We start from the raw sequence: 72,089 nt of genomic DNA, 5'->3' as shown, positions 1-72,089 counted from the left end.
AAAATTATTATAAATTGTCTGCTCGGACATAAAGTGACCATAGCTCATAAATAGCCCTTTAGAAATAAAATATCAATAAACGTGCTATTCTTTTGCCTTTTTCATTGATCGCTTATGCATTTTCCACATGTTAGCTACAGTAAAATAAATATTTTTCCATTTCCATTACATACCTCTCCGTTAGAAAAGCAATTGACCTCAGTTGCTAAATAAAAATCTGCAAACCATACTTTTCCAAAACAATGGTTAAAATTATGTGACTGAAATATCATAAATTACATAAAATCTTATAAACTTATTAAACCAAAATTTTCTTATGCCTGCCATGATCCACATACTACATATTCTAGTGTTCCATAACACAAGAATAAGGAGTATATGTTATATCCTGATGGATCAAGATATCAATAATCCTTCAGTAATCAATTATGACAAGACATCATCATAGACCAAATCCAAATCTCTTCCATTATATACTTGAGTAACAAAATCACACTAAATGCAGTGGTGGCTAGCCACTACAACATGATTTTGTAATTATTATTGCCAAAATTGGTGAATCGACACCAATGAAACATGCTATCTAAATTGGTGAATGTGTATTTGTGTTGTTTAAACTAAAAAATTTGCTTTGATATTGTTTTAACTAGTGAATCTGTTGTTTGTTGGTGTGCTACCTAAAATGGCGAATCTGCACGGCTAATTGGTGTTGACTAAATCGACAAATCTATACCAAGATGAGCATTTACACACTGCCTGAACAAGCAAACTTGTGTCCATGTGGCCAATGGACTAAGAAAGACATAAAAGATAAAATATTTACCACCTGTTGGACATGAAATTGGAATATGTTTGAGCAACAAAGTAGTTACAAATTGTTTTCAGTATTTCAAAGCACCTTAGATTGTAAAAAAGTATAGATGTATGTGGGAAAAGAAAAATTGTTGGCCTCTTTTCTTCAAGCTTACAGTGCAAGCCAAAAAATTAGTGAGCAACAACTCTATGCTATGGCATAGGAAATGGGTCCCTTGGTGCAAATCAAATGGTAACAGATCTATTGCATGTACTATGCGCCAGTCTTTTATGCTACGTAAATGAATATTTTTTGCAATCCTCCTTTCATTGAATGTTTTCGTAGGATTGGATGATCTGTTCACGGCAATATGGAGTGGCTTGATACCAAAGATTCATTTGGTATTGACATACTTTAAAATTTGAAACAAAATTGCACCTATGACTTCTTTCAGGGTAATAGATTTTTGGGACAAGATAAAGAAGGGAAGAAGAGCTTTGCTTTCAAGATGTCCACAATGGGACCATCATCAGGTGTTGACTTGGTGCAATGTATGAGAAAAAATGTAATGAGAGATCTATGCTACACCTAGGTTCAATTTGATCACACTAATTGGGTCATGGATTAGGTGGCAATGGTGTGTCATGTATATGATCCAAGGTATATTGTTTAAGCATAAAAATGTTTCAGTGACCATCATCTTGCAAGAAATTAATTTTCATTCATAAATGGGATATCATAAAAGGCCTCCTCACTATTGCAACATGCAAAATGAAGGAAGAGGACTTGTAATGATTTTTTTGGGATTGCTTCAATAAAATGATGGCCAAATATGGTTGTGAGACGGTAGATTTTTTTGGTTTCATGGCAGACAAAGTACATGCAAATTGGAATGTAGTGTGCCATGTGTTTAATGGTGGCAAGGGTAATGTGATGGATGGTAGAGAGTATTCTTGACTTTTTTGCTAGAAGCAAAGCATGCATCAACACATGACCAAATTATAATTACATCCTTGCAAGCAATCCACCAAAAATCTGTGAGAAGTGGAAACAAGCATAATCCAAGGAAGCAGTTGTAGCCAAGGCCCAAGTACTAAGACATTGATGGTGATTAAGAAAGTGCATGGTTAGAAACCTTGCATATATGGATTCATGACTAAGCTAGTGGGAGGTCCGCATTGCCCACATAATATACACATAGTCCACATAAACTTTTCTTGGAGAGGCTCGAGCATGTCCAACATATGCATTCTCTACTATCGACGGATGCCATTTTGATGCACCAAATTGTTTGAGTAAGAAGGCTAAGTGAAAGATAATTTGTAGTTGATTTATTGAGAACGTTTTCAAATTCCATAAGGTGAGTCATCCACAATATATGATAGTTACTAAAGGTTTATAACTCATGTTTTGAGCAGAATGTAAAGCTAAGGTTTAGGTGCATGCACACTTAAAACATTACCACTATTAAATACTCTTGAACTATGGTTATCTAACATATGCATTCTCTATCACCGAAGGATGCTATTTTGATGCGCCAATTTGTTTGAGTAAGAAGGCTAAATGCAAGCTAATTTGTGGTTGATTTATTTCTTTAAAATGTTTTCAAATTCCACAAGGTGAGTCATCCACAATATATGATAGTGACAAAAGGTTTACAAGTCATGTTCTGGGCATAATGTAAAGCTAAGGTTTAGGTGTATGCATACTTAAAACATTATCACTATTGAATACTCTTGAACTATGGTTATCTAAGACCAAAATTTAATTCAAATGACCTTCTTGGAGTGTCATAGCAGTAAGGCATCATTAGAAAGTAGAGGGTTCTTCTAGGAGAGATCTAAACCATTTAATTCTCTTGTAGCACTTTATTCACTATTGTAATGCAATTCACCCTATGCACAATACATCCCTCATGTATCCCTACTCTATGTCATCTCATTTGTCTCTCCTTTTGACCATTATTTGATTTTTTTCAATGCTAACTCCCCAATTTCATAAAAATAATTATCCTTAGAAACATCTACAAGAAAGTGAAAGTGAAAGGTGATAGTGTAGAAGATGGAAAGCCTCATGGCACCCAAAGGTCAAAAATCTTTTGTACCCTTCTTATATAAAGAAAGGGTATTTGGCATCTCTTTTAGCTTTTATTTTTCCTTCTAGATCTTGATATTTTAGCTTGTTGTAGATGTTTCTAAAGGTTTTTTATTTTTATGACATTGGGGAGACCCATGGCTTCAAAAAAAATATTTACTACATAGTGCAAGGACACTTTAAAGAGAAGAAAGCACTAAAAAGAAAACACAAATGCACCAATGTGAAGTAGACATCCTCTTTATATGGATACAAAAATTCTTTTGACTTTTCACCTTATAAGTATTTTCATTTTCTAAACTCACCCTTCACATATGCACTTAAGATGTTTTGAAAGGCTTTTTATTTTTCCAAAATTGGGGAGACCTAATGGTGTATTAATCATCCATTAACCTCTCTATCTCTTTCTTTTTGTAATCACATTGTACGTAGTAGAAGCTACTGACATACTCTAGTTAACCCTCTTAGTAACCACCCACCAACTATCATTTTCAACAAGTGTCCACTAAATCGTGGTTATTTGGGCATAAGTAGTGGTCATCATCCCAAACACATGGCCAAAGTGAAAACATAGATCATTTTTAGAAGACATGTTAAGAGCATGTGTTTGTGATAGGCAAACAAGACAAAGTACAGTGTATTTACATTTCTTTGATGGAATCTGTTTATTATGGCCATCCTCATTGTGTACCACATTTCACCATTTGGGATGAATTACGATAAGACCTTTTCGTGAAGGAGAGGACCCAAGAGCACAGCGGAAGAGGAAGATTAATACGCACAGACACTCACACACACACCACCATAGCCACACACACTGTGTGCCCCCTTTCTTTCTTCTTTGTCTTATGAACTTAGGCACAATACACACTCTATTTTTGTGTTAGTGGTGAGAGGCGGAAGTGAAAAAATAGACCCGGTGGCCTCTACACCAAGACTATGCACAATGGCCTCATCATGGGGAATACACAATAGGGGCACCACCTAGCAAGATATGCGGCTAGGACGCATACATATACACAATGAAGCATGCATGGAAACAATTTCAAGATCCACGCCCAAATGTGGAATGGGGTGGTTGGAGAATAAGGTGAGAGGAGTGGTGAGTGAGTGAGAATGGGCTCGCTACGCATGCATGTAGTAAGGAAGATAACGAGGTCAGGGATACATGCAAGTATGCTCACTTCTCATACAAAAGGTGGCGAATCCGCACACCTTAAGATGGAAGTAGCAAGATGATAGGAGTATAAGAGGGAGAGAGAGTGTGTGTGTGTGGTGGTGAATCCGCACACCTTAACATAAGCAGAAAAAAAATGGCAAGGAACAAGCATATACCATACTCACAATGAGATGTATCCAAAGCGACACAAAGTATGGCACCAAGATGGAGTGTGTTGATTGCTTGCAAAAGATGAATACAATAGGTAGCGTATGGAAGGAAAATGAGAAGGGAACAAGATCGTAGGAGGCATAATGGAGAGATGGGAGTTGATGGCGAGGAATATCATGAGTGTGTCCACCCTTCTTCTTCTTGAAATTGTGCCTTCAACCCTTAATTACAAGTGGTGTGGAGGTGTGGTGCTCATCTTTTGTGCATGGTGATGGTGATGATGATGGTGTTGTGATTATGTGATTAGGGTTCATGCTACAAGCATGTAGCACAAGAGTGTGTATGGATAGGTGTGTGTGTGTGTGTGTTCTCTCCCCCAAGTGAGCTCTCAGGCCTCCTTATATAGGGAAGGAGGGAAGGATTTAGCAATATTTCTATTTGAGGTGAGAGTCCCACTTTGGTGACTAGGAAAATGGGGTGCATGTGACTGTGGCTCCCATCTTGTCTCCTCATTATTTAAAATACCAGAGTCAATAGAGAGAGAAAAAGAGAGAATGTGGGTAGGATGTAGAGGATAGGAAATATTTACAATAGTCTAGCTTTGGATAGACATAAGCCTATTAGGGAGAGAAGAGAGAGGTAAAAAAATTATAAGAGAGGTTGTCGAAGGTGGATATTTGTTGATGAGGATGGATCCTCCAAAAATGGTGATAGAATTACTCTAGACTAGCGAAGACCTCATTAAAAGAGCCTTGTCTCTTGTAATCATGCTTGAAGACTTGTAGAACCATAGCCATTCTAGAAGGAAGAAAAGTGGGGATGGCCTGTGTGACCATTACACGAGAAAACTGGGGTCCACTACAAAAATCATATCTCCGTGTTCATAACTCCAAAAATTCTGAAAAAAATTGAGCTAAAAGTTGAGATTACGAGCTACATCTTTCATGTTGAACTCTCCTTCAGATTCGGGGTTCTTCTTTACTTAAAAAATTCAGCCAAATAATGTATTATTTGTGGCTGCAAAAGTCTTTTGGTGGTCCCCTTTGAGTGGACTTCTCTCTTGCCTTCAAGTGTAAGCTCCTTCATGTGTATGAAAACATGACCTAGAGTGTTGAAAAGATTGGCAATCATCTAGATGGAGGTATTATTGAAATTTGAAAGTGGGGTTGAGGTTTGAAAATGAAAACTAGTGAATAAAATATTTGGTAGAGTGGACTAATATATATACATGAAAAAAATATATTAGAAAATACTAGAATATATATATATAATATTTAAGGTCAAAAGAGAGATCAACAAAGAAAGCTTACTTATTATGCTACATCGTGATTGATTAGCATAAGTATTATTTATTTAATAAAGGCTAAAACGTTTGTGAAAAAGGAAGAAAAAATCAAAAGTAACTTATATAATGGGAAATATTTTGATAAAAGGGCAAAAATATATGGGGGGGTTCCCATGCATGGAAAAGCTTTCCTCATTAGCCCTCCCCCTAAGGCTAGAGGTATTCATGCCTCTAGCGTTGTACCTGATTCTTCTTCAATTGAGGTGGAGGAGTCTCCCTCCTCGGGGATTTCCATCACAGGTGTTTGATCAAATCTCAAAAAGTACTGCTTCAACCTCCATCCATTGACACGTGTTTTGTGGAGCCTACCATCTGCATCCATCAATCGGTAACTGCCATTGGCGTAGCGCTTTCTAATGACAAATGGCCCTTCGCATCTGGGTGAAAACTTTTTATCCTTCCTAGTGTCAAACCTGTTATCATACCGTAGGACCAACATACCTTTCTTGAGACCTTTTGCCCTAAGTCCCTTGTTGAAGGTAAGTCGACGTTGCTCTGCCTGTGCTGCATAATAGTTGATAGCATCTTCTCTATCTAGTTGAAGCCTCTCTAGATCAAGAATGTGGTTGTGGAGATGAGCATTAGGACGTTCCACCTGCCCAGCTAGCACCCTGAGACTAGCCAATTGTACTTCAATGGGTAAAATGGCTTCCTTACCAAACACCAAGTGATATGGTGTGAACCCAAGGGATGTGCGAAATGAAGTGCGATAAGCCCAAAGTGGAGCCATAAGATGCTTGTCCCAATCACTTTTGTGATTGTTTACATGCTTAGTGATGATCTTGCAGATCATACCATTTACCTTTTCCACCAAACCATTGCATTGTGGGTAGTAGGGAGTTGAGTGTCGTCGTGAGATACCTAACTTCTCCATTAGCTCTCCTACAAGGTCTCCTCTAAAACCTGGTCCCCTGTCAGAAATTATTTCAAGAGGAGTGCCAAAACGGCAACAAATGTTTTCAAATACAAACTTAGCCACTTCCTTAGCTGTAATCCGGGTGGTGGCAACTGCTTCAGCCCACCTGGTCATGTAGTCCACACCCATGATGATATAAAATTTACCTGATTGACTCCTTGGCAAAGGCCCAATAGCATCAATTCCCCATTTCTCAAATGGTCCATGTGAGATTATAGGAGTCTGTGGCTCATATGTGAGCCTCCTATCCCCTGCCTTTTGACATTCCTTGCATGTTTTACACCAATGATGCACATCCCTATGTAGACTAGGCCATACAAACCCGGCTTGTAGAATCTTTCTACTAGTGATATCAAGTGCAAAGTGTCCTCTGCAAACACCATCATGGCAACTTGAAATGATTTCAGTGATCTCTCTAGAGAGAGGTACGCGCCTAAGAATTTGATCCTTACCCTTGCAGTAGAGGTCGTCATTGATAAGGCGGTATTTTGTTGCCTTGCGCACAAGCCACTGCTTTTGGCCCTTAGTAAGATCCTTAGGACACTCTCCTGTGTCCAAGAAACTCATGATGTCAGGCATAGCATCGCTACCTTGGAAGAGAGGCAGCTTCAACTTGATAGCACCCACCACTGAAACATCTTGCAACTTCTCTCTAGCTAGAGCATCTGCTTCTTGATTTTCTGCTCGAGGGACATGATGTAATTGTATAACTTGAAATTTCCCTAAAAGTTCCTTGACTTTGCGCAAATGGCCTAGCAAGATATGATTTTTACAAGCCCAAGTTCCTTGTATTTGTTTTATTAAAAGCATGGCATCACCAAATACATTTAACCGTTGAATGCCCTGTGTCACACACCACTCTAACCCAAGAGTTAAAGCTGCATATTCTGCCTCATTGTTAGAGTGAGAATCCAAAGATTACCAATGGAGAAAACCTTGTCCCCTTGCTCGTTGAAGATGACAATGCCTGCTACAGCTTTGTCCACTTTCCTCTTGTAGGCTCCATCAAAGAAAAGAGAGTGAGCCTCCTCTACCTTAGGGACTTCCAGCACAGGTGTAATATCTTGATCATTTGGCTTTATCTTTAGCTTCTTTTCATAGTGGCGATGAGTGAGAATACCTCCAAGACTGGCCCTTGTGGAGTTCTCCACTTGCATTGTGTAGTCAAACTCTTGTAGCCTTGTGAGCCATTTGGAAATCCTAGAAGAAACATCCATGTGCTGCATTACATAAGGAAATACTTCTTCCATTGTTAAGATTATGAATGGTCTAGACAATAAATAAGAGCGAAATTTGGTGGTAGCAAACGTTAATGCAAGCACCATGTGCTCCACTGCCGTGTATCCCTTTTCTGATGGGGTCATCATTCGACTAGAGAAGTAGATAGGACGCATGAAAGAAGTTTGAGGATCCTTTTGCATCAATACAGCCCCAAGTGTGTCATTGCCAACACTAGGGTTTACATAAAATGGCTCGTCCCACTTTGGAGGTGCTATGGTGGGAAGTGAAGCTAGAATTTGTTTTACCTCATTGAATTGTTGTTCATTTTCTTCACTCCAAGTGAAGATCTCTTGATGGGTAACTTGTTGTAAAGGGAGAACCACTTGGGAGAGCAAGTGAATGAACCTACTCAAATACCTCACCTTTTGAAGGAAAGAGACCAATTGCTTTGTTGTGGTGGGAGAGGTCAAAGCCACCAAGGCTTGAACCTTGCTTGGGTCAGCTTCAATGCCGTTGGCCGAGATCACATGGCCAAGAAGAGTAACCTTGCTTTCACCAATGTGGCATTTCTCCACATTGAGTTGGCCACCCAAAGCTTGTAGCCTAGCTAGACCTTCATAAACTTTCTCCAAATGAAGAGAGCGAGAGCTATAGATGCAAAAGTCATCAATAAAAACACGAATTGATTTTCCAAAGAATGGCTGAAAAACAAATGTCACATATCGCTGAAAAGTGGCTGGAGCATTAGTGAGACCAAAAGGCATAACTCTGTAAGCAAAACATCCCCATGGTGTGATGAAGGTTGTCTTCTTTTGATCTTCTTCAGCGATGCTAATTTGGAAGTAGCCTGAGTAGCCATCACATACCGTGTAGCGCTCATGTCCTGCTACCTCATTGAGTATTTCGTCTTGAAAAGGAAGAGGAAAATGGTCCCTCTTTGTGGCTGCATTAAGAGGCTTGTAATCAACACAAACCCTCCACTTACCATTCTTCTTTGGTGTGACTACCACTGGAGAAACCCACTCTGAGTCTTCAACAGGATAGATAAAACCGGCTTCTAGCAATTTCCTCACCTCTTTGAGTAGGGCGTCTTGTTGAATTACTCCTAGCCGCCTGAGCTTCTGCACTACAGGTTTACTTCCCTCCTTGAGCTTAATGTTATGTTGAACTACTGTGATGCCAGTGATTTTATCATATTCATCAATGAACAATGTGGTAAAATTACTTAGCATCAAAATATAATCTTCACGCTCCTTCCCACACAACTCACTAGAGAGCATTTGATGTAGCTTACTTGCTTCTACCAGAGGTTGTATACCTGGTGTCTCCCCTTGGCTTGATGATGAGGCATCAGGTTGCTCCATCTTCTTAGGGGCCTTGAGAATGATCCCCATCACCTCAATGCTACTGTCACTTTCTTCACTCATTGTTGACTCCTCCTCTGAAGCGGTTGAAGATTCACCACTAGAAAACTCATCCTCGGAGGTTTCTAGATCCATTTCGCATTGTTGACCTATCTTCATGTCGTAAAGTATTGGCCTCCCTTTTGCATCCTTGATCTGGATTATGCCGGTGTCCCAGTCCTGCTTAGCTCTCTCATAGCCATAAGCCAAGGCCTCCCTAGAATGATAGGATAGCCCTCCCCTTTGTGTGGCATGACAAAGATGTCCACATCTACCTCGGTGTTGAATGCCTTTATCCTGACTGCATTTATGACACCAACACATTGAACTTTTAAATTATTTGCCATTTTGGCTCGGCATGGTGCCGGCCGACTCACCTCTAAACCCAAACGGTGCATCATTTTTTTACTCATGACGCATATTTGTGCGCCACCATCGATGTAGATATTGGAGATGTGTTGCCCTTTTATGTAAGCATCCATCACTGGTAGTATGTCGTCTAGATTCCTCCCGGAGATAGCCCCAGCTATCTTTGGCTTTGGTCGCCTTGTGTTAACCATCTTTGTCCATTGTCTCCTCACCCTAGGTGCTAGGTGGAGTAATTGGGGCCAGGTGATTTTTGGGCCCTGCACAGAAACATCTTGAACCAAATCATATGGTTTAGAACATTCACCCAAAGAGAAATCTACAATGTCAATTTTATGTCGTGACTTGGATGGCTTTTTGCTAGATTCCCCTTTATTCTTCATCTTTTCTTCCTTTTGAGAAGATTCACCATGCCTAGCGCGTTTTACCCCTATGGCATCTACTCCTTTAACTTTGGTCTTATCCTCCTCCACTTTCTCCTTTCCTTTACCTTCAAGACTAATGACGCTTACTGTTTGATTGCCAACTGGTGGTGGGGGTAAGGGTGGAATGAGAGGTTGTGGTGGTGGTCTTGCTCTTGGTGGTGAAACCTGGTTTTGTCTGGCTCCTCTGTTGAAATTCTGCCTCCTTGGTTGTGGACAGTAGTACATGCCATGACCATCCTCCCCACAATTGTAGCAGTGGTATTCTTGGTTTTGCCTTCGTTGTCCTCTCCCTTGCTCTTGGTTGCGATTGTGTGCATGCCCTTGTTGTATCAAATGGACTGAGAGATTCTCAAGTTGATTGGTGATTCGGTTGAGCAGGTCTTGCTGATCTTCAATTGGTTCTTGTGGTTGAATCCTCTGGGCGACTGTTGTAGGTGGTGCTAGAGGTGGTGGGGTCCTAACGGCTTCCTCTCCATCGATATTCCTGGCTTGTAGGGGCAACTTCTTGTCTTTAAGGCGGGCCACTTCAACTGCTAGCTCATACGTAGCAGGAAACCTTCCCTTCACCTTCTCTCTAAGAGTTGGCCATAACCCAGCCACAAACCGATCCTTCTTTAGGAAATCAGGTGCCCTCTCATCCTCTCTTAGCGATGCAACCCATCGCCCCCATAAATCTACAAACTTTGACTCATATGATGCGTATTCCAGCATACTGCCCTGCTTCAACTCTGTCAACAATTGCCATAGTTTCTCTGATGTTGTGCCCTCTCCAAAACGTTTGACAAAGGCTGCCCTTAATAAGTCCCACCGTTCCTTGGTTTCTTGTGCCAAGGCATTGTACCATGATCTTGCCTCCACCTTCATTAGAAGTGGGAAGATGCGCAAGCGCAAAGCATCATCATCTTTTAGCTTTTATTTTTCCTTCTAGATCTTGATATTTTAGCTTGTTGTAGATGTTTCTAAAGGTTTTTTATTTTTATGACATTGGGGAGACCCATGGCTTCAAAAAAAATATTTACTACATAGTGCAAGGACACTTTAAAGAGAAGAAAGCACTAAAAAGAAAACACAAATGCACCAATGTGAAGTAGACATCCTCTTTATATGGATACAAAAATTCTTTTGACTTTTCACCTTATAAGTATTTTCATTTCCTAAACTCACCCTTCACATATGCACTTAAGATGTTTTGAAAGGCTTTTTATTTTTCCAAAATTGGGGAGACCTAATGGTGTATTAATCATCCATTAACCTCTCTATCTCTTTCTTTTTGTAATCACATTGTACGTAGTAGAAGCTACTGACATACTCTAGTTAACCCTCTTAGTAACCACCCACCAACTATCATTTTCAACAAGTGTCCACTAAATCGTGGTTATTTGGGCATAAGTAGTGGTCATCATCCCAAACACATGGCCAAAGTGAAAACATAGATCATTTTTAGAAGACATGTTAAGAGCATGTGTTTGTGATAGGCAAACAAGACAAAGTACAGTGTATTTACATTTCTTTGATGGAATCTGTTTATTATGGCCATCCTCATTGTGTACCACATTTCACCATTTGGGATGAATTACGATAAGACCCTTTCGTGAAGGAGAGGACCCAGGAGCACAGCGGAAGAGGAAGATTAATACACACAGACACTCACACACACACCACCATAGCCACACACACTGTGTGCCCCCTTTCTTTCTTCTTTGTCTTATGAACTTAGGCACAATACACACTCTATTTTTGTGTTAGTGGTGAGAGGCGGAAGTGAAAAAATAGACCCGGTGGCCTCTACACCAAGACTATGCACAATGGCCTCATCATGGGGAATACACAATAGGGGCACCACCTAGCAAGATATGCGGCTAGGACGCATACATATACACAATGAAGCATGCATGGAAACAATTTCAAGATCCACGCCCAAATGTGGAATGGGGTGGTTGGAGAATAAGGTGAGAGGAGTGGTGAGTGAGTGAGAATGGGCTCGCTACGCATGCATGTAGTAAGGAAGATAACGAGGTCAGGGATACATGCAAGTATGCTCACTTCTCATACAAAAGGTGGCGAATCCGCACACCTTAAGATGGAAGTAGCAAGATGATAGGAGTATAAGAGGGAGAGAGAGTGTGTGTGTGTGGTGGTGAATCCGCACACCTTAACATAAGCAGAAAAAAAATGGCAAGGAACAAGCATATACCATACTCACAATGAGATGTATCCAAAGCGACACAAAGTATGGCACCAAGATGGAGTGTGTTGATTGCTTGCAAAAGATGAATACAATAGGTAGCGTATGGAAGGAAAATGAGAAGGGAACAAGATCGTAGGAGGCATAATGGAGAGATGGGAGTTGATGGCGAGGAATATCATGAGTGTGTCCACCCTTCTTCTTCTTGAAATTGTGCCTTCAACCCTTAATTACAAGTGGTGTGGAGGTGTGGTGCTCATCTTTTGTGCATGGTGATGGTGATGATGATGGTGCTGTGATTATGTGATTAGGGTTCATGCTACAAGCATGTAGCACAAGAGTGTGTATGGATAGGTGTGTGTGTGTGTGTGTTCTCTCCCCCAAGTGAGCTCTCATGGCCTCCTTATATAGGGAAGGAGGGAAGGATTTAGCAATATTTCTATTTGAGGTGAGTGTCCCACTTTGGTGACTAGGAAAATGGGGTGCATGTGACTGTGGCTCCCATCTTGTCTCCTCATTATTTAAAATACCAGAGTCAATAGAGAGAGAAGAAGAGAGAATGTGGGTAGGATGTAGAGGATAGGAAATATTTACAATAGTCTAGCTTTGGATAGACATAAGCCTATTAGGGAGAGAAGAGAGAGGTAAAAAAATTATAAGAGAGGTTGTCGAAGGTGGATATTTGTTGATGAGGATGGATCCTCCAAAAATGGTGATAGAATTACTCTAGACTAGCGAAGACCTCATTAAAAGAGCCTTGTCTCTTGTAATCATGCTTGAAGACTTGTAGAACCATAGCCATTCTAGAAGGAAGAAAAGTGGGGATGGCCTGTGTGACCATTACACGAGAAAACTGGGGTCCACTACAAAAATCATATCTCCGTGTTCATAACTCCAAAAATTCTGAAAAAAATTGAGCTAAAAGTTGAGATCACGAGCTACATCTTTCATGTTGAACGCTCCTTCAGATTCGGGGTTCTTCTTTACTTAAAAAATTCAGCCAAATAATGTATTATTTGTGGCTGCAAAAGTCTTTTGGTGGTCCCCTTTGAGTGGACTTCTCTCTTGCCTTCAAGTGTAAGCTCCTTCATGTGTATGAAAACATGACCTAGAGTGTTGAAAAGATTGGCAATCATCTAGATGGAGGTATTATTGAAATTTGAAAGTGGGGTTGAGGTTTGAAAATGAAAACTAGTGAATAAAATATTTGGTAGAGTGGACTAATATATATACATGAAAAAAATATATTAGAAAATACTAGAATATATATATATAATATTTAAGGTCAAAAGAGAGATCAACAAAGAAAGCTTACTTATTATGCTACATCGTGATTGATTAGCATAAGTATTATTTATTTAATAAAGGCTAAAACGTTTGTGAAAAAGGAAGAAAAAATCAAAAGTAACTTATATAATGGGAAATATTTTGATAAAAGGGCAAAAATATATGGGGGGGTTCCCATGCATGGAAAAGCTTTCCTCAGTGGCTTACACAAGTGTATAGCTATAGACTTAGGGTTAGTAGCAGTTAGTGATGGGTGGTCAACCACATGGCCATTAAATCTAAAATTCTCCCACTTGATGGCCAATGTGGGAGACCATAAGAATGGAAGAGAACCACGGTTCACCCAATGCCCATCAACTCACAACAGTGCTGAAACTGATGGCTGGAGAGACTTTTAATGAGTGCATTCGTTGTGTTAGAGACGTAGGAATCTTCACTAAATCAAGGCTCTTGTTTGCCAGTCATTCACGACTGAAGTGATAACTCACACCAATTTGTTTCGGTCTGGAATGAAACACTGGATTGTTAGCCAAGGCAATAGCACTCTGAATGTCACAATAAAAAACTGGTGTACATTGCTCCAAGCCAAGATCTTTCACTAGGCGAGCAAGCCAAATAGCTTCTTTGCATGCCTCACTCAATGCAACATACTCTGCCTCTGTGGTAGAAATGGATGTACAATCTTGAAGAACGGATCTCCAAAAAATAGCAGAACCAACAAATGTGTAAATCCAACCCGTTGTTGATTTACGACTGTCAACATAGCCTGTATAATCACTGTCTACAAATCCCTGAATGGATGACTCTCCATGACCATAGCATAATTGTCTATTTGCAGTGCCACTCAAGTATCTGAGAATCGACTTGACAGCATCCCAATGCTTTTTACCACAGTAAGACATAAATCTATTGACAACTCCCAGTACATGTGCAATGTCCGGTCTTGTAGCCACCATGGCATGCATGAGACGACCACAAGTTGAAGCATAAGGAACCTTAGCCATCACAGCTTTTCCTCAGCAGATTTGGGACAATGGTTCTTGCTAGGTAGAACAACCTCTTCTTACAGTCACGAGTAATGTGCATACCCAAAATATGATTGGCTTCACCCAAATCTTTCATGTTGAATTGACTTTTCAGCTTGGTTTTCAAGTCAGCAATGTCCTTCTTGGAATGACCAGCAATAAGCATGTCATCTACATAAAGGATAAGCATAATAAGTTGTCCATTGGGTTGTCTTTTCACGTAAAGACATGGATCCTCATTATTGCGCTTATAGCGTAGGAAACGCATAAATGCATCAAACTTTTAATACCATTGTCTGGATGATTGCTTCAAGTCATAGAGACTTTGTAGAAGCTTACAGACCAAATGTTCCTTGCCTTGTAGCACAAACCCTTTAGGTTGCTGCATATAAATCTCTTCCTCGATATCACAACGTAAAAGAGTTGTACTGACATCCATTTGATCAAGCTCCATATCTTCAGTGGAAACCAAAGCAAGCAACATTCTCAGTATGGTCATCTTGACCACTGGAGAAAAGATTTCCTGGAAATCGACACCATATTCTTTCTTGAAACCTTTGGCCACTACACGAGCTTTGTAATTGTCAATCTTCTTCTTGTAAACCCATTTACAAGGCAATGCTTTCTTACCTTTTGGCAACGAAACAAGTTCCCATGTTTTGTTCTTTGCAATACTAGACAGCTCCCTCTTCATAGCATGTTTCCACTAAACCTTATCATTGGCTAGCATAGCCTCTTTGTAACAAGAAGGCTTGCCACTATTTGTCAGCAAAACAAATCCACGCCTGGAACAAAACGTTCAAGCAGATGTGAGACTCTTTGAGATCTCCGTGGGCTGATCAGAACTTGTATTAGCCTGTGTAGTAAGTGGATCGGAGTTGTCTAGACAGGAAGTGATACATCGAAAAACGTCACTTTTCGAAATTCAACCTCTTTCACTGGTTGTCTATGCATTAAAGACAACATCATTGCTACGAATCACCGATCGACGTTTTGGATCCCATAAACAATAGCCAAATTTACCATCTACAACATAGCCAATGAAGATGCATTTCCTGGACTTAGGATCTAGCTTAGCACGCAACTCCTTGGGTACATCTGCATAAGCTTCACAGCCAAATGTGCGGAGTTTTTCATAAGACAATTTATGTCCTGACCATAACTCCAAAGGTATACGAAACTGTGTGGTGATCTATTGATCAAGTACATAGTTGTGTACAATGCTTCAGCCCAAAACGCTTGCAGTAAATCAGTCTATGATAATATAGACATAATCCACTCTTGGATGGTCCTATTCATTCCGTTCTACAACACCATTTTTTGCAGGGGTATAAGGAGTTGTAAACTCACGCCGCTTAATTCCCCTACTTGAACAAAAGTTTGTAAACTCTTTGGAGATATATTCTCCACCATTGTTTGAGCGCAAAGCTTTCAACTTATGTGTCATAATAATCAATATCTAATTCTCTTAAATGATTTTCTCATATTAAACTGATCATTTAATGTGGGGAAGGCCAGGGGAGAAAAAGCTAGAATATTGGTTAAGCTAGTAGACCGACCACAGTAGGGATCCAAAGGAGGGAAAATAGGGATCCAAAAGGGGGGCCATCTGCAAAAGAGCCATGTGCAACAATGGGCTAAAAAGACCCTAAGGTTCAGCCCATTAAGACTTCCAAAATGCTAAGGTTCCAAAATTCAAAGGTTGTGTCCAAAGGTCAACCCTAGGGAAAATTGGATGCTTTGTGTGTGCCCTAAAAGTCTTTGCACATCCCTACATGGGAGGGGGCGAGCCCTAAAGGTATGGGATGAGAGAGAAAGCCACACACACACACACAGGCTCCCTTTACACGAAGGGAATGAGGGACACATGTCAGCTCCCTAGGCCAGATGCCCACAAGGTGTGCCCAATTTCTATTGGATGACCCTTGAAGTGGACCAATGAAAATTAAGCTAGAGTAAATCTAGTTTAATTAATTTAAAAACATTTAATAAAAGAAACCAATGAGAATTAAGTCTCCTAGAAGACTATTGGGCAGTCTCCCAAGGGGTCCAATGAGCATTCAGGAGCCCCATGGCTTGCCTGATTCCTATTGGCCAGGAGGCAAAGGGGTCCAATGAGAGTTTAGTTTAATTATTTAATTACCTAAAGCTCTCACAAAAGGGGAAAGGGGGACACATGTCAGAAGGCTATCACTTATGCTGCTTAATTGTAATTGGCTTGACTTGGGGAGGACCAATGAGGCTTCAGGAAGAGCATTTAGCAAGAGGGCTCGCCCAAGAGAGAGAGGGGGACTGATTTTTGCAAGACATTATTACACACACACTCACACAAGCTCATGTGTGAAGAAAGAGAAGACTATCTCTTCCCAAGCTTTAATGGAGAACTCATCACCTACTCCAAGCTTGTGAGATAGAAGCCTACATCAACACTCTCTTGGCATGTGGATGCAAATCCAACCAAGAGCCAAGCTTCAATGCATGCTCATCTCCTCTACCAAGCTAATTACTAAGCTAAGCTATGCTACATATGAGTGATTATGTGAGGAGATGTACATCTTTCTCGTAAGATACTCCTTCTTCCTCTCAATCTACTCTCATACCCTGCTAGCTCTCACAATCTTCGAAGGTATATGAGGTCTTGGGTCTGAGAACGGGGATAATTCAAGTTGTGTTTGATTAAGTGTTTTGCTTAGTGCATGAAGCTTCCATCTTCATTGCACTAGCTAGTCTTGAAGGAACACAAAGAATTGTATTGTACAATGTCTCTCTTGATGGGAGAAACCATAATTCAAAGCCTTTTGGAGGGGGGACCGGCTCCATGCAAATCCGGTCCTCAACTGTTGTCAATAGCTTAATTTCTCTCTCTTTTGAAAGTATTGTTGATGCTATCTAACTAGGTGTTATGCTTTTTGTTGCTCTCTCCACCCAAGCACTCTTGTAATTCTCATTAGGAATCTATTATAATGAAATGCCCACTATGTTCATGCTAATTTCCGCTACACATAATTTATTAGGCCATTAAATGTTACATTATGTTTAGACTAAGTTTCAACACTAGATAAGAACTTCTTAAAGCAAGAAAATGTCTCATCTTTAGACTTCATGGTATAGACCCAAACATGTTGTGTTGCATCGTCAATGTATGCAACATAATAAGACGCACCACCATGGGATTTAAAAGGCATAGGCCCACATAAATCATTGTGCACAAGCTCTACAGATTTTCTTTCTTTGTCAAAACAATGTGTACGATGTGTCCGTATTTGCTTTCCATATTGACAGTGCTCACAAAAGGGAAAATAAGAAAATGACAAAGACGATAAGTAGCCCAAACAAGAGAGTGTCTCCATTCCTTTTTTTGACATATTTCATAACCGGCTGTCACAAAGCAACGGTTGGCAACTCGGTTACAGAAAAAACATTGTTTTTATCAGATACATAAAGAGGATAAAGTGAACCAACTTTAGACCATGGGCTATAATAAGATGACCCTTCGCAACACGCAAAGACTGCTGATGAAAAGTGACTTTGTAACCCAAGTCATCAAGACGTCCAACCGAAATCAGATTGTGTGTCAAGGCTGGAACATGACACACATTATGGATGATAAACTTCACTCCATTTTCCATAACCATGGCCGCAATATCACCTACGCCAAGAATTTCACAAGAGTAACTGTCACTAAGTGTAATAGAGCCAATGGTTTCCTCGTATGTAGTAAAAAAAAGCTTATGAGGTGTGACATGCAACGAGGCATCCGAATCAAGAATCCATGTATGGGATACTTCACCAATAACAAGGAGTTCAGCTAGCATATAACTCTGCAAAGATAGAGTTTCCTATGCATCATAAAAGACATCATTATTTTCAGTCAACATATTAATGTCTTGTGCATCACTGTCATCCAGAACTGTTCAGTTCTTCAATCTTAACCGAAATCTTTGGTTTCTTCTCTTTATCATCATGATCTTTGCCTTTACCTTTGCCCTTCTCTTTGTCACGCTTCCAAGTATAACAATCTTTCTTTATGTGATCAAACTTATTACAATAATGGCATTGAACATTGCGGCGACCACAATACTTTGATTTACCATTTGATACATCTCTATGGTCCTCTTTCTTGGACTCACATTGCGAAGAACGACCCTTACGTTGCTTATCATTCCTTTGCACATAATGAGCTTCGCCATAATGTGAGCTAGTCATGGTCTTCTGACGCATCTCCTCTGACAAAAGTGCACTAGTAACATCATCGTATTTTAGCGTACCATTAGGAGCAGAATTACTAACATCTGTGCAAAAGATATCCCAAGAGGATGGCAACAAACAAAGCAAAAAGATTTCTTTCATCTCATCATCCATGGTCATGCGATGTGCAAGAATCTGGGCAAAAGGAGAATTAAAATCATTGATATGGCTGGCAATGCTAGCTAACTCCTTCATACGAAGGTTGAAAAGTTTTCGCATCATGAAAACCTTATTGTTAGCCTTATCCTTTTGGTAAGTGTCACATAATTTATGTCATAAAGCATGAGCAGTTTCGCATTCTAACACTAAAAAGTACACCGACTTACCAAGGTGCAGTCTAATTGTAGACATGCATAGCTTATCAAGCTCCTCCCACTGAAAATGAGTCATGGGCATATCTTCAGTTCGAACCGCATAGGCAATAGGCAACTTTTTCTTCTTTTGGACAAGCACATCATGCGTTTGGTTCTTCCAAAGCTCAAAATTAATGCCATCAAACTTCGTTATGTCATAAATGTCACGGTCTTTGCTAGTAGACATGGTGACAAAACTACGAAAAGATTATGAAAAAATTTCGGCAGTCTCCTTTGTATTTGGGACTATGTCAACCAAAATACGAGACAAAATGACCAAGTATGTCACTCACAAAGCATAAAAGAGGGCAATGCCTCTCAAAAGCACACTGTATAGAACCCAACTGAGGCGCATAAACTATCAAACTAACCATAAACCGTCAACTCGACGTCAAAGCACGTATACCACTCTATACATGTCATATGGCAAGGGCTCATAAGGAATGCTCCAACTACCTGTATCACCAAAGGCATCTCCACATTTGAAAATACTCGAGCTCAATGAAAACCTCATGCTATCGACCCTCAACAATGTAAATTATGCAGCAAAACATATAGCCAAGTCTCAGAAGTGGCTAACATCTAAACCAAGTCTCAGAAATGGCCACGAATATCGTATTAGTCAAAAGATGGCTTCACAAAAGCGTACAATGGCAGTATCCACAAAGATGTACAAGTCTGTCCACGATGCTCAAACAGGTGCCACAAACATGTGCATGCAAAGAAATATTCATGCGGGGAGTCAAACTGCTCTCAAAAGAGCTCAAACACTGTCAAAAGTGCCAACATATGCATGTACGCATAAAAAACTGCTCCCACTAGAACCAGAATATCGCAAACACTGAAACATGTAGCCTGTGAATCGATGCCGATGCCGTAACCAAAGCCGAAATCGAGGCCGAGAAGCACAAAGGAAGCTAACCAAGCTCCTGTACCTGTATTTGTACCTGTAGTCAAAGAAGACAATGCCGTCAAACTCCCACTCTATGTGTGTGTATGAGGCCACTCTGAAAGAGGCTAGACACTCCCGAATGAGGCGTGGGCTCTCATAGATGGAAGAAACTACAACAATGGTATCTGTAATGGCTATGGAAGCTCTGCAGCACAAACTACCAAAAAAGAGTTGAAAAATGAAGCTCCTAAACCGTAGCTCGAATGAGGTTCTGATGGCACGAATGGCTCCGAAAGGGGGTAAAACCGTAGGACACATGAAAGAAACGCTCTCGAAATGATGAATTTGTCAATGCCGAAGTCGGAACCTTGTTGCACTCTTAAAAGTGTGCGCGCGGAAGCGATTTTAGGAATGAAACAGATCTGATATCATATGAAGGAGAAGAGCCGGGAGCACAGCGGAAGAGGAAGATGAATACGCACACACATACACACCACTATAGCTACACACACAAGTTGGAGGAGGAGAACCGACACACACTGTGTGCCCCCTTTTTTCTTCTCTATCTTATGCACTTAGGCACAATACACACTCTACTTTTTGTGTTAGGGTTGGTTCAGACTAGTAGGTGGCGAAAGAAAAATGCAAAGGGGCGTCGATCCTTCATGGCAAAATTTCATTGGTTGAAGTTGAGGTACTCTTCCGCCGGACGCTCCATTTTTCTTCCGACCCTCCCCCACCCCCTCAGAAGAGTTGATGGCCTCTCTCAACCCCCTTCACTTTTTTACTTTTTCTCCTCCACACTGTTCACACTAGGCGGCGGCACATTTAGAAAGGCTTGTTTCTTCTACTGGTTCAATCTGAACCCAACCTTAGTCGCTCACACAAGTGTATAGCTGTACGCTTAGGGTTAATAGCAGTAAGTGATGGGCGGTCGGCCACATGGCCATTAAACCTAACATTTCACACCAAGAACGTAAGATCCACCTCATAATTTTTTGGGAATTTGAATAAGAATGTAATGTATGCTTACTTTAGCCGAGTATATTAAACAAGCAATTGATAAAGAGTAGATTCTAAGCAACATAGACAAGTTCTTAATAGTAAATGTTTTCGCAGAGTACCAAAGTCTAGTTCCTTATCAACAATTAGGTTCTATAAGCTTTCTTGAAGGTTTTCAGGATCATCTATTATGAGTAAAAAGCTTCTTGATATGGGATTTAAAATCTAATTTACCATATCGCTATCAAGTTCATCCAATATCCCAAATATCTCAACTTAAGAAGTTCAATAATACAAATGATGGATCTCTTCTTTATTTATAGAATCTTTGCTACTTTGCATGAGCAAGATTCTACATAAAAAATAGAACTGATTACATAATCATCTTCTTTCTAGTTGCTTGGAAAGGTATTCCATAGGACGATGCTAAATGAGAACCCGGAATTTTAGCTTGCCCACAGTCCCTCTTCCTTGTTCATTAAGAACAATAATCTTTTGAAGGACGAGAGCACTAGGAAATAAACGAGAACAAAAAGATATGTTAAGGGCTTTACTTAGAGAATCAACTTAAACCAAGAACAAGTATGTTTGGGTTAAGGGAATTGATGTCAATGTTTGGCCACCAACCCTTGGCAACCTTGCCAAGATCCAAAGAGATCTCAGTGGATGTTAGAATTGTAGACAAAAAACAAATGCCTAAAGTCCAAAAAGATGCCTTGTTATTTATTGATAAGGCAGATCATAACAGTAGAAGGATTCAGTCATGACTATTAAAAGGTTCCATTTAAAATGCTAAGGGGGTGCCTACTACTCCCTTTTACTCTAGAGAATGTTTTAACATGCCAAACAAATACATAAAGGAAGCTACAAACCATGATCATGATGAATTCACAGGAAGAGGTGATCTGAATCATGCCAAGGAGCTGGCGGTGATATAGAGGAGATCTTTTGCAAAGCCAATTCAAAGTTTCAGAAAACGCAAATACAAATGAACAACCATATCAAGAGATGCTTGCTGGTTAATAAGGTTAAGTTCCTACATCAAAAAAAAGTCGAACGACTACAATCCAAATTTTTGTACCAAAATGAACAGCTCTATGATACAAGGACCTTACAATTACAAGATTCTTTACCTAGAAGAGTTCTAATAATCCATACATCCTGTTTAAGCACTCCAGGCTCTTGTGCACTTGATATGACACCACTTTCGGGACTTCATGCAACAGTTCACTTCACGCCTTGGTGGAGGCAGCAGAGGCCAAAAACTCTAAGCTGCCGGCGGCGTAGAACTCAAGAGACCCAAGAGATAAAGAGATGTTCTTATAATGTGCTTCAGAAACGAATAACAGCCCTCTACATTTCTTGTGCTGAAGTTCAAGATGGTTAATCCATGATCTGCGCGCTTGGATGAGCTCGAGAATCCAGTCAAAAACCTGAACAACATTCCAAAGAATCCACATTCAAAGGTTGAGAAATATAAAGATAAAAACAAGAGAGTTTTTGGTTTTGGCTCAAAACCTGCACGAGACGATATCGAGGCTGCTCTAACTGGTGACCATGAACTTCAATACCAGTTCCCTGACACTCAGGGCAGAAAAGAGGTCCGCAACTCTGGATGGTTGATCGTGCCTTTCCTCTTCGTGGCTTTTTGTTGATTTGGCCTCTCATCCTTGGAGCATCCTTCTTTACTGTTCGGGCACACCAAAACTTGGATTCACAAAGAAGAATCCAATCCATCAAACATGATGTGTGAAACACATGAAAAGCCTGTATAAATAAGAAGCAGAGTCTTTGGCATGTTCAACAAGAAAACTAAACAGAGGCAAATGACTGGAACCCAAGGCACCAGCAACGGAACATATATGCAAAAAATATCTTATTAAACTGAATAATCTGCGGTGAATATCCACACTGCAAAAGTTTCAGAAAAAAATCAGGGAGAAGGCAATAGAAATCGTGAAAATCGAGAGCAGGAAAGCAGACGTGCTGATGCTCCAGAAACCGCAGAAGGCATCAAAACAATGTTAAGGATGTCTATTTAGAAATTATAAAGACAGGCCAGTCTTGCTACTGAGCTTGCATAAGACAAAACTAGTCTAAGTTCCCATGTTTTGGGATCAAAGTTCCAAGGTAGGATCTGTACAACGTACGGATTGTTCATACCATACGGTACATGGATCAGTACATGTGAATCGTACCGTATGTGGGTATGTTGAAAAATTCACACCACCAAATCATACATGCATTTTATCATTAATCACTCTTGGAAGCTCAGAAAATGAACATGAGGGAAGGTCTTATAGAACAAACCTAATAGACTTGTGTATATATAGGAGACTGCCATTTGACTCTTGAGTAATAACTTCACAAAAAGAATTGATTTGCTACATGTGATCATTGGATGTATCATATTTTTCTGGATTTTGTCATTCTAATGGGGCTATGATTTATGTCTACTGTCATATGAGGTACTTCTCCCTATTCATGGTTGGTTCATTGTTTTTCGTAGTTTCAAAATGATGGTATGAAGTCTCGTCTAACATCCATTGTGTAATATAAAGTTTTTGGAGTTTGATGTTGTTGCGCGTAATAGCTTAGGCTCAATTGAAGATTTGTTGTCACAACTACACTTGCGCCACATCGACAAGCTTCTGCTACAGTCTAGCATCCGTCTAAGCTTAGGACCTAGCCTGGCACTTTGTGAGCCTCTAGCACGACATGCATGTCCAGGCTGGTCACAGTTGCATACCCTCTCTTGCAAAGTACAACATTTCAACATATAGACATTTACCGCGTATGAACCGCCTCTTAGCATTGCATTTATTAATAAGTGACTTTTCATCTTCCAAAGTGGGGCTGAAATGGCCACTGCTCGACCCAGATTTCAGTGCCTATTTAGACACCCTTCCCATCAGCGTTTTCCAGCCCTTCAGCACCAGCGTTTTCAGCATGGAGCATCTCAGAAATCAGCCAGCAGTCCGCGTTTTCAGCATGCAGATTTCAGCCCCTTCATCGCCAACTAGTTGCAGACCAGAGCCATCAATCCCTAGTATTTTCAACATTCAGCCATAGCCTCATCTTCGCCGTCGTCGTCTTCACGGTACCAAGCACCAAATACCCGCAGTACCCAGCACTTAGCCTCTCAAATACTGAGTATCCACCACAGTACCCCTCAGCATCTACTGCAGTACCCGTCATTATCTCGTCAGTACTCAGCATCAGTAGCATCAAGTACCCATTTTATCATTCCAACATCTCAGCAATTAGCATCATTGTATCAGCATTTTGTGCAAGTAATAAAGCAAGTATTTGCTCTGTCAACAGAGAAAGGGGGCCCTTGAGGGTAATTGGGACCCGACATGCCAAGTTGTCTCTTTTCTCTCTCTTTGCGTCTCTCTCTCGTTCATTGTGTTCAAATCAGTTCATAGTGGTCTCGTACGGTCCCGTAGGTTTTGTACACATATGACGATGTGCGGTACTAAAAGAACTAAAAAAAATAAAGATGTACAACGATATTACGTACGTTCAAAATTAAAAAAACAAATAATTCTTAAGTCTAAGGACTAGGCCCTTGGGTTTAAACTTTACACTTAAAGAAACTTGACATTTGTACAAATTGCAATTTACTACAATGTAAAGAGTCAAAACTGAAGTTAATGGGCATTACATAAACCAAAATGATAAGTACAAATTCAAGGATGAGCATTACATAGTATGTACTATGTAGCTACTAGTAACAATAGATTTATATATATATATATATATATATATATATATATATATATATATAAAACTTGACATTTGTACAAATTGCAATTTACTACAATGTAAAGAGTCAAAACTGAAGTTAATGGGCATTACATAAACCAAAATGATAAGTACAAATTCAAGGATGAGCATTACGTAGTATGTACTATGTAGCTACTAGTATCAATAGATATATATATATATATATATATATATATATATATATATATATATATATATATATATATATATATATATATGTATACATATATATACATATATGTATAGATATATGTATATACATGTATCTATACATATATGTATACATATACATATATCTATACACATATGTATATATATATAGGTATCTATAGATATATGTATATGTATATATATGTATACATGTATATATATATATGTATATGTATATATATGTATACATGTATATATATATATCTATATATATATATATATATAGATATATATATATATATATATATATATATATATATATATAGATATATGTATATACATATATGTATAGATATATATATATATATATACACACACACACACACATATATATATATATATATCTTAGTCAGCGTCTTTGTGTGATCCCTTTTCCTAGGCATGACATATTGTACGTTGAGCACGTTTCACTCATGAATGAGCACGAATGTATGCGGATTGTTTATGAAAAGCTGAAAAGTATGCATTCAAGGACGTCACATTCCATGTCTCTTCCTTGGCATGACACAGTTGTAGAAAGAGCACATGATAGTATGAGCACCAAGCATGGGCATTTCCGTTGTGAGTTGCCACAGTTGATTGCTCTAGATCGTAAGAGAAAGATTCGATCTCATTGTTTGCGTGTGTGGTGAACGGTTTGGCACTCCGTCTCTTTGTTCATCTACATTGCATGCACAGTCTTTTACGAAGACAAGATTTTTTCCACTCACTTTACATGGGATAGGTATGTTCATGGTTTTGTGTTGGAAATGGTTTCAGAAATTTTCAGCCATGGAGATTCTTGAAGAAGAAAGAAGCATGACTTTCGACAAAGTTGAAGCATTGAAGGAGCCACAGAAGACTTTGTGTCGCTTTCAATGCGGCCCAAAGAAGCAAGCGTTGCAGACCTTTATGAAGTTCAAGTACGGCACGACCCACACATCAGAGTGGGCCGGCGAAGAGTTCCTTCCAAGATTCCGGATGCTATTGGTGATCTCCCTCGACGCCATACAGTTTGGTACCAATACCTCACTTTGAAAAGGAGGGGATGTCACGTGACACATCCAACCCTATGTGTCCGCGGACAAGCTATAGCACGACAAGGGTTCTGTCAGTCCAGTCAATCTAGATTAGCAAGTGTTCTGACACTTTTTGTGAGTCTGTTCGCAGACCGTGCATGTCCAGACACTTAGCGTAGATGCATATCCTCTGGTTGCACACAGCATGATCCTAAGCATTCCCATCAGAATCCTTCAGGGAAATTTTCCAGTGCATTTAGCCTTTTTTCCGTATTTTTGACATTTTTCACTTATTATTTTTAAGTGACTTTTGTTGGAAAGTAGGTAGGGCAAATTGAGTAAGTTTGTATATAAGCAAACCTAGACTAGCACTAATTGGCAAAAGAGGCAACAGGAGCACACGCTCAACAGGCACCTTCTCAGCAAAACTCCCCAAGAGACCTAGCGTTTTTGGAGCAGCCAGCCAGGCGTTGTCGGCATCCAGTACCTAGCGTTTTCAACAGAAGAAGTCCAGCGTCTTTGCATTGAAGCGACCTGGCAACAACAGATCAGCCTAGCGTTTTGCCTAGCAAGACAACCGGCGACAACAGAGCAGATTTTCAGCCCTAGCGTTTTTGCATTTGCATCACACCCTGGTGTTTTGCAGATTCTCCGTGACGGAACTTCAAGAAACCCCAACGTTTTCAGTTTTCAGCCCTTAAACACCGCAGATCAAGTCCCGAACCTCGCAGATCTCACCTTCCCGCAGCACTTCCTCGCCGCACGGTCAGTTTCCGCAAGGTTTACAGTTTCAGCCCGGAAACGCAGATTTCAGCATCTCTATTTTCAGCGCGTCGTCGTCGCATCGTCGTCATCGACATCGTCCCCGACATAGAGTCAGAATTCAACAAATAAAGATTTGCATATTTCAGCCCTTAGCGTTTTCAGATTTCAGCGTCGTCGTCCTCATCGTCGGCAAGTCCAAGCATTGTAGAGATTTGTGCAATCATAAGTAGACTGCTCTCGCCATAGAGAGTGGGGCCTTCGAAGGAGGGTTTTACGTCATCTCTGGTGTCGTATTCTCTCTCTATCTCTCAGTCTCATACACTTTCACGCACAGTGTCCATTCACTTTGTTTGTGATCATTGCACTCTCTCATTAAGAACGGAAGGCTCTCCCTTCCATAAGAACAAAAGGAACCTTGAGCACAATTCGGAGCACTCATCTTGAGAAAGTTCAAACATTCATTTCCGTTGCACCTTACATTGGTATCAGAGCTTTGGCAGTGTTCTGTATCACTCAAGGAAAGAATCACAAGAATTTTTTTTGCTTGTTGCGGTCGCACGAACCTAAGTTCGCTTGGGCGTGTCGATTCCTAATCGTGTTTTGAAGAGTGACGGGAATCCCAGGAAAGAAGGGCTTGTCCAACCTCCCCTTGTGCCTCTTTTCACTCATTGAAAGCGGACCGTGCACTTAGCGGCCGGCCAATCGATGTGAGGTGGGAAAAAGCAACCTTGGTGTGATCGCTAGGCCGCCAAGGGATGCACCCACGGAAAAGAGCAGAACTCCGGTGAAGAGAAGATCCTTCTCAAACACAGATTGCAAGCAAAAGAAGACCCTCAAGAACCACAAGAACCCACGACTTCAGAATGGTCATCACTCGAAGCAGAATGGATACTTCGCTTGGAGGTGATGAGCATGAGAGAGGCGAAGAAGAATTTTCCCCACCAGGAGGTTTTTCCAACCCTTCCCCATCTACGCCAAGGATTGCACTAACTCCTATGGAGGCTTTCGACAAGAGGATGATTGACAGGAAGTTAGAAAGCGAAGAAAGAATAGCAGCCAAGCATGATGATTTGAATGACAATGACAAGCATGATGATTTACATGATGATAAGCATGATGAATTGAGTGATAATGACAAGCATGATGATCAAGATGTGATTTCTCACAAGCATGATGATTTGCATGAAGATGACGTGATTGTTCACAAGGATTATGGTTTAGTTGATGTTTTTTCTAGCGAAGCTAACCTCATTGCAAATTCGATCAAACACGAAGAACCAGTCTTGGCTCTCGAGTCGAGGTCCACAGAACCCCCACAGGAAGCTTCGATCAACCACGACGAACCGATCTTGGCTCTCGAGCCTAGGTCCAAAGAACCCTTACAGGAAGTATTATGTGTTCGCATGATTAGTACGCACGCATTGTTTGAGTGTTTCATTCGTGATCGTTTCCTGTATTTTAGTCAACGTCTTTGTGTGATCCCTTTTTCTAGGCATGACATATTGTACGTTGAGCACGTTTCGCTCACGAATGAGCACGAATGTATGCGGATTGTTCATGAAAAGCTGAAAAGTATGCATTCAAGGACGTCACATTCCATGTCTCTTCCTTGGCATGAAACAATTGTAGAAAGAGCACATGATAGTGTGAGCACCAAGCATGGGCATTTCCGTTGTGAGTTGCCACAATTGATTGCCCTAGATCATAAGAGAAAGATTCGATCTCATTGTTTGCGTGTGTGTAGTGAACAGTTTGGCACTCCGTCTCTTTGTTCATCTACATTGCATGCACAGTCTTTTAGGAAGAGAAGACTTTTTTCCACTCACTTTACATGGAATAGGTATGCTCATGGTTTTGTGTTGGAAATGGTTTCAGGAATATTCAGCCATGGAGATTCTTGAAGAAGAAAGAAGCATGACTCTCAACAAAGTTGAAGCATTGAAGGAGCCACAGAAGACTTTGTGTCGCTTTCAATGCGGCCCAAAGAAGCAAGCGTTGCAGACCTTTATGAAGTTCAAGTACCGCACGACCCACACATCAGAGTGGGCCTCGTGAAGAGTCCCTTCCAAGATTTGGGATGCTATTGGCGATCTCCATCGACGCCATACAGTTCGGTACCAGTACCTCACTTTGAAAAGGAGGGGATGTCACGTGACACATCCAACCCTATGTGTCCGTGGACAGGCTACAACATGACAAGGGTTCCGTCAGTCTAGTCAGTCTAGATTAGCAAGTGGTCTGGCACTTTTTGTGAGTCTGTTCGCAGACCGTGCATGTCCAGACACTTGGTGTAGATGCATATCCTCTAGTTGCACCCAGCATGATCATAAGCATTCCCATCAGAATCCTTCGGGGGAATTTTCCAGTGCATTTAGCCTATTTTTGACATTTTTCACTTATTATTTTTAAGTGACTTTTGTTGGAAAGTAGGTAGGGCAAATTGAGTAAGTTTGTATATAAGCAAACCTAAACTAGCACTAATTGGCAGAAGAGGCCAACAATACTCCCCCCATAAATAACCACAAGGGTCCGGGCCATGAGTAAAAACAACAATACTCCCCCCCTAAATAACCACAAGGGTCTGGGCCATGAGTAAAAACAACACTTTTCAATCATTCAATACTCCCCCCGCAAATAACCACAAGGGTCCGGGCCATGAGTATGAACAAGCATTCTCAAACATCTTTTCTCACTACTCCACCCGGGAGTAAAATCACCAATCATTGAAACGAGTATTAAAACAAACAATTCAAATCGGCACCAAGACAGGTTCAAAACAGATACCATCCATTTCAAACAAATTCCAAACAGGGTCACCAAACAAGATCAAATAGATTTCAAACTTTAAAAAGCAATCTCGACATCGGTCGAGCTCAAAGAGTCGCCCGACTTTCCATCTTGGAACCTGCAAAAAAAATTAGGGTTAGGTTCATTGTGTAAGGTCGTAGCCGAGCACAACATGGTCCGTCAGCTCTTGGGTAGACAGTGTTTTTTTGGCGGCGATGGTAGTCCCAAGATAGCAATCGCACTGAATCTCCAAAGTCATCTGCTTGTGAGAGACATCTATTGAGAGATGTCGAAAAATTTCAAGTTATGATCTGCTAGGGTTTCCATGGCAAGCATTCCAGGATACCCCACTCTGCCAAAAGTTGCACTCCGAAGGAAGATGTCAAAAACCATCTAACTTCGGGCAAAAATTTTCTTGAAAGCTTGCCAAGTACTTGGAGTATGCTGCTTGGTAGCTATCAACATCTACATGGCACTGCCTCTGAGAAAAACAGTGACTTGAAACAAATATGGATCCTTCTCTTGCAAGTGATCTTAATTGGCTTATGCCCTGTAAGACATGAGCGGTGAAGACGGGAGCGCGCCCAATGCGCGATGAAGTAAGGGTGGGAGTGGCTAATAAGCCCGGGTTGGAGGGCGAAGATACCTCGAATAAAATTCCATGAATAGCTATGTCTACTCTTTTGTAGGACCGGTATGTTTTCAGAAAAGCACACGCTTGATGCTCAAATACCATTGTCACAAGGCAGGCACCACGTGCCAATAGAAAAGAACAGAATGAGCAAACTTTTAGTACTTCAATAACAACTGAACTGAAAGAGAGAGACGACGCGTGACACGGAGTGGCAGAATTCCACCCTAGAGAGTATTGGCCTTGTCACAAAAATACGGAAGCGTAAACTGACGTTTAATTGCACTTCAAATACTCAAGAGAATTAAAGGAAGAGAGAAAACTTGACACTCCATTGGGGACCAGAAGATGGGCTGGTCCCCCCCCATAAAAAGAATATCTTTATTACTAAGGGAGAATCTTTACAAGCACAGGAACGGGGCATACGCCCGTCCTCTATTCTTTCTTCTGTTCTGTTCTGACTACTGACTGAGAAAGTGTTTCCACTTTCTTTCTGCTTAGGGGATTTCCCATCTTCTGCGAGACTGGTTGGAAGCTCTCAAAAAGAGAGTCCATCTTCCGTTATGTGTTGCCTTCATGCTCATTCATTCATGCATCGAACACAAAAGAGAAACAAGCAAAATGCACACGCACATGCTTGCTGTAATTTTCTGTACATAACCTGAAATTCTTACCTGTGCACACCCCTACGCCGAAACAGAGGTCTTCTTCGCGATGGAATCGCGCCAAACTTGGTGTAGACTTAGGATAAGGAAAGAGAAGAGAATTTCTATGGCTGATTTGCTGAAAACAGCCCTAATCGAGGTGATTAGGGGCTGAAAACAGAGAATTACAGCAGCCGCACTCTGCTAAGAGAGCGTCTACGGCAACTTCTCGCGATGAAACTTCACCAGAAGGTGTCTATGACTGTGAGATCCCTTGTTCTTGACAATGGGAGCACAAGGCTACCACATATGTCGCAAGGGGCTGCTCTCAAGCTTCAATGGAGGGCTCCACCGCGTAGAGCACGCTCACATTAGGGGGGGTAGGTGCACTGCCAGCCCTGAAAATGGGGGAGGGGGGGCTCCTAAATAGCCATCAGGGAGAGGGGGCGCTAGGAAGAGAGAGAGGGTAAGAGTGAGAGTGAGAGAGAGTTAGTTTGCATTGGTAAGTGTGCCACTTGGCACACTTACTTTAAAAACTTAAAAACCATTCAACTTTTGACTTTAAAACTTCTAGCTCATTAATAAAAAAAAATGTGCAACTAACTAACAACTGCTACCAATGATTCTTTTATGAGAACACCAAAGGTCTGCCGGCGCAATGCCGCACAGACACTGCACCGCCTTTACCTGTTCACAGTTGTCCGGCCACCCACTCGGGCACGGACCGTTAAATTTAATTTAACGAAACTTACCCTAAGGCTTTATTAGCTTTATTTGCCTTAGGGTCACTGTTCTAAGGACCCCATCTCATTCATGTGCTTGTACTGACGCGCGTATTTTTCTGAGCCTAAAATCTGAGGCTACTGCTTACCCCTTTCTGAAGACCCGATTTCCCAATCACTAGGGCTTCAGGGTAATTTCTGCTAAGGTCCCTCTGAGGTGTTCCAGCCCGCATTTAGGCTCACCAGAGACCTTAGAACTGCTAGGTCTATTCTGGTGTGCACACAACTAATTAGATAATTCTTTTCTCGTAAATAAATTAATTATTTACAAAGTCTGACTTAGTTACATCCCTCTTTGTTCTAAACAGTTGACCTCAACTGTAGAGCGTCAACATAACTGTGCAAGATGTCAGGGTAGTCCTTGAGATCGGACTCAGTCATCCACTTTGCATCTAAAGGAGTGTAATTCTTAAACTTGACTAAATACTTTCGATGTAGACTCCCCGACTTGAGTTGTCTCTCCGAGTGGTGTATTATCTGTTCAGGTTGAAGGATTTCCTCAGTCTCTTCGACTTCTGGAGAATCTTCTTGTACGGGCGCCACTGGAGGAGGTCCAACATATGGTCGGAGGAGACTGACATGAAAAGCATTGTGGATGCGCCAGTGAGAAGGCAAATCCAATCTGAAAGTCACATCATTGACTTTATCTGTAATTTTGAAAGGGCCGTAGAATCTATGGGAAAGTTTGACAACTTTCCCTTTGCCGACCCGCTTTTTCAATCTAGCTTTCTCAAACCGAAGCAGGACATATTGTCCTTTTTCAAGATTGAGATTCCTTCTGTGCTTGTCTGCTTTTCTCTTCTGTTGCTCTTGAGTTCGAAGAATCGCTTGCTTTACTTGTTGATGGGCAATATCAATATTGCGCAGAAATTCATCTGCGGCGAAGATGTTTTCTTTGGTCACCATAATAGGAAGTAAGAGTGGCTTCCCATAAATAATTTCGAAAGAGGCTTTACCAGTTGAGGAATGTATGTTATTATTATACGCAAACTCAACTATTGGTAAGTACTGTTCCCATTCGGATTGTCGTTCCGAAACATAGCACTTGAGGAGATCTAAAACAGTGGCATTAGCGATTTCGCTTTGACCATCTGTTTGAGGATGATAAGCTAATGAAAAATCAAGCTTAGTTCCCAAGTTTTCAAACAATGCCTGCCAAAATAGACTAGTCATGCGGGGATCTCTATCGCTGACAATAGTCTTTGGCAATCCATGGTGTTTAAAAATCTGAGCTAGAAATATTCTAGCCATGTGATCAGCTTTGATCGTCTTCTTTACTGGAAGAAAATGAGCTTGCTTACTGAATCTGTCTACGATAGTCCAGATTGCATCATTTCCATTCTTGGATCTAGGAAGATCCGTAATAAAATCCATGGCAATACTTTCCCATGGCGTGTTAGGCACAGGGAGCGGCTGAAGCTTGCCATAAACTTTATGTCTGTCATATTTCACTTTTTGGCATACTAAACACTCACGTACATGTTTTTCAATGTCCGCACGGAGTGTTGGCCAAAAGAAATATCTTTCGAGTGCACTAGTGGTGGAAGCAATTCCCCGATGCCCGGCATAAGGAGAATTATGTGCTTCATCCATCACCTTTTGTCGTAAAGGCTGAGCTATGCATATTGCTTGTTGACGATAGAGTGTATTATCCCTGATAGAATAAGGTGGCTTTGAGTGACCAGCTTGAAGATCTGCCCAAATTGTGGCGAAGTCTGGATCTTGAGGATACATCTCGCTGAGAGATTCTAGTTCCTCATGATAAATTGTTGTTAGTGCATTGATCTTTGGACGCCTGGAGAGAGCATCTGCAACTGCATTCTTTGTTCCAGAAGTGTGTAAAATCTGAAAATGAAACATTGAAAGAAAGTTGGCCCATCTCATCTGCTTTTCTGATAACTTTCTCTGTGTGAGAAAGTAGCGAAGACTTTGATGATCTGTCTTGATAATAAAATCAGCTCCTAATAGATAGTGTTTCCAAATGGAAAGAGCATGAATTACTGCCAGTAGCTCTTTTTCGTATATGGAGGCATGCAACTCTGCATCTTTAAGGCGCCGACTTTCATAGGCTATCGCGTGACCCTCTTGGTTCAGAACTGCTCCTACACAATCTCCAGATGCATCGCAGTATACCTCGAAAGGTTTGCGAAGATCAGGGATGGTAAGAACGGGTCCGTGACTGAGTAGATACTTAAGCTTTTCGAAAGCTTGTTTTTGTCCAGACCCCCAATGGAATGGAATCCGCTTCTTTGTCAGGTCATGGAGGGGACCTGCTATCGCGGCAAAAGCTCGAATGAAACGCCGATAATAAGAACAGAGGCCAAGGAAACTTCGTACATCATGTACTGTAGTTGGCGTAGGCCATTCTACAACTGCTTGAATCTTATCAGGGTCCATTCTCACCTGGTTGTGAGATACTATATGGCCCAAATAGTGGATTTCTTTTAGAAAGAACTCACTCTTCTTAGCATTCACAAATAATTTGTGTTTGCGTAATTCTTCAAACACTAAGGCGAGATGCTTATAGTGTTCGTCTTCCGTCTCTGAGAAGATTAAGACGTCATCAAAGAAAACGCCTGTAAAACTTCTATATGAGTAGAAGATTCTATCCATCATTCTGTTGAATGTAGCTGGTGCATTAGTGAGTCCAAAAGGCATCACTAAGAATTCATACAACCCGAAGGTTGTTCTAAATGAAGTCTTATGCACATCCTGAGGAGCTATGCGGATTTGATGATAACCGCTCTTCAAGTCTATACGACTAAAGACACTTGCTCCTTGTAACTTGTCAAGAATGTCGTCAATCCGAGGGATTGGAAATCGATTCTTGATTGTGATCTTGTTTAGAGATCTATAGTCTATGCACATGCGGAATGTGCCATCCTTTTTCTGTACTAGCAAGACAGGTGAACAATATGGAGAAGTACTAGGCCTTATTAAGCCCTTCTCCAATATGAACTAGCAAGACAGGTGAACAATATGGAGAGGTACTAGGCCTTATTAAGCCCTTCTCCAAAAGTTCGTTAACCTGCTTGAGAATTTCCTCTTGCTGCATTAGACTAACTCGATAAGGGGGCTGATTTGGAGGAGAACTTCCTGGGATCAAATCAATGGTATGATCCTCAGGTCGCGAAGGTGGGAGTTCATTTGGAAGTTCATCTGCAAAACAATCTTTATATCTTTCTATTAACTTAAGTCTTTTTTGCTCTAAAGAGGAAGAAAGTTGTGAAACAGACACATCTCTCTCTCTTGCAAAAATCAAGTACGCTGAAACACACTTTTTCATTTCTTTCTTGATGGCAATGTGGTTGGCGATAGGAATACGCCAATCACCTGCATCTGCAAGTACAAGATACTCCTTTCCTTTATGAGCAAAAGATAAGGTTTTCTGAACATAGTCAAGAATGGGATGCATCTTGTAGTGCCAAGGCATTCCCAAGATAACATCGCATCCTTCAAGTGAAGCTAGTAAGAAAGACTCTTGATCCTTGTAGTCGTCGACCTTTAGATTCAACTTCCCTATGATTGGAGTAGAGTTTGAGTTCTGCCCTTTGAAAGCAGATTGCGCTTGAATAGAGACTCCGAAACGATTGGGCTGCAGGTTCAGGTCGTCAACTAGCTTGGTAGAGATGAAGTTGTCTGTGCTACCAGGGTCAAACAAAATAAGAGCCCGCTGGTTGTTGATACTACCCCATGCTTTGAGAAGAGCTCTTTCTTTTCCATCCTTGGTTGTATTTCCCTGTACATCTGGGACTGCATTGGAAGAGGGTGGTTGTGGAGGTTTGGTAGGACAGTCACCCTTCATATGACCAACTTGTCCGCACTTGAAGCATCTTCCTTCACTAATGTATTTTCGCAACTCAGCAGGAGAGAGATATCTCCCTTTCTTGGGCTGATTTGGCTTTGCTTCTGCTTCGGAGGCGGTTCTTTTCTTCTTTTGAGAAGAAGTAAGAGAGGTAGGCTGCTCATGGAGAGCCTTCTGCTTAGCATGGTAAGTGCTTTGCTCCATCTTCCTGGGAGTACCCTTGTCATGTATTCCATCAGCTATGCGGGCTGATTCCATAAGTATCTGCAAGTTACCTCGAGGGTAAAGCTTCCTAGCCTTTTGCAAGGCTTCATGCAAACCTGCTTCAAACTTGCGCATCTTCTCCGAATCGTCAATCTTCTTGAATGGAGTGACTTTCAAGAGAACGTCCCAAAACCTATCCATAGCGTGGAACAGTTTCGTTCTCTGACAGTGAAAGTCGATCCCATTCTTTCTTTACCTCTTCCTCATAGTCTGGAGGAAGGAACTGTGCGTAGAACTCCTTCTTGAAAGCGGTCCAATCTTGGGGTTTGCGATCTTCCAGGATAAGGGTTAACCACCAATTGCTGGCGGTGCCTTTCAGGTACAAACTAACATGGCGAAGCTTGGATCTTTCTTTAAAATTCCCTTCAGCAAATGCAACTTCAAATTGGCGGATGAAAGCCAAAGCTTTGTCATTATCACGCCGTCCATTGTAGGTGTCGAATTTCACATCTTTATCTCCCGACTTGAATGTTTTCTGCCTGTGGTGCTTCTTCTTATGGTGCTCCTTCTTTCGATGCTTAGACTCCTTGGGGACAGGAGTCCTTTCCCTTGAATGTACTTCTTGCTGCGACGGATCGTCGAGAAACATGTCTTCCAGAGAAACTATGTCTTCCAGATCCTTCATGAAAGAGAACTGAGGGGAATCAGGGGGATCCTGCTCTTGAACTTTTGGATTAAACCGCACATGACGTTCTGGAGATTTCTTCTGCCTCTCGTGCATGCGGGAAGTTCCAATCAAAGGATCTTTTCTTGGTTGTGGCGCCTTTGGGTTCTGCGGGATTTCTCCCGACCCCATCGGCATTTTCTCCTTCCCTTTTTCAAGAGTATGGAGAATCTTTTGGACTTCTGGATGGGAGAGAGCTTTCTGCAACTCTTCCACCTGTTGTTGAAGGAGAGATAACTCTATCTCGCGTCCTCCCATTTCTGCAGTCTGCCAAGAGTCGTTAATCCCTTCAAGAAGAGAGAGAGGACCTTGCTCTGATACCACTGTCACAAAAATACGGAAGCGTAAACTGACGTTTAATTGCACTTCAAATACTCAAGAGAATTAAAGGAAGAGAGAAAACTTGACACTCCATTGGGGACCAGAAGATGGGCTGGTCCCCCCCCATAAAGAGAATATCTTTATTACTAAGGGAGAATCTTTACAAGCACAGGAACGGGGCATACGCCCGTCCTCTATTCTTTCTTCTGTTCTGTTCTGACTACTGACTGAGAAAGTGTTTCCACTTTCTTTCTGCTTAGGGGATTTCCCATCTTCTGCGAGACTGGTTGGAAGCTCTCAAAAAGAGAGTCTATCTTCCAAAACAGCTCATCGGAAGCTCTCACAGAGGAGAGTCCATATTCCGTTATGTGTTGCCTTCATGCTCATTCATTCATGCATCGAACACAAAAGAGAAACAAGCAAAATGCACACGCACATGCTTGCTGTAATTTTCTGTACATAACCTGAAATTCTTACCTGTGCACACCCCTACGCCGAAACAAAGGTCTTCTTCGCGATGGAATCGCGCCAAACTTGGTGTAGACTTAGGATAAGGAAAGAGAAGAGAATTTCTATGGCTGATTTGCTGAAAACAGCCCTAATCGAGGTGATTAGGGGCTGAAAACAGAGAATTACAGCAGCCGCACTCTGCTAAGAGAGTGTCTACGGCAGCTTCTCGCGATGAAACTTCACCAGAAGGTGTCTATGACTGTGAGATCCCTTGTTCTTGACAATGGGAGCACAAGGCTACCACATATGTCGCAAGGGGCTGCTCTCAAGCTTCAATGGAGGGCTCCACCGCGTAGAGCACGCTCACATTAGGGGGGGTAGGTGCACTGCCAACCCTGAAAATGGGGGAGGGGGGGCTCCTAAATAGCCATCAGGGAGAGGGGGCGCTAGGAAGAGAGAGAGGGTAAGAGTGAGAGTGAGAGAGAGTTAGTTTGCATTGGTAAGTGTGCCACTTGGCACACTTACTTTAAAAACTTAAAAACCATTCAACTTTTGACTTTAAAACTTCTAGCTCATTAATAATAAAAAATGTGCAACTAACTAACAACTGCTACCAATGATTCTTTTATGAGAACACCAAAGGTCTGCCGGCGCAATGCCGCACGGACACTGCACCGCCTTTACCTGTTCACACTTGTCCGGCCGCCCGCTCGGGCACGGACCGTTAAATTTAATTTAACGAAACTTACCCTAAGGCTTTATTAGCTTTATTTGCCTTAGGGTCACTGTTCTAAGGACCCCATCTCATTCATGTGCTTGTACTGACGCGCGTATTTTTCTGAGCCTAAAATCTGAGGCTACTGCTTACCCCTTTCTGAAGACCCGATTTCCCAATCACTAGGGCTTCAGGGTAATTTCTGCTAAGGTCCCTCTGAGGTGTTCCAGCCCGCATTTAGGCTCACCAGAGACCTTAGAACTGCTAGGTCTATTCTGGTGTGCACACAACTAATTAGATAATTCTTTTCTCGTAAATAAATTAATTATTTACAAAGTCTGAGTTAGTTACAGGCCCCAAACCTTGGCGCCCGTTTCGGTATTTCTTTATATTACATCAACACAGTACAAGCCGGTACTCTAGACTCTGCACCTTCTCCAGGAAGCATGCCAGAGAATGAGCCCTAACCTCATATTTAAAGGCCCTTGGCCTAAAAAGCAATTACAGTGAAAAGCCTTCAAAACTCAAAAGCTTCCGGTCCAAAAGCAAAGCCAAAAAGCTGCCAACGTAAATCACGGAAATCCGTCCTGCCACATCATCAACCAACGCAAAACGCGGAAATCCGTACAGCCTGTCACGTCATCATGTCAGTGCAATTTTCAAAAATCTGCCACGTCATCTTTTTTTTTTTGCGTGTGTGTGCGGGTTCTGCTTTATTTTAATCCTTTATGTCACTTGGGCCCCATCGGACGGGGTCCCCATAAGTTGGTAGGACTTCTTTTGTTACTTGTTCTTCTTAGGGTTTAGGCCCTTCGGCCAGCATTTGTAAATTGGCTCCATTCTTTAGGCTTTGACATGTCAGCAGTTTGTTACAAAGTGTTTGCATGGCAGATCAGCCTCGACGATCACAAGAACAGCAGATCAGCCCAGCGTTAGCAAATTCCCTCAGCAGATAGCAGATTTCCCCGCAAGATCATTTTCAGCCCTAGCGTTTTTGCATCTGCAAGACACCTGAGCGTTTTTGCAGATCTTCGCGACAGAATCAGCCCATAGACCAGCGTTTTCAGTTTTCAGCACTTAGAACCCGCAAAAGAAGTCCCGAACCTCGCAGATCTCACCTTCCCGCAGCAGATCTTCGCCGCACGGTTAGATCTCGCGAAGTTTGCAGTTTCAACCCGGGAAACGACGATCTCAGCATCTGCGATTTCAGCGCGTCGTCGTCGCATCGCCATCGACATCGTCACCAACATAGAGTTAGAATTCAGCAAATAAAGATTTGCAAATTTCAACCATTAGCATTTTCAGATTTCAGCCCGTCTCGTCATCCTCCTCACCGCCGTCGACATCGTCGGCAAGTCCAAGCATTGTAGAGATTTGTGCAATCATAAGTAGACCACTCTCGCCATAGAGAGTGGGGCCCTTGGAGGAGGGTGTTACGTCTCTGGTGTCGTATTCTCTTCTCTATCTCTTAGTTTCATGCACTTCCATTCACAATGTCCATTCACTTTGTTTGTGTCCATTGCACTCTCTCATTAAGAACGGAAGGCTCTCCCTTCCGTAAGTAAAAAGAATCCTTGATCACAATTCGGAGCACTCATCTTGAGCAAAGTTCAACATTCATTCCGCTGCACCTTACATTAGTATCGGAGCTTTGGCAGTGTTATGTATCACTCAAGGAAAGAACCACAAGAATCACAGATTTTTTTTTGCTTGTTGAGGTCGCACGAACCCAAGTTCACTTGGGCATGTCGATTCCTAATCGTGTTTTTGAAGAGTGACAAGAATCCCAGAAAAGAAGGGCTTGTCCAGCCTCCCCTTGTGCCTCCTTTCACTCATTGAGAGCGGACCGTGCACTTAGCGGCCGGCCAATCGACGTGAGGTGGGAAAAAGCAACTGTCACGTGACACATCCCAACCCTATGTGTCCGTGGACAAGCTACACCACAACAGGGTTCAGTCAGTCCAGTCAATCTAGATTAGCAGTGATCTCTAGATTGACAGTGATCTGGCACTTTTGTGAGTCTATTCATAGACCGTGCATGCCCAATCACTTAGCATAGATGCATATCCTCCGGTTGCACACAGCATGATCATCAGCATTCCCTACAGAATCCATCAGATTCAGTCAGGGGAATTTTCCAATGCATTTAGCCTATTTTCCTATTTTTGGTTATTTTCACTTATTATTTTTAAGTGACTCTCCAACAAAAGTAGGGAGGGCAATTTTGCTAAGTTAATATATAAGCAAACCCAAGTTAGCACTTTCTGGCAGAAGAGCAGCAGGAGCTTCCCGCTCAACAGGCAACTTCTCAGCAGTACCCCCCCTCTCAACACCCTAGCGTTTTCAACCCTAGGCCATCCTTGGCGTTTTTCCCGCGACCAACCACCCTCAGCTCTTAGCGTTTTCAGCATTTACTAACGCTATGCAACATCAGCAATTTCAGCGTTTCTAGCATTGGAAAAGCATGCAGTTCTAGCGTTTTTCAACCTCAGCAAAGCAGTAGAGATATCAGCCAAAAACGCCAGCAACATCAGCCATCTCAGCGTTTTTGGATCAGCAATTCAGCAGTCAAAAACGCAGGATCCAGCCTTTAGCAAAGTAGCAGATCAGCCCCAGATAGGTTGCAGACGTTCCCCCATCTTTAGCCCAAGAAAATGCAGCCAAAACAGTCATTTTCAGCCACCAAGACAACCCCGAATTCAGCGATTAGAAGATCCCAAATTTCAGCCATCAAGTCGTCGTCGTCATCACCGTCGTCATCGTCGGCATAGTCCCATTGCATCAGTCCATTGCATACGCATTGTACACCTTTGTGCAATCAAAGTAGACCACTCTCGCCGACGAGAGTGGGGCCTTCGGAGGAGGGTTTTACAAACTCTCGGGTGTCGTATCTCTTCTCTCTCCTTCTCTAAGTCTCATTCACTTGCACGCACAATATCCACTCACTTTGTTCGTGATCATAGCACTCTGCACAAGACGGAAGGCTCTCTCCTTCCCTAAGAACTAAAAGGAACCTTGAGCAATAAAGATCACTAATCTTGAGAAAATACAACATTCATTCCGCTGCACCTTACATTGGTATCAGAGCTTTGGAAGTGTTCTGCATTACTCAAGGAAAGAACCACAAGAATTTTTTTGCTTGTTGAGGTCGCACGAACCCAAGTTTGCTTGGGCGTGTCGATTCCTAATCGTGTTTTGGTTGAATAGTGACAGGAATCCCAAGAAGGGCTTGTCCAGCCTCCCCTTGTGTCTCTTTTCACTCATTAAGAGCGAACCGTGCACTTAGCGGCCGGCCGATCGACGTGAGGTGGGAAAAAGCAACCTTGGTGTGAGCGCAAGGCCGCCAAGGGGTGCGCCCGCAAAAAGGAGTAGAACTCGGGTGAAGAGAAGATCCTTCTCCAACGCGATTTGCAAGCGAAAGAAAACCTCAAGAACCCAAGACCCTCAAGACTCAAGAACCTCAAGAACCCAAGATTCTCACGAATCAAGGACCTCGAGAACCTCAAGACCCTCAAGAACCCAAGTTCCTCGCGAGCTTAAGAACACAAGATCATAGTGCATGGTCGTCACCCGAAGCGGAATGGATACTTCGCATACAGGTGATGAGCATGAGAGAGGCGACGAAGACTCTTCCCCACCCGGAGATGATTTCTTCAACCCTCCCCCTTCGCCATCTACGCCACCAAGTGCACCAAACCCTATGGAGGCAATGGTCAAGCAGATGATGGCCATGATGGATAGACAAGAAACAAATCGCCTTGCTCAGGAACGTGAGCGCGACGAAAGAGCCCGTGAGCGCGACAAAAGAATCGCAAGACTTGCCGCAAAACAAGAAGACAATCGACTTGCTTTAGAACGCGAGCGCAACGAACGCAAAGAAAGGAAACAACTCAGGAAGGCGGAAGAGGCGGCAAGAAACGCGGCCTTGGAAGCCGATCGTACCGCTCGTAGATTGGCTTTGGAGACCGAGCGTGAAGCTCAACGAGAGCTACGCACTCAAGAATTGCTTCGACAAGCACTAGCCTCAAAGACCGAACCACCCAAAGATCGTGGGAGTTCGTCAAGTGGCGCAAGCCACGAAAGCGGATTCCAACCATCCAGTCACAGAAAAGTTGACTTTCAGTAAGTATGACGGTAAGATGGATGCTACAGTTATTCATTCTTGGTTGCATCAATTTAATGCTTATTTTGCGACAACTAAGAAGACAGGAAAAAGCAAAGTTTTGACGACAGCTATGTACCTTGCCGGTGATGCCATCAATTGGTACCACGCATGGCAAGAGGCACAGCTAGCCGCGCACCTAGAGGCAGCCGACGATTTCACGTCCCTCTCTTTTAGTTGGGCTGATTTCCAAGACAAGCTCAAGGCGCGGTTTATGCCACCTCAGTACCTTGCATGATTGAAGGACGATTGGCGTGCTCTCAAGCAAAATGGTATGCCGGTTATGTCCTTTTCTAATTGTGTTTTGCAGCTAGGTACCCAATTACGCATGTCGGATGATGAACGCAAAGAGGCATTCCTTTTTGGATTAGACGACTATATCAAGTTCGATGTAGAAGTCCTCGATCCAATCAATCTCAACAAGGCGGTAGCGATTGCTCTCGCATAGGAGATGAAGCACAACAAGGGAAAGCCTAAGGAGAACAAGACTTCCACAAGTACCTCGCAGACTTCTCAGAACGGTAAGAACGGTAAGAATGGTAAGAATGATAACTCTTCTAACCAATCTTCCAACAGTATCTCATCAAAGAATTCTTCCAATGAATCTAAGGGTAAGGCTAACACAATTGCTAAACCTAAGCTTACTCCAGATGAAAAGGTAGCACAAGGAATTGTAGGAGGATACATCACGTCGGAAGAACAAAGCACTTATTCTAAGGAAGGTCGTTGTTTTCATTGTCACATTAAGGGTCACATAAAAAGAACATGTCCTAAGCTTAAATTGAATGAATCTAAAGAACCCATTGCACCCACTACATCTGTCAATGCAACGAATGATAACACGATTGTGCCCAAAGTTTCTCAGGACCCTCCCATTGATGATTCTCTCATTAAATGTTATGGTCGTACGTCGGGGCACCGTTTTGTCATATTGTTTGACCAAGGTAGTATGCATGATGTGATCAGTTCCTCTCTAGTTGAGAGAGCCCGCCTCGAGGTTAGTCCGAGATCTCCTATCGAGGTCTCTGGCTTTCGTCCCGGTAGGGACGCTCTCATCACAGAGGAATGCCTTGATGTGTTGTTTGCAATTCAACAAACTGACTTCACTAGAAGATTTGTTGTTTCTCCTCTCTCAGGATGTGATATGATTTTGGGCATTCGATGGTTTCGTGAGACTAACGCTCTCATTGATTTTGAGGCTAACACTTTAACTCTCAATGCCAAAAGTGATTCTCCTACTGTCTTTCATGGAGTGGACATTGCTTCTTCTCCATCTCTCATTGCTAATATGCAGGACAAGGTTGAAAGGGTTTGGGATAAGGAGATTCTCTCGGTCTCTTTTTCTCCACGGCATGACACACAAGATTTGCATGATTATGAGAAGCATGATGATTTGAAGAATAATGATTTGCATGATGATTTGGATGACAATGACAAGCATGATGATTTGCATGATCAAGATGTGATTTCTCACAAGCATGATAAGTTGCATGAAGATGATGTGATTGTTCACAAGGATGATGTGTTAGTTGATGCTTTTTCTAGCGAAGCTAACCTCGTTGTAGATTCGATCAATCACCAAGAATCGATCTTGGCTTTCGAGTCGAGGTCCACAGATCCCCCACAAGAAGATTTGATCGATTCCGAAGAAGCGATCTTGGCTCTCGAGCCTTGGTCCAAAGAAACCTCACAAGAAGTATTATGTGTTCGCATGATTAATATGCACGCATTGTTCGAGTGTTTCATTCGTGACGGTTTCCTATATTTTAGTCAGCATCGTTATGTGATCCCTTTTCCTGGGCATGACATATTGCATGTTGAGCACGTTTCTCTCATGGATGAGCACGAATGTATGCGGATTGTTCATGAAAAGCTGAAAAGTTTGTATGTCAGGAAGTCACATTCCATGTCTCTTCCTTGGCATGACACAGTTTCCGAAAGATCACATGATAGTATGAGCACCAAGCATGAGCATTTCCATTGTGATTTGCCACAGTTGATTGATTTCGATCAAACAAAAAAGATTCGACCTCATTGTTTGCATGTGTTTGATGAACGGGTTGTCACTCCGTCTCTTTGTTCATCTACATTGCATACACAGTCTTTAGAGAAGACAAGATTTTTTTCCTTCACTTTACATGGAATGGGTTTGTTCATGGTTTTGTGTTGGAGATGGTTTCAAGAATTTTCAGCCATGGAGATTCTTGAAGACGAAAGAAGCAGATCTCTAGACGAAGTTGAAGCAAGGAAGGAGCCACAGAAGACTTTGTGTCGCTTTTGGCGCGGCCCAAAGAAGCAAGTGTTGCAGACCTTTTTGAAGTTCAAGTACCGCTCGACCCACACAGCAGAGTGGGCCAGCGACGAGTCTCTTCCAGGATTCCGGATGCTGTTGGCGATCTCCCTCGACGCCATACAGTTTGGTACCAGTACCTCACTATGAAAAGGAGGGGATGTCACGTGACACATCCCAAGCCTATGTGTCCGTGGACAAGCTACACCACAGCAGGGTTCAGTCAGTCCAGTCAGTCTAGATTAGCAGTGATCTGGCACTTTTGTGAGTCCATTCGTAGACCGTGCATGCCCAGTCACTTAGCATAGATGCATATCCTTCGGTTGCACACAGCATGATCATCAGCATTCCTACAAAATCCATCAGATTCAGTCAGGGGAATTTTCCAATGCATTTAGCCTATTTTCCTATTTTTGTTTATTTTCACTTGTTATTTTTAAGTGACTTTCCAACAAAAGTAGATAGGGCAATTTTGCTAAGATAATATATTAGCAAACCCAAGTTAGCACTTTCTGGCAGAAGAGGCAGCAGGAGCTTCCCGCTCAACAGGCAACTTCTCACCAGTACCCCCCCTCTCAGCACCCTAGTGTTTTCAACCCTAGGCCATCCTTGGCGTTATTCCCGCAACCAACCACCCTCAGCCCTTATCGTTTTCAGCATTTACTAACGCTATGCAACATCAGCAATTTCAGCATTTTTAGCATTGGAAAAGCCTGCAGTTCCAGCGTTTTTCAACCTCAGCAGAGCAGTAGAGATATCAGCCAAAAACGCCAGCAACATCAGCCATCTCAGCATTTTTGGATCAGCTATCTCAGTGTTTTTGGATCAGCAATTCAGCAGTCAAAAACGCAGGATCCAGCCTTTAGCAAAGTAGCAAATCAGCCCCAGATAGGTTGCAAACGTTCCCCCATCTTTAGCCCAAGAAAATGCAGCCAAAACAGTCATTTTCAGCCACCAAGACAACCCCGAATTCAGCGATTAGAAGATCCCAGATTTCAGCCATCACGTCGTCGTCGTCATCGGCATAGTCCCATTGCATACGCATTGCACACCTTTGTGCAATCAAAGTAGACCACTCTCGCCGACGAGAGTGGGGCCTTCGGAGGAGGGTTTTACAAACTCTCGGGTGTCGTATCTCTTCTCTCTCCTTCTCTCAGTCTCATTCACTTGCATGCACAATATCCACTCACTTTGTTCATGATCATAGCACTCTGCACAAGACGGAAGGCTCTCTTCTTCCCTAAGAACTAAAAGGAACCTTGAGCAATAAAGATCACTAATCTTGAGAAAATACAACATTCATTCCGCTGCACCTTACAGCAACCTTGGTGTGAGCGCAAGGCCGCAGAACTCGGGTGAAGAGAAGATCCTTCTCGAATACAGATTGCAAGCGAAAGAAGAACCTCAAGAACTCAAGACCCTCAAGAACCCAAGAACCCAAGACCCACAAGAACCTAAGTTCCTCGTGAACTTAAGAACCCAAGATCATAGTGTATGGTCATCACTCGAAGCGGAATGAATACTTCGCTTGGAGGTGATGAGCATGAGAGAGGCGACGAAGAATTTTCCCCACCACGAGGTTTTTCTGACACTCCCCCTTCCCCATCTACGCCAAAGATTGCACTAGATCCTATGGAGGCTTTCGACAAGATGATGATGGACAGGAAGTTAGAACAAGAAGCAAGAAAAGCAGAAAGAAAGGCCGACTTTGAGCGTGAGCGCTAGCAAGCACAGTTGGAGGCCGCAGAAAGAAATGTAGAAATACAACGTGAACACGAAGAAAGAATGGCAGCCATAGAGCATGATCACAACGAAAAAAAAGCCACCTTGTTCCCATTCTTTTCTCAAGTGCAGGCACAGATGCAAGAGATTTGGGAAAAGGAGACTCTCTCATTCTCTTCTTCTCCAAAGCATGATGACAAGCATGATGATTTGCATGATGATCAAGATGTGATTTCTCACAAGCATGATGATTTGCATGAAGATGATGTGATTGTTCACAAGGATGATGTGTTAGTTGATATTGTTTCTAGTGAAGCTAACCTCATTGCAGATTCGATCAATCACGAAGAACCGATCTTGACTTTCAAGTCGATGTCCACAGAACCCCCACAGGAAGATTCGATCAAGCACGAAGAACCGATCTTGGCTCTCGAGCCTAGGTCCAAAAAACCCTCATAGGAAGTATTATGTGTTCGCATGATTAGTCAGCACGCATTGTACGAGTGTTTCATTCGTGATCGTTTCCCGTATTTTAGTCAGTGTCTTTATGTGATCCCTTTTCCTAGGCATGACATATTGTTCGGCAAGCACGTTTCACTCATGAATGAGAACGAATGTATGCGGATTATTCATGAAAAGCTGAAAAGTATGCATTCAAGGACGTCACATTCCATGTCTCTTTCTTGGCATGACACAGTTGTAGAAAGAGCACATGAAAGTATGAGCACCAAGCATGGGCATTTCCATTGTGAATTGCCACAGTTGATTGATTTAGATTAAAAAAAAAAGATTTGATCTCATTGTTTGCGTGTGTGTGGTGAACGGTTTGGCACTCTGTCTCTTTGTTCATCTACATTGCATGCACAGTCTTTGAGGAAGACAAAAAATTTTCCAATCACTTTACATGGAATAGGTATGTTGGAAGTGGTTTCAAGAATTTTCAATCTTTGAGATTCTTGAAGAAGAAAGAAGCATGACTCTAGATGAAGTTGAAGCTCCTTCGAATTTTCAGCCTCAGAGATTCTTGAAGAAGAAAGAAGCATGACTCTAGACGAAGTTGAAGCATCGAAGGAGCCACAAAAGACTTTGTGTCGCTTTCAGCGCGGCCCAAAGAAGCAAGCATTGCAGAACTTTATGAGGTTCAAGTATCGCACGACACACACATCAGAGTGGCCCGACGAAGAGTCCCTTCCAGGATTCCGGATGCTATTGGCGATCTCCCTCGACCCCATACAATTCGGTACCAGTACCTCACTTTGAAAAGGAGGGGATGTCACGTGACACATCCAACCCTATGTGTCCGTGGACAAGCTACAGCATGATCAGGGTTCAGTTCAGTCAAGTCAATCTAGAATAGGAAGTGATCTGGCCCTTTTGTGAGTGTTCGCAGACCGTGCATGTCCAGACACTTAGATTAGATGCATATCCTCTGGTTGCACACAGCATGATCATCAAATTTTCATCAGAACCCATCAGGAGCATTTTACAGTGCATAGACCTATTTTTTCTATTTTTGATATTTTTCACTTATTATTTTTAAGTGACTTTTGTTGGAAACTAGGTAGGGCAATTTTGCCAAGTTTGTATATATAGAAACCTAGCGCTAGCACTTTTTGGCAGAAGAGGCAGCAGGAACAGTTTGTTCAACAGGCAACTTCTCAGCAAGACCCCCACCAGCATTGAATGTCCTAGCGTTTTTGCAACATTGCAGCAAGGCTAGCATTTTGCATCCACGGGACAGCCTTGGCGTGTTTGCATGGCAGATCAGCCTCAGCGATCACAAGAACAGCAGATCAGCCCAGCGTTAGCAAATTCCCTCAACAGATAGCAGATTTCCCCGCAAGATCATTTACAGCCCTAGTGTTTTTGCATCTGCAAGACACCTGAGCGTTTTTGCAGATCTTCGCGACAGAATCAGCCCATAGACCAGCGTTTTCAGTTTTCAGCAGTTAGAACCCGCAGAAGAAGTCCCGAACCTCGCAGATCTCACCTTCCCGCAGCAGATCCTCGCCGCACGGTCAGATCTCGCGAAGTTTACAGTTTCAGCCCGGGAAACGTAGATTTCAGCATTTGCGATTTCAGCGCGTCGTCGTCGCATCGTCACCGATATAGAGTCAGAATTCAGCATATAAAGATTTGCAGATTTCAACCATTAGCATTTTCAGATTTCAGCCCGTCTCGTCGTCGTCTTCACCGTCGTCGACATCGTCGGCAAGTCCAAGCATTGTAGAGATTTGTGCAATCATAAGTAGACCGCTCTCGCCATAGAGAGTGGGGCCCTTGGAGGAGGGTTTTACAACGTCTCCGGTGTCTATTCTCTTCTCTATCTCTCAGTCTCATGCACTTCCATTCACAATGTCCATTCACTTTGTTTGTGTCCATTGCACTCTCTCATTAAGAACGGAAGGCTCTCCCTTCCGTAAGTAAAAGGAATCCTTGAGCACAATTCGGAGCACTCATCTTGAGCAAAGTTCAACATTCATTCCGCTGCACCTTACATGCGAAGGTTCCACCCTTCCTAAGCACAAAGGATAAGATTTTTGAAGCGGATGAGTATACGCGCGACTTAGACATGGCTTTTGCCAAGGTCTGCGAGGCTTTGCAGAAATCTCAAGAACGACAGAAAAAGGCAGCGGATCGCCATCGTCGCGATTTGAAATTAAAGGAGGATGGTGCTCTTACGTTTTGAGAAGGCACGCCTCAGAAAGAAGAAGGGAAAGGAGAGGCTTTTTCCAAGGCTTAGTATGCGATACTACGGACCTTTCCCGATCTCCGAAAAGATCAATGATGTCTCCTTCCGACTGAAACTGCCTGACACTTGAAGGATTCACAATGCATTTCATGTGAGTCTCTTGAAACCTTTTAAAGGTGATGTGCCTGATGATGGGGAGCCCGATGAGCAACCCGAAGTGGAGGAAAACGAAGAGATCCTTGTTCCTGAACAGATTTTGGCACATAGGGACACAAAGAATAAGAGTAAAGTAAGAAGGCGGTTCTTGGTTAAATTCAAGAACTATCCTGCATTGGATGCGAAGTGGATGGAGGAGGAGGACCTAGCAGATACTCCTCAACCCAGAATTCATCTTGGCCGCAAATATGGTGTAGTGGGATGCACAAGAGGGGAGTTACTCCGCTCCTTTGTCAACAGATACCTTGATTTTAGAGTACTAGAGTCATTGATGTCTCTTTGAGCTTCAGGGATACTGATAGCTGACAATATCCTGTTGTATGACTTTATGAAATGGAATTCCTGAATATGAAACCGATTTGTTCTTGACTTGTTTTTAAGTGCAGGAACTGAGACGAAATGACTGCAACATTTTGGTCTAATTGATCTCGAATAGACATGGTTGCAATAGGGGTTAGTCAATCGGACACCGATGAGGTCCCGACTCGATCTAGATGCGATTGCTAGCTACATTGCTGATAAATCATGGTCTAAGATCCGAATGAATGTTGAATGTCATGTGATGTCCTGTGATGTCAAGTCATGTCCTGTGATGTCGTGTGGTGTGACTGTCGATTGGTACATATGCTAGATGTGTGTTCCTAGTACGTAGGTACTAACAGTCAATGTCTGCTAAGACGGTTTATGGCCTTTGTCTGTTTTGCAGGCGTAATCGAGGGCGATTACAATGCTTTCAAGAGGGGGGTATGTCACAAAGTGATGACATGGCTATCCGAAACCATAATTCTGTTGAAACCCTAACCCTAAAATCAAAAACCCTAATTCACTAGAAATCCTAACCCTTAAATCAAAAACCCTAACCCTGAAATGGAAAAGCTGACAGGGCTGGCCGTACAGCAGTCCCAGAATTTGCGGAGAACCTACCACGTAGCAGCAGTACGGACGCCCGCAAAAAGCGGCGCATATTGCGGCAGCTCAACTTTTTGGACAACCTTTAGGCAGTGCTTTTTGCTACGCATTGCATGAGAGAGACTTGCTTTATTACATACTACGCAGGAGAGAGAGAGAGAGAGAGAGAGAGAGAGAGAGAGAGAGAGAGTTCTTGCTTTATTTTCAAAGCTTTTACTTGAAGCTTTTGATTTCAGCTTTTGGGGCTCTGCTTTCAGCAACCCTTGTATCTTTAAATATGTGAGCAGGCCTCTCACAACTCAGAGCATCAGGACGCATAGTCTGAGTGTGAGCGCGTGCACGCACTCTTGTACTTTGAATTGAGATTAATACAAAAAGAAATACAGAAAGGGGCGCTAGTCTTTGGGGCCAATATCTCTAGGCACGGAACTTCGCCGGGCCAGTGTCGAATAAATTGTGAATTGTGAACTGTTTTGAAGTGGTTATTTGGTGCTGTCGTGGTAGATTCTTGACTTGGAGTGTCCAAGTCTGTTACAGTTGCCTATCCTCTGATTGCACATGAGCACAGCCAATGTCTACTAGGCGTAGGCATTGAAGAGAGTTCCTATAGCATAGTACTAGTATCTGGCCTGAGCAGTAAACTGCATATGAAGCACTTCTATTAATGAGTTTAAAAACTTATGTATAAGTGATTTTTCAGCCAACATCATTAAAAAATTGTCCTGTATAACTCTGCTCGACCCAACCTTTTTGAACCTATATAGGGTCACCTCTTCAGATATTTAGTGTCAGGTGCAGCGGAATTGAAATGGTGAAAAGATCTAGGCTTTACACTTCCACAAATTCTTTACTTCCTTTCCTTGCGTTAGTGATTCCTTTTAGCTTGAATAATCGTTCCTTTTACTTTTCCCTGAACTTTGAAGAGAGGAAATGAGAGAGAGCAGTAGCAATGTGTAGAGGGAGAGAGAGGAGGAGAATGACACCCAATGGGGTCCCAACCAACCCTCTCAAGGACCCCCCACACCATTGCCGATGTGGTATTTGCTTTTGATTGTGTAAACGGAATGTACACACATGCAATACCTCAAGTGCATACTTTATTGACTTGAATGGGGAATGTTGCCCTGGTAACTCTTCAAGATGAAGCACCTCTGGGGCTGATTTGATGCACCTTTGGATTGGGATTGCAGATGGCCACCAAGGGGTGGATTTGGGGCATGCGCTCCCGGTGTGAGAGAAATGAAGTGCTGCAAGTTGGCTGCAAAGACATAGATCCGGCACGCAAAACGCCGCCAAGCCGTCGCGAGAAACACGGCCAAAAACGCAGCTGATGATGGACAGCGATGTGAGCACTCGATGCAACGAGGTAATGGTCGGGAGAGGGGCTTGATGTGCTGCTGAAGCTCAATGGCTGCATATGGGCTAGCATTTGCAGACCTAGATTGTTTCTTGCGAGGAAAAGGGCTGAAATCTGAAAACGTTGGGCTGAGATGTTGTCCGGGACTTGCTCACGAGGATTGAGGCCAAAAACGCTAGGCTCGGAGCAGATGCAAAACGCTAGGGCTGAACTACAGAAAACGTTGGGCTCTTGCTGGCGCTAGCTCTTAATGACTAAAAACGCTGGCCTAGCTAATCCTTTTATATGAGTTTCGGCCAGGTCGAGAAACTTAGGTCAAGTTGAGAAAAATGCGCAAATGACTGCACATGGGCGACAAGTCACTGCTCTCGGTGAACCATTTGACAAACCGACTGGACCGAACGTTTCTCTAACCTAGACCTACATGCTCATCATGCACGATGCCCACCGTAGTGTCATAACATCTGTCAAAACGCTTGTACAATCCATTTATGCAAGTGTCGTGTGCGCATTACACTTGCGCCACATGGACATGCTTCTGCTACAGTCTAGCATCAATCTTAGCTTAGAACCTAGCATGGTACCTTTGTGAGCCGCTAGCAGGACGTACATGTCCAAGCCGGTCATAGTTGCATACCCTCTCTTGCACAGTACCGCATTTTAGCACTTAGGCATTTACCGCAAGCACCGTCATCGTCGTCGTCAAGCATCTCAACATTTAGAACCATCGTACCAGACTTTGTGCAATCTAAAGCAAATACCTCTCTAGCAATAGAGAGGGTGGCCCTTGGAGGGTGGTTTGGGACCCCATCTGCTCTCTCTCTCTCTCTCTCTCTCTCTCTCTCTCTCAGTTTTCCATTCTCTCTTGTTTTGGTTCATTGCACAATCTCTCATTAAGTACAGAGGGGCTCTCTCTCCCCTTCAGTAAAAGGAACCTTGAGCACACACTGATCACTCATCCTGAGCATACACCATCATTCACTTCCACTGCACATTACATTGGTATCAAAGCTCTGTGCATGCTTTGGCTTCGCGAACTCAAGGGAAGAACCCCAAGTACCCAAGTACACAAAGACCCGAGGGAACCTCTCCCAGGTTTTTTTCCCTAAAAGAATCTTCGAATCTCGATCCCGGACTTACCAGCTCTTATCTTCATCGCCATGTCTTTGAAGAAAGGTCGACCTCGGAAACACAACCACCCAGATCTTGAGTACCACGATCTACTTGCCTCTTATGCGGATATGGAAGGAGTTGGAGACAAGATCCCTGACCATCTCCCTAACCATCTTCCACATTCGCATTCGCATATAGCGTGCATCCACTTCCGTCGACAAGAAACCCTTGGAAATACCTCCCAGTGCCCTTACCTTTCAGCTTCACCCGCACTGTTTTCACGACAGGACTATTCGAGTGGTAGTACTTGGTCGCAAGGCAGAGTCGGCACCAAGGCTGGCATTTTGCGACAGTAGTAAGGCTAGCTAATAAGTTGTGTGGTCCGTGTTTACATCGCAACAGACCTACCTCCACAATATCCACCCATTTGAAGGAGTTTTCATCAGTTTATGCATCCACAAGCATCAGAAGCATTCAGCATCAGAAGTACAGGAAGAATCCAAAGATAGAAGTTCGACAGTTGTGCTTCACCTATAGCAGGGGGATGTCACGTGTGCATTGCACTTACGCCACGTGAACATGCTTCTACGACAGTCTAGCATCAATCTTACCTTAGAACCTAGCCTAGCACCTTTGTGAGCCTCTAGCAGGACGTGCATGTCCAGACCGGTCATAGTTGCAACTTACGCATTTACCACATGTGAACCGCCTCTTAAAGGCACACTTAATTAATAAGTGACTAACATTTTTATGAGATGGTGGAAATTATTCCCAACCTGCTCGACCCAGCCTTTTCCACCTATAAAGACAGCCCTATGCAGCGCTAGAAGAACAGGAAGTAGGAAGAGATGTACCGCATGTCCTCTCAGCCTCATTATCGTTTTTCAGCCAGATCGCCGACAGTTTCCTCAGACTTTCCTCAACGTTTTCAGCCCAAAAAGACCAGCATTTTCAGCTCAGAACGACCATCGATTCAACCTCTAATTGCCATCAGATTTCAGCCCGTCGTCCTCGGCGATAGCATTCAACCCCTAGCCTCATCATGGTTGCAGATTCGAGCCATCGACATCGCTAGCAGTTTCGGCATTCAGCCACCACAGCCTCGTTGTAATCGTCGTCGTCGACACAGTACCCCAACATCTAATACCCCTTGTGTTCGGCTAGGCTCTTGCCTAGCTCAACATAAGGATCCTCAGTACCCGCAGTACCCTGCAAATTCCCTTAGTACCATGTTGTCGTCATCATCGCCGTCGACATAGAACCCCTCAGTCCTCGTCATCGTCGTTGACATAGGACCCCTCAGTACCCTGCAATACCTCAGCAGTACCTTCAGTACCCTAGTACCCGCAGCACCCTTTGTCACCAGCGTGTGACTACTATCTATCCTTTTTGTTGATTTCTTTCTTATTATTTATTTACTTTCACTTTTTGGAAACACCCCTCCGGAAATCTAACTGCCTTGCATTGCATAGCTAGTGTGGAACTGTTCAGAGGGAGTCCAGGCTTGAGGGCAAGAGAGCACTAAGGTTGGACAAGGACTATGGTTAGCCAAAGTGGGATCATTGACTAGCCAAAGTGGAATCCTTCGCTACAGAGGCTACATTTCAGTTCTGGGTGTGGCTGCAGTGTACAAAGGGGGTCAGATGACCTAGAAAGATACAATGGCAGCATCTCCTAAAATTTAGAGAACTGCTATTTTGGGACCTAAAAATGTGTTTGCGTCATTACCTCCGGAATGACAAGGAGAACATTTTCTTACTCTGCCGTGAAGTCAACTGGGCAACCGGTTGGGAGATTTTTAGGCGGCCACCCCGAAACGGGAAAATGCTTGTAAATGCGCCAAGTGGCACATTCTGGTGCACTTTCCTCATGCATGGAGAAGTGGCGCTGAATTTGAAGGGAAAAGAGGCTCATTTGCAGATTTTGTCACAGGTTAAGAGCTATGGAGTGCTTCCTTTCCCTCCTATGTACAGTGCGGTGCCAGGAGTGATGCCCTGCACGCTACGCATTGCCCTCTCTCCCCTATGGCAGTATGTTATGCCCCTCTAGTGGGCTTTTCAATTGACCAATGTACAGTTGTGTGGGTTCATGCGCGATTGCCGAGGCAAGAGCCTCTTGCACAGGTACTAGATTAGCTAGCGGCTAATCCCCCGCAGGTACAGGTGAATTTGGAGAGGTTTCACACCAGAAATCTCGTCCGATTCAAAGGGCAAGTAGCCCTACAAGTGCGGGAGCTCGAGGACTTGCTACGGATGCGACCGGCACGTGAAACAGAGCCCGAAACAGTAAATTACAGCCTGCTGTGTATTTTTGCAGGTTTAGGGTTTTGGCCCTAAACGGTCCCTAATACCCCCAGGAGGTTCGGGGACGCGAGGGGACCGCTGTACAGGTGATCTGGCGCATTTTCGGGGCTGAAAACAGAGAATTCAGCGTGCTGCAGATTCTCGCCAGGTTTTGCAAAGTGCCCGTATGCGTCGGGAAAGTCATTCAATGCGTGGGAATACTGACTGTGAAGGGTCCTAGTACAATTATGCTGCCGAAATCGGGCCGGAACAGTTGAAATTCAGCCAAGCTTGTGCGGGGCAGCTTGTAGGGAACCTCAACGTTTATTCCCTCTTTTAAACAATAAAGAAATACCGAAAGGGGCGCCTAAGTTAGGGGCCAATCTGGTGTCGGTCTACTCATACCCTCTCCCCTTTGTTGTGTCTTGAAAGTACAGGTAAAGTGGGCGACAAATTAAATGGGTGAAAGCAAATAAGTTTTAAGTCTAAAGTCTACCGCCCTTTTTGAAAGTACAGGCCGGTTCCATGGTTCCATCGACGGGATTAAATCACTTTTTTCCATAGAAGTGAGCCTTGGTCATTTTGGGCTTGAAGACACAGGGGATCATAGACCAGACACAGGGAATTGCAATTATGGCTGACAGACCAGATGATGTGACTGAAGAGGTTTCCTCTTCACAGGGTCAACAGACACATGAAGTGGGTGAGTCTTCAAGACCGCCACAGACGGATGATGATATATTTAGGACCCAGTTGGCTACTGCTGTGGCTATGTTCACACAAGTAATGCAGAACCCGAGGCTTTTAGCCTTTCTGCAACCTCCTCTTCCATCTCAGCAAGTTGGGTCACTGGATCATATTCAAAAGCCTGTTAAGGCTCGAACACAGGTGATTCATACTGCAAAGTCAATGGAAACACCTGTACACTTAACGGAGAACATGCAGTCTCCAATACTTGTGCCTAAGGTGCAAGAACAAGTGGCTGAGATGCCAGTCTTTCAAGTTGTACCAGTTCAGCCAACCACTTTTCAGCAGCCTATAGCTGGTTCTAATGGGAAGGGAAGCAACCTACAGGCTATGCAACAAGTCTTCCCACCACCTTCAGTACACCCTGGCTATTTTGGAGGTGGATCGGTATTCCAGGTCATGGCTGGTCATGCACCTGGAAATCAGTTTTACACGCCAGGAGCAGTGTTCGGGGGTGCTCAAACGATGATGCCTAACCCCATGTATGGTGTCACCGGCATGCTACCAGGGTTTCAAAGCACTCAAGGCCAATTTGGGATGCCACAGGCAAATTTTGGTATGGCTGGAATTACAAATCAGCAGCCAAATATGGCATTTCCAGGTCAACTTAATTGCGGTCAGGGAACGCAAATGAACCCTAACAGTGTTCCCATGTTTCAGTCACTTCCATATGACAACTTAACGCCGCTAGAGAGGCCAACTCCGTACAAAGAAGGTGGCAAAGGTGTGACATTCACGACCTTTACAAGGTTTGATGACAGGAAGAAGGCTCTCTCATTCCTCCAACAGTTTGACAACGCCTATGCAAGGGAAAACTTTACAGAGGCTTCAAAGGTCCGCAAGGCAGCCACTTTCTTGACAGGGAATGCGGGACAATGGTGGACAACTTTATTGCTGCAAGGGCAAGCTCCATCCACATGGATTTACTTCAAGCAGATTTTTGCAGCAGCATGGTTATCTGATGACTTTGAAGCAGATATCATGACAGAATGGCACCAGCTTAATGCTGCCACTTGCAGAAATCTGGATGACTATAATCGGAAGTTTTGGAAAGCTCTACTTCCAGTAACTTCCTATAGGTTTGTGCCATTGACAGAACACATTGAAAAATACTGTTGTGGCCTACCCAAAGGATTGAGAAAGTACTGCACGAAAACCAAAGTCACTACTTTGACGCAGCTCATCGAGGTAGCAAACACTGGCAATGGTTTGCTCAAGGGAGAAGATTGTGAATTCAATACTGGCGTCAAGGAAGGATCAGCCAAGAAAAATTCACCGAAGAAGCACGTTCCCAATGAGGTTCCTAAAGGGACTCAGGAGCCAGCCAATGCAGGGAAAGGCAAAGCTACCGCTGAATCAGAAAAGGGGCCAGCAAAGAAATGGAAAAGACGTTTTCCTCGCAAGTCGGAAGAGCAAAAGAAGGTCCTGAGGTCAAAGAACAAATGCTTCATCTGTGAGCAGCCTGGCCACATTGCTTACAATTGTCCTACAAAGAAAAGGCCAACTGATTCTGAAGACAAGGAGGACAGGAAAGGAAAGAAGCCCATGGCTAGTCTAGTGCCAGATATGGTGGGCGACAAGCCAAATTCAGATGCAAGTGAGCTTTGCAGAGCATGGGGAAAAGTCGGGGATCAAACAGTGCTTATCTTCTTTGATCCAGGTGCCAAAGCCAACTTCATTTCCCCAGAATTGGCTTCCAAGTTGGGAATCAGACATGAAGAGATGGGGTATACAACAGAGGCAGGTTTGGCATGTCATGGCCATACAGAGGTTGTGACACCCATCATCGGAAAGTTGCGCCTCCATATCCAGTCCTATGTAGATGCTGAAGAATTTTACATCATGCCACTGGACGGATGTGATGTGTTGTTAGGTATTCCTTGGTTATTTCGTGTACAGGGAATCATGGATGCCTACAACAAAAAGATCACTATACAAAGCAGGGGAAAGACTCACACTCTGGATGTAAAGCTTAAAGGGGAGTCTATTCCCACTGTATCAACTTCTGCTATTACTTCAATAATGAAAAAGCATCTTTCTGCGTACTTGGTTTTTGCACGTGAAGTGTCATGTCAGATTGTGATGAATCAAATTTATCTGTGCTGGATAAAGAAAGGTCAATGTTTTTACAAAAGTATAGTGACTGTTTTTCCGATTCATTACCGTCTCAATTACCGCCAAAGAGACCCGAGGACCATGCGATAGATTTGGTGCCAGGCAGTAGCCCACCAAATAAGCCTCCGTACAAGGTTAGTGCGGCTCAGCAGAAAGAGATAATGGGCCAAGTACAGGAGCTGTTAGAAAAGGGGCTGATTCAGCCCAGTTCATCTCCATTATGTTCTCCAGTGTTGTTGGTGCAGAAAAAGGATGGCTCATGGCGTATGTGCATCGACTACCGTGCACTGAACAAGAATACCATCAAGAATAGGTTCCCTAAACCTAGAATTGATGATATTCTGGACAAATTAGAAGGAGCAGCTATGTTTAGCAAGATAGATCTAAAGAGTGGGTACCATCAGATCCGCATTAGTTCAGAGGATGTGCACAAGACTGCTTTTAGAACAACGTTTGGCCTTTACGAATTTTTAGTGATGCCCTTTGGTCTCACAAATGCTCCTGCTACATTCAATAGGATGATGGACAGAATTTTCCGTCCACACCAACAATTTGTTGGTACATTCTTTGATGACATGATAGTCTACTCAAAGAATGAAGAGGAGCATAGGCATCACTTGGCCATTGTATTCAAAGAGCTACGCAGTCATAGGTTGCTCGTCAATGCAAAGAAAAATGAATTTTTTTTGGAAGAGATTCACTTTCTCGGACACATTGTCTCAAAGGATGGTGTCAGAATGGATCCTGCAAAAGTTGAAGCGATCAAGTCATGGCCAAATTTGAACACGGTGCACGATGTCCGAAGCTTCTTGGTACTATGCTCCTATTACAGAAGGTTTATCCGAAATTTCGTTGAGATTGCTTCACCTTTCCATGCTCTTCAAAAGAAGGCAGTCACCTTTAGATGGACACAGAAAGAGATTTCAGCTTTTAATCTCTTAAAGGAAAAGATGACTTCAGATCCAGTCATTGTGTTGCCAGATCTTAGGAAGTCATTTGTGGTCCAGTGTGACGCCTGTGGTAGTAGCATTGGTGCAGTGCTAATGCAAGATGGCAGGGTAGTAGTCTATGAGAGCAGAATTTTGCAAGGGCCAAAGATGATCATGCAGGTCTATGAGAAAGAGTTACTGGTTGTGATTCATGCGCTCTTAAGTTGGAAACACTACCTGCTAGGTGTAGACTTTGTTGTCCAAACGGACCATCAGACCTTGCGATACTTCTTGACACAGGCAAAGTTATCTGAGAAGCATATGCGATGGGCAAAAATCTTGTCCATGTTCCACTTTCAGATTGTGCAAGAAGAACGTTGTGGCTGATGCCTTGTCAAGGAAGCCACAAAATTCAGCTGTGTCAATTCCTTATCATCTTGCACTTGATGATATGAGGGAACAGTATGAAAATGATGAAGATTTTGCAAGGGTCTTCGAGCAGCTAATGGATGGACGTCATGAACACTATCTTCTTAAAGACGGGTTCATGATGATGCATGGCAGATTGTGTGTCACAAAGCCATTGCGACGCAAAGTTATGGAAGAGAGTCATGTCCCACCGTATGCATGGCATTGTGGTATCGATGCTACAGTTAAAGCGGTTGAGACATTCTTCTATTGGCCTACATTGAGAAGAGATGTGGATGCCTTTGTGCGAGAATGCCTAATTTGCCAGAAGGTCAAGTTTGACAGGCAAAAGGCCCCAGGGTTATTGCAACCACTACCTATTCCAGATAAACCATGGGAAAGTATTGCTATGGATTTTATCTTTGATCTTCCGAGAACGCAGACAAGAAATGATGGTATTTGGACCATCATTTGCAGATTCAGCAAGCAGGCACATTTTATTCTTGTCAGGAAGAAGATAAAGCCAGATCAGATGGCACGCTTGTTTATGAGCAATATTTTCAAGTATCATGTCATGCCACAGTCGATTGTTAGCGACCGTGATCCACGCATGACAAGTTTGTTCTGAAGAGGCTTGCTTGAGAATATGGGCACCACGCTCAAATTCTCTTCGTCATTTCATCCTCAAACAGATGGGCAGTCAAAAGAGGCAAATTCTACTGTCCTAGATCTGCTGAAGTGCTACGTGTCAGAGCATAAAGGAAAGTGGGAGCAATATTTTGTGAGGATTCTAGGTGCTAATCCTTAATTAAGTACTTAAACTCATGATTAAGACTTAAGAAACTGAAACTGAACTTAGAACAAGACTTAGAAGACTCTGTGTTTGATTCATTGATTGTGTGATACAAGGGTTCCTTTTATAGAAATTGAATAGTCATCAGTGAAGAGGCATGTCTCTTTGTGAAGAGACATGACTTTAGGCGAAAAGACACATCCTTTCGGCGAAGAGCTGCAACCATTGGGTGAAGAGTCGCATCCGTAAGCTGAAGGAGTGTGACCAGTCATCGAAGGAGTGTGGCTTTTGGCGAAGAGGCTGTAACTAAGTCAGACTTTGTAAATAATTAATTTATTTACGAGAACAGAATCATCTAATTAGTTGGGTGTACACCATAATAGACCTAGCAGTTCTAAGGCCTCAAGTGAGCCTAAATGCGGGCCACAACACCTCAGAGGGACCTTAGCAGAAATTACCCTGAAGCCCTAGTGATTGGGAAATCGGGTCTTCAGAAAGGGGTAAGCAGTAGCCTCAGATTTTAGGCTCAGGAAAAATACGCGCGTCAGTACAAGCACATGAATGAGATGGGGTCCTTAGAGCAGTGACCCTAAGGTTAATAAAGCTAATAAAGCCTTAGGGTAAGTTTCGTTAAATTAAATTTAACGGTCCGTGCCCGGGCAGGCAGCTGGACAAGTGTAAACAGGTAAAGGCGGTGCAGTGCCAATGCGGCATTGCGCCGGCAGACCTTTGGTGTTCTCATAAAAGAATCATTGGTAGCATTTGTTAGTTAGTTGCACATTTTTAATTAATGAGCTAGACGTTTTTAAAGTCAAAAGTTGAATGGTTTTTAAGTTTTTAAAGTAAGTGTGCCAAGTGGCACACTTACCAATGCAAACTAACTCTCTCACTCTCACTCTCACCCTCTCTCTCTTCCTAGCGCCCCCTCTCCCTGATGGCTATTTAGGAGCCCCCCCTTCCCCATTTTCAGGGCTGGCAGTGCACCTACCCCCCAAATGTGAGCGTGCTCTACGCGGTGGAGCCCTCCATTGAAGCTTGAGAGCAGCCCCTTGCGACATATGTGGTAGCCTTGTGCTCCCATTGTCAAGAACAAGGGATCTCACAGTCATAGACACCTTCTGGTGAAGTTTCATCGCGAGAAGCTGCCGTAGACGCTCTCTTAGCAGAGTGCGGCTGCTGTAATTCTCTGTTTTCAGCCCCTAATCACCTCGATTAGGGCTGTTTTCAGCAGATCAGCCATAGAAATTCTCTTCTCTCTCCTTATCCTAAGTCTACATCAAGTTTGGCGCGATTCCATCGCGAAGAAGACCTCTGTTTCGACGTAGGGGTGTGCACACTGCACAGGTAAGAATTTCAGGTTATGTACAGAAAATTACAGCAAGCATGTGCGTGTGCATTTTGCTTGTTTCTCTTTTGTGTTCGATGCATGAATGAATGAGCATGAAGGCAACACATAACGGAAGATGGACTCTCCTCTGTGAGAGCTTCCGATGAGCTGTTTTGGAAGATAGACTCTCTTTTTGAGAGCTTCCAACCAGTCTCGCAGAAGAGGGGAAATCCCCTAAGCAGAAAGAAAGTGGAAACACTTTCTCAGTCAGTAGTCAGAACAGAACAGAAGAAAGAATAGAGGACGGGCGTATGCCCCGTTCCTGTGCTTGTAAAGATTCTCCCTTAGTAATAAAGATATTCTCTTTATGGGGGGGGACCAGCCCATCTTCTGGTCCCCAATGGAGTGTCAAGTTTTCTCTCTCCCTCTAATTCTCTTGAGTATTTGAAGTGCAATTAAACGTCAGTTTACGCTTCCGTATTTTTTTTGTGACAGAGGCACGTCTTTTGGGCGAAGGGGTGTGACCATCCAAGCGCAGGGGTTCTCCTTGGCATGGCACTTCGCGTATCTACAACTAGGAGTAGATGTATTGCTGTTAACATAGTCACAATCGTGACATTCCCTCCCATTTAAAATGAGAGCCCGTGTCAAAGAAATGACTTCTGATGTTGATAGAACTCTGGAAAAGCATTGAATCTTCGAAAATCTTCAGTCTTTGAGTTATCTGAAGTCTTTGTCTTGAACCTTTGCTTCTTGCGAAACCTTTTTGCTTTGACTGCTAAATCCCATGTCATTGCATTATTGAAAGACTTTTTAGAGGAACCTGGCATAATTAGGTTGATTGCAATAAGAGGTTCATCTTCAAAATTCTTCATGCGATGTAAGATTTCTGGTTCAAAATCTTCCACTAACTGCGAAATATTTGGGGAAGAGGAAATCTTCTCAAGGTACTCTTGAGATGGGGTGACTTCAACTTTATGAAGCACTGGAGAGGATTTTGGCTTGAGATTGTAATCATCTTTCAATAACGAATCCCAAAATTCTTCAGAATCATCTTCTGGAACTGTAACTTCATGACTTGTAATTGGCATATCATCATCCAATAAAGAATCAAAGAAAGCATAGTCGTCTTCAGACTCGGAATCTGCAACTATATCTTTATCTTTGTCTTCATCGATTGATTCGGGAGAAGTTAATGAATTCAAAAATTCATCAATAATAATATCTGCATCTGCATCGGAAATCATATTCTCTTCATAATCCATTGTATCATGTCGCTTGACTAGTACACGTGAGGCTTGAATCACTCTTTCCGCATGAGAAAGCCCATGTAAAGTCAATTCACGTCCATCTTTGAACAAATTGATAGTATGTCCTCGAAAGCTAATAACTGGATCATATTGGAATAACCAATGCTGACCAAGAATCATGTCGTAATAAGATAAAGGCATGACTTCGAAATCCAATTGATCTACATAAGTTTGAATCTCAAACTGCAACTGTCGAACTGTCTGATCACAAGTTAAACTCGATCCATCTGCTAATTCCACATCATATAAGTGAGATGTCTTCTGAGTTGGTAAGCCAAGCTGTTGAACTATTTGAGTGCTGACGAAATTATTCGAGCATCCGCTGTCCACCAAAATATTTATGGAGCGACCATTGAGTAGTCCAAAAAGGCTCAAAACTTGCTTTGAGAGAGGCTCCAAAACTGAAGAATTGCACTGAGCATGCTTCATAAGAATAGTCATATCCTCGGAGACACGAATTGTATTGACCACAGATTTTCCTTTATCCTTAGCAGAATCTGGTTGTTCAAAATTCAATGATGTTTCCGCGTTGGAATTTCTTTTCAAATTAGACGGATTTGGTCTCTTTGGACATTGATACCATCGATACCATCTATGGTCACCACTGCAAACTGTACATAATCCTTCCTTCTTTGAAGTCGAAGGTCCATTTGACGAAGAGCCTTGCAGAGTATTGGAATGCCCATCTTGAGAAAAATCACGTCCTTTACCACGATCAAGTGGAGGAACATGTGAAGAAGATCTGCTTTCAGATTGTCGATCTTGATAATAGAACTTTGAAGTTGAATAAGGTTGCGTTGCTTGCTGCCTGAATTGAGACTGATGTTGCTGACTTTGGCTATAGTTGTCTCTGCGATCGCGTTGTGAAAAGCGAGCGCTGTTTGAAGATCTGTTACCAGGGAGAAAATTCCGTGTAGGGCGTCGATTATCGCCAAGACGCTCCACATAGGCAATTGCAGCATCCAAGGTGGTAGGGTTGTATTTGTGCACATCGTCCTTCAGGTTGGGTTCGAGTCCGTCGATAAAGCTGTGAAGTTTATCAGAGGGACTAAGGGTCTCTATCTTCAGAGTTAATCTTTGGAACTCTGTGATGTACGCGGCCAAGGAACCTGTCTGGTTCAGGCGGCGAAGAGAGGACCGGGCATGAAAATCCGCATTGGCAAGTTCGAACGCCTTGCGAATAGCACGCCGAAATTTATCCCAAGAAGGTGTGTGTTTACCATCAGCAACCCGTCGTTGCCACCAAAGAAATGTTGTGTCCTTGAGCAGAGAACTAGCAAGTGCAATACTCTCGACCAAGTCTGTGTTCGATAAGTAAATCTCTATTTTGAACAGCCATTGGTCCAGCACGCGCTTGTCGCGGCGACCAGTGTATGGTTTCGGCAGTTTAACATCAAGCTTCTTCTTCTGTGCAGCATTAAAAATTGTAAAGTAAGTGAAGTTCGCGATTGTCTACCTCTTCAGTTGGGTCTGGTTCGTTTGGTTCGTCCACTGAAGCTTCGGAAGAATGTGTTGAAGATGTTGCATTAGTAGTTCGAGAAACAGCAGGTCGACTTCGAGAAGTATTTTCCGTGTGCATCTCATCCAAGCGAGTGTGAAGTGATGCAAGGCTTGCGGAAAGTGTGGCCATCTGCTCCTTAATAAGAGTAAGGGCATCGTCAGATTGACCACCTCCATCCTGAGAATTTGGCATGGTTACGCCTCAAAAAGAACTAATAGGTGCAAGTGCTGGGTCGAGAACAGATTCTGGGACGGGAGCACTTGCGGAAGCTCCGTTATAGGGAGAGGATTAGCCGGTACGGCTTCTTCGGGAACTTCGTCTATATATGAAAGATAAGGGACGGGCACCCCGAATACATCGTCTACCATGGGTGCGATTCCCATGGCGTCCAAAGGACAAGCAAGGAGCCAACGTTGTGAGAGAAATTTGCAGAATAACATGCGCCCATTTGTAATGCTGCTTGCTAGTCGTCATGTATTTCTCGTAAGTGAATTTGGGGAAGGGTTAATGTATAAGGTAAGTTCACATGAGGGCTTTTAAAAAAATTTGGGTCTTTGGGCGGCCAACTTAAATCAAGTGCTTGGCCGGGTGGGGTTTTTTTTATATTAAAACTTGCACTGAATTTAACTGGCTGCCTGTTGGTTAATTAATCCAAATGACCTTTGGTTGGCCGGTCAAGTTTGGGCGGGCGGACACCACTTAAAATTTATGAAGTGATTATAGTTTCAGCCAGCGTTTTTAAAAAAACACTCCAGCGTAAGAATTGTCCAGCGCAACCATTCCAGCCAACAAAGAGGTTTAGAAGGCAGCGTTTCAGATTTCAGCCTGACACTATGTGGGGAAAGGGTGCGCTAGTGAAGGGGCAAACCTGCAGCCAGCGTGTGAACTTTCAGCCCAATTGTGTACGGACAGTCCCGATTGGCAAGCAGCATCACTGAATCATGAAGAGGCATGGCGAAGAGGCAAGCCTATGCAGGAAGGGGCAAGGCTGAGAGAGTGCGGTTGTTCGCGAAGGGACTTCCGCGTACAAAGAGACATGGCGAAGGGTGTCACCGACGAGGCAAGTCACGATTTTGTTTGCCTGTTGTGTGTGCTGGACCGGCTGAGATTCACAGCAAAATTCGCAAAGGGGTGCACTTGGTGACTCTAAAGCCTTCACACCCGAGAAGAGACTCCAATACAACTTCACACACATAATTGATACTTATGTAGTTAGTATTAGGATAACAAATACCATGTTACCTGATACCATCGGGGAAGAGATTGAATTCCATCTTTCTTCTGCTTCCATACAACTCCGGGTAGGGGTAGAGTGTAGCGGCGGTGAGAGGCTCACAACCTTCGAGTCCCGGAAAAAATTTGCTCTGATACCACTGTGAGGATTCTAGGTGCTAATCCTTAATTAAGTACTTAAACTCATGATTAAGACTTAAGAAACTGAAACTGAACTTAGAACAAGACTTAGAAGACTCTGTGTTTGATTCATTGATTGTGTGATACAAGGGTTCCTTTTATAGGAATTGAATAGTCATCAGTGAAGAGGCATGTCTCTTTGTGAAGAGACATGACTTTAGGCGAAAAGACACATCCTTTCGGCGAAGAGCTGCAACCATTGGGTGAAGAGTCGCATCCGTAAGGTGAAGGAGTGTAACCAGTCATCGAAGGAGTGTGGCTTTTGGCGAAGAGGCACGTCTTTTGGGCGAAGGGGTGTGACCATAGAAGCGCAGGGGTTCTCCTTGGCATGGCACTTCGCGTATCTGCAACTAGGAGTAGATGTATTGCTGTTAACATAGTCACAATCGTGACATATTTGCCATTGGTGGAGTATGCGTACAATAATACAGTGCATTCATCAACTGGCAAGGCACCTTTTGAGATAGTTGAAGGTGGCAAGAAAGTTCCTCCCATACTGCATACAAAGGACAAGATATTTGAAGCAGATAAGTATGTTCAGGACATGGATGAAATGTACAAGAAGGTCAAAGTGGCCTTAGAAAAGACTCAGGCAAAGCAAAAGAAAGCAGCTGATCGTCACCGTCGTGAAGTGGTATTTTCACTTGGTGATTGGGTGCTTCTACGCTTTGAAAAGGCAAGGTTAAAGAAGATGAAGAGCAGGGAAAGACTTTTTCCAAAGCTCAGCATGCGTTACTATGGGCCTTTTCAAGTGTGTGACATAATCAGTGATGTTGCATATAGACTGAAATTGCCTGACAATTGGAAGATTCACAATGCGTTTCATGTGAGTCTTCTCAGACCCTATGTGGGTGATGTGCCAGAAGATATGCCAGCTGAAGATCAGCCGGAAGTCGAGGGATCTTGGTCCCGGAACAGATTTTGGCACATAAAGAAAGAAAAATGAAAGGCAAGGTTGCTAGGCGTTACTTGGTAAAGTTCAAAAACTATCAATGGATGCTAAGTGGATGGAAGAAGGTGAACTTGCAAAGTCACCAACTGTGTTATCACTTTACCTTGAAGCCTTCGATTTGCAACCTACCTTGACCCCTTGAGTTTCAAAGCTACATGGATTGTCAGTGTGACAATGGCTTTTGAAACAAATGATGTACATGGTATTTAAAGTGAGCTCAAATCAAATACATGTTACATGAATGTTAGAGCTGTACAGATTGTCAGTTTGGCAATTGCTCTTATGGAATGTCCAAAAGTGTGCTTAGTGCTATAGAAGTGAGTATTTCTTGTCAGTTTGTTAAGGATACAGTAATTGCTTCTATTAAAGGGTACATGTGTAACTGCATTCTTAAACTGTCGGTTTAGGTATGCTCGAAAGTATTACGGGATCCAACGTGTACTAAAAGACAGTGGCAAAATGTGTGGCTACCATTTTGTCATTGGAAAGTTAGTGACTCAAAGCAATGGCAGAGTGCAAAGCTACCACTCTGTCATTGGAACAGGATTCACACGCAGGCAATACATGTGTCGACGAGGTGTTGAATACACCAGGGTTGACAATGAGCATGTATGTGTCGTACATGTGTTGACAGGTGTTGAATACATCAATGTTGACTGTGAGCATGTACGACATAGATGCAAACGAGGACGTTTGAGATTTCAAGAGGGGGGTATGTCACCAACGTGTGACTACTATCTATCCTTTTTGTTGATTTCTTTCTTATTATATATTTACTTTCACATTTTGAAAACACCCCTCGGGAAATCTAACTGCCCTGCATTGCATAGCTAGTGTGGAACTGTTCAGAGGGAATCCAGGCTTGAGAACGAGAGAGCACTAAGGTTGGACAAGGACTATGGTTAGCCAAAGTGGGGTCATTGACTAGCCAAAGTGGAATCCTTTGCTACAGAGGCTACATTTCAGTTCTGGGTGTGGCTGCAGTGTACAAAGGGGGTCAGATGACCTAGAAAGATACAATGGCAGCATCTCCTAAAATTTAGAGAACTGCTATTTTGGGACCTAAAAATGTGTTTGCGTCATTACCTCCGGAATGACAAGAAGAACATTTCCTTACTCTGCCGTGAAGTCAACTGGGCAACCGGTTGGGAGATTTTTAGGCGGCAACCCCGAAACGGGAAAATGCTTGTAAATGCGCCAAGTGGCACATTCTGGTGCACTTTCCTCATGCATGGAGAAGTGGCGCTGAATTTGAAGGGAAAAGAGGCTCATTTGCAGATTTTGTCACAGGTTAAGAGCTATGGAGTGCTTCCTTTCCCTCCTATGTACAGTGCGGTGCCAGGAGTGATGCCCTGCACGCTACGCATTGCCCTCTCTCTCCCCTATGGCAGTATGTTATGCCCCTCTAGTGGGCTTTTCAATTGACCAATGTACAGTTGTGTGGGTTCATGCGCGATTGTCGAGGCAAGAGCCTCTTGCACAGGTACTGGATTAGCTAGCGGCTAATCCCCCGCAGGTACAGGTGAATTCGGAGAGGTTTCACGCCAAAAATCTCGTCTGATTCAAAGGGCAAGTAGCCCTACAGGTGCGGGAGCTCGAGGACTTGCTACGGATGCGATCGGCACGCGAAACGGAGCCCGAAACAGTAAATTACAACCTGCTGTGTATTTTTGCAGGTTTAGGGTTTTGGCCCTAAACAGTCCCTGATACCTCTAGGAGGTTCGGGGACGCGAGGGGACCGTTGTACAAGTGATCTGGCGCATTTTCGGGGCTGAAAACAGAGAATTCAGCGTGCTGCAGATTCTCGCCAGGTTTTGTAAAGTGCCCGTATGCGTCGGGAAAGTCGTTCAATGCGTGGGAATACTGACTGTGAAGGGTCCTAATACAGTTATGCTGCGAAATCGGGCCGGAACAGTTGAAATTCAGCCAAGCTTGTGCGGGGCAGCTTGTAGGGAACCACAGCGTTTATTCCCTCTTTTAAACAATAAAGAAATACCGAAAGGGGCGCCTAAGTTAGGGGCCAATCTGGTGTCGGTCTACTCATACAGGTGCAATCTAGCAGCCTGTATCCCTCTCCCCTTTGTTGTGTCTTGAAAGTACAGGTAAAGTGGGCGACAAATTAAATGGGTGAAAGCAAATAAGTTTTAAGTCTAAAGTCTACCGCCCTTTTCGAAAGTACAGGCCGGTTTCACCCTTCAATACCCCAGTACCCGCAGTACCCTTCAGTATCTCAGTAGTATCCGGCATCAGTAGCATCAATACCCATTAGCATCAACATCTCAACATTTAGCATCATTGTATCAGCATTGTACAAGAAATAAAGAAAGCATTTGCTCTGGCAACAGAGTAAGGGGGCCGGCCCTTGAGGGTTTGGAACCCGACATTCAATGTCGTCTCTTTTCACTCTCTTGTGTCTCTCTCATTCATTGTCTACGATGCCCACCGTAGTGTCATAACATTTGTCACAAAACGCTTGTGCAATCCATTTATGCCAGAGGGCTCCAAAACTAGAAAATTGGCTCTAGAGTTCAATGAAGCATGTCCATGTGGCACAGAGAGCCATGTGCACGTGACATTTAGTACCTGCAAGACAAGTACCCGCAGCACCTCAGCAACCCTCGCGTTTTCGTAGCCACTAGCATTTTCCTCATCAGGTCAACCAGCCTTTTCAACTTGCTATCGCCAAATCCCTCAGTACCCCAGCAGATAAACTAGCGTTTTCAATTTTCAGCCTTTAGCCTCGCAAATCCACGCATGTACAACAAGAACCCATCAAATCCATTGTAGCAGCATTTGTGCAATCTACAACAAATACCTCTCTAGCGATAAAGAGGGGGGTTTGAACCCCATCTGGTGTTAGTCTTCTCTCTCTCTCTCTATCACTCACAGCACCTTCACTCATAGCATCTCCTCTTCTCTCTCTAGTCTATTGCACATCTCTCTCAAAAAGAAAAAGGAACTCTCTCATGAAATGAAAGGAACCTTGAGTACGCACTGAGCACTAATCCTAAGTTATCACCATAAATCACTTCCACTGCACATTACACCGCAATATAAGCACAGACATCCCACAAAAAAGAAAGGGACAAGCAAAGACAGCATGCAAGAGGCAATCCACCAAGCACAAGCACACACAGCACACAAAAGAAGAAACCCACAAGCAGCGACAACATGCACCAGGCAGCAAAAGCAACCTGCGTGAAAAAACCAACAAAAACAAGCAGACAAACACTGTCGAACAGAACAGCAGCAGCGAAGGGGCAGACATCAACAGGAGGTCAATTCTTTGCACACTGCAGTAGAATCTTTGCATAGCAGGTAGAAGCACGCAACGTGGGCCTTGGCGACAAGGTATCGCACTCTCTCCACTCTCTCTCTCTATTCATTGACACAAAACTTTAATGCACAATGGAGCTTGAGAAGTGGTGTTTGCTTGGAAGCAGTGCCAAGCCAAACCATATATACAAATACCTGAAAGAATATCCTATAAAGGTAGGTGCAAGTGACTCAAATCTAACCAACACCTCCACCATGACCAAACCTTACGACATCACCAACAGTGGACTAATCAAGGATGCTCTCACGACTTTGAAAATGCGCCAAAATGAAAGGATGCATTCCATTAAAGAAGACAACTACGTACAAATATGATTTTTCCTTAAGGGGGAGGACTAAAATACATACCCCTCGCTCGTTTCTACTGCTGCACATCATTTGCCCTGTCCTTAGGTTCAAAAGTGCAGCAACATCCCTCCCCGGAAGCATTTGTTGATGACAGATAAAGCAAAGTCGTTCCAACACATTCTGCCTCCGCCTTTTTAGCGCTTTAAGCAATGCTCTCTGTGAGAGGTCTTTTAAGGTAAAAGAGCCTGTTCCCTCTTCTTCTCCAGAAGGTGGTTTCCAAGGAAAAACACAAGTTCCATGAGGATCCTGGGAAGACAAACTTGGTACATCACAACTTTTTACCGCTCTCCGTCTGAACTCTGAAAAGCGCAATTTTTCCTTATAGCAAGCATTCTCCCCTTTCTTCATAAAGCAACCTGGCTTCCATTCTCCTTGACGTCCAATGGAATCACTATAAGGAAAAACAACCAATGCATGTGCCAATTCCTCAGGCTTTTTACCAGTGTGAGTATCACACATTTCTGGTGCTTCATTTCTCCCATACCATTCACACCAAACCTGCTGTACTTGTTGTTCCGAAGGCCCTTCTTCAAGGAGAATTTGCCCTGACCCAATCCACTCAAGGGATGATGCAGGGAATGGCTCCATCAAATTCAAGTTTGAAGAGGTACTTGATTCATTCTTAGACTTTCCTTTACTTGCATTCACTATCTGGTCCCTCTCCATGAACAAACTCTCCTCAATAGAAAAGGGCTGACTAGATGAAACCGAAGCATTGCTGAGCCGTCGAGCATGTTGATTGCCACGAAGGTGATCAGCCAGAGTGGCATCACTGTAACACCGGGTAGAACAGAGTGTGCACAAGAAGATGAAAGCACGACCATCTTGCCGAAGTTCAACACAGCGATGCCCACTCTGCCACACATCCCTCAAAACTGCTCTTGCTGCAATCTCCTTCTTTGTAATGCCTACCTTCAACCCCTCCATGAAGGATTAGTTTGACAGAGCTATCACGGCCATCATACTCAAGGTCCACAAATAGCACGTACACCTGCAACTACTTCTCACACAGAGTGCTTGCGCCCTACGCAAATATAAGAAAAGTACCAAAGAGTATTTGAGGTACGCTTTGCCAATTACGGTTCTGTAAGGACGGATTTTGCAGACTGCGTCCATGCTGGGAAGCTTTTGCGTAACCTTTCTTCAAAACCACGACTGACAAGGCTGAAAGTGGCAAAGCAGTATAAGACAAGCATGCCATCATCATAACCCTGGCAAAGAGGTTCCTGCAACAACTGATACCAAGCACGCGAGTTAGGGTTTCTGCAACAACAGAAATGTATGCTCCTTCGACAAGAGAGAAACAGCGCAGAGACCTACCTGGGCGAGATCGATATGGAAGAAGCAACAAGGAGGGGGAAACGTTTGAAACGTCAAGAAACGTTCAATGTTTCAACTTCCTTCCTGAGTCGAAGGCTCGTCTGCCACGTGCTGGCTTCTTGAGCAAGAGGGGATCGTCATCGGACTGTTGAAGAATTATCCTCACATGGTCAACTCAAGCCCTGCCCACTGCCCACCGAAAGGGCGAAGGCGGAGATTAGCGGTTGCACAAAGCAGTGGCTTGGAGGGCCGTGGATTCTAACTATCAGCCGGCCTTGCCTCGGTAAACTGAAAAGCTGCAACATGCCCTCACCGCAAATTCTATGGCTAACAAGATGATTTGGGCTCAAATAAGATAGCCTTACTCTTAAAATAGACGATTGTTGCGGCTACAAACAGAAGGGCAGTGTCCCTGCAAATATACAAAATAGCATGCTACAATGAATCTACATGCCTGATGAATCGTACGTGTACAGCATCAAAGTTGTACACAATTTGAGAGAGATAGAGATCGAGGGAGAGTGCGGCATGCGCACCTCCTAGAGATCAAAGTGTCTAAAACCCATCTCTCCTCCCAACCTCTGTCCCTTATATAGGCAAACCTTGGTTCAGACTGGCATTTGCCCTCTGGCCCTTGGCCTGACATTACTCCACCTTTGGAGAAGCGTTTTCATCCTCGAAAACAAAAGTTCTTCTTAAGAACACTTATGTTTTCCCAAGTGGCACCTTTTGTAAGTACGTCTTCCCACTTGACTAATGTTTGTCGACGCACATAATGACGTGTACGTAGATCATGATAGTCGAAAATACGCTCAGGTTCATGCGGCTGAGTTGGAGGTTCAATGAAAGCAACCAACATATGTTGGTCAATGACATTGTCATCTCTATGCAAGTATTTACATAAACGACTTACATGAAATACCGGATGAATGTAAGAGTGTGCACACAATGAGAGTTTGTAGGGCATATCTCCAATTCACTTGCCACAATATCTCGGAGATAATTTAGTTGTTGACCCAGTATTCACATTACTTTCTGAATGCTCTGGCACACGTAAAAATATCGCTTCCCTGTCATGCCAAGGGCAACCCTAGGGGTCAAGGACCGGGCCAAGGGCCGACTGCCAGTGGGAAGGGA

At 43.2% G+C, this 72,089-nt stretch overlaps 1 protein-coding gene across 2 annotated transcripts; it reads right to left on the bottom strand.

The window, feature by feature from the left end:
• Positions 1–21,886: 21,886 nt before the first annotated feature.
• LOC147420219 (acyl-UDP-N-acetylglucosamine O-acyltransferase) lies at positions 21,887–71,232 on the bottom strand. 2 transcript variants are annotated; one of them, XM_086503877.1, is made up of 4 exons: positions 70,953–71,232; positions 69,633–70,867; positions 22,404–22,592; positions 21,887–22,318 (listed from the first exon to the last, which is right to left on the bottom strand). In XM_086503877.1, exons 2-4 carry the CDS (start codon positions 70,557–70,559, stop codon positions 22,118–22,120), a joined length of 1,317 nt encoding a protein of 438 aa, XP_086360003.1. In that variant the 5' UTR covers positions 70,560–70,867; positions 70,953–71,232; the 3' UTR covers positions 21,887–22,117. The 2 variants fall into 2 exon arrangements, with proteins under 2 accessions (XP_086360003.1, XP_086360001.1); XM_086503875.1 differs by having other exon boundaries at positions 22,404–22,652; positions 70,953–71,228.
• Positions 71,233–72,089: the final 857 nt, after the last annotated feature.

The sequence above is a fragment of the Adiantum capillus-veneris genome, chromosome 28 (genome assembly GCF_014529385.1).
Source record: "Adiantum capillus-veneris isolate H3 chromosome 28, ASM1452938v2, whole genome shotgun sequence".
Lineage (NCBI taxonomy): Eukaryota > Viridiplantae > Streptophyta > Polypodiopsida > Polypodiales > Pteridaceae > Adiantum > Adiantum capillus-veneris.
This window is presented reverse-complemented; position numbering and strand designations above follow the sequence as displayed.

Coding starts and splice junctions, on each gene's coding strand:
- LOC147420219 (XM_086503875.1), bottom strand. CDS start 70,559: ATGGAGGGGTTGAAGGTAGGCATTACAAAGAAGGAGATTGCAGCAAGA. Junction 22,653..69,632: donor GCAGTAGAAACGAGCGAGGG/GTATGTATTTTA, acceptor TTATTTATACAG/GCTTTTCATGTGTTTCACAC. Junction 22,319..22,403: donor CTCGATATCGTCTCGTGCAG/GTTTTGAGCCAA, acceptor AATGTTGTTCAG/GTTTTTGACTGGATTCTCGA.